General features: G+C 42.6%; 4 protein-coding genes across 4 annotated transcripts in view; 2 read left to right on the top strand and 2 right to left on the bottom strand.

Annotated features, from left to right (window-relative positions):
• zfpm1 (zinc finger protein, FOG family member 1) overlaps window positions 1-5,134 on the bottom strand; it is a 103,855-nt gene extending 98,721 nt beyond the window's left edge. The window contains exon 1 of the mRNA XM_079163591.1: window positions 4,574-5,134. Within this exon, the coding sequence (XP_079019717.1) occupies window positions 4,574-4,613 (40 nt within the window). The 5' untranslated portion in view covers window positions 4,614-5,134. The remainder of the gene's footprint in view (window positions 1-4,573) is intronic.
• A 10,439-nt stretch (window positions 5,135-15,573) lies between these two features.
• On the top strand, window positions 15,574-23,706 carry ces3 (carboxylesterase 3; the record flags this gene model as incomplete). The annotated part of the gene is made up of 13 exons (XM_079162414.1): window positions 15,574-15,640; window positions 16,549-16,750; window positions 16,838-16,976; window positions 18,368-18,501; window positions 18,638-18,791; window positions 18,938-19,042; window positions 19,814-19,915; window positions 20,313-20,453; window positions 20,593-20,673; window positions 22,423-22,564; window positions 22,742-22,891; window positions 23,087-23,159; window positions 23,471-23,706. The coding sequence occupies 13 exons, from the start codon at window positions 15,574-15,576 to the stop codon at window positions 23,649-23,651; spliced, it is 1,671 nt and encodes a 556-aa protein (XP_079018540.1). The 3' UTR covers window positions 23,652-23,706.
• A 1,994-nt stretch (window positions 23,707-25,700) lies between these two features.
• On the top strand, window positions 25,701-56,066 carry kiaa0513 (KIAA0513). Its single transcript, XM_079162291.1, has 12 exons — window positions 25,701-25,753; window positions 36,484-37,072; window positions 39,940-40,039; window positions 40,264-40,337; window positions 40,796-40,866; window positions 41,836-42,043; window positions 42,137-42,177; window positions 42,261-42,333; window positions 43,301-43,378; window positions 53,270-53,350; window positions 54,365-54,459; window positions 55,663-56,066. The coding sequence occupies exons 2-12, from the start codon at window positions 36,684-36,686 to the stop codon at window positions 55,710-55,712; spliced, it is 1,260 nt and encodes a 419-aa protein (XP_079018417.1). The 5' UTR covers window positions 25,701-25,753; window positions 36,484-36,683; the 3' UTR covers window positions 55,713-56,066.
• A 15,669-nt stretch (window positions 56,067-71,735) lies between these two features.
• Window positions 71,736-72,089, bottom strand: part of foxl1 (forkhead box L1) — a 1,656-nt gene continuing 1,302 nt past the window's right edge. Inside the window, exon 1 of the mRNA XM_079163623.1 lies at window positions 71,736-72,089. This exon is cut by the window's right edge and continues 1,302 nt beyond it. The gene's annotated coding sequence lies outside the window, so the exon portion shown is untranslated.

The following is a 72,089-nucleotide window of genomic DNA, read 5'->3' as shown; positions in this document are numbered from 1 at the left end:
TACACTGTAAAAGTAAACCTGTTCTTTTCCTTCACACAGCAACAAGTGACTAATGGTGAGGGTTAATAGTGGTTACCCACAACACACTTCTCTACGTAGGTTTGCAAAGACGTTTACTTGTTTCTCTGTAGACGCTTTACCCACAAAAAGCACACTTTGATTTTTACATCTATGACAGGGATGACAAACATACGGCCCGAGGGCCAGAACCGGCCCGCCAAAGGATCCGATCTGGCCCACAGGATGAGAAGTTGTTGAATGAAATGCGCTGCCATTGGTCCACTGGAGGTTGTGCCGTCCTAATAAGACCAGAAGGCCCTTTGCTAGATACGCTGTTATAGATCCATCATGCTAGCGTACAGGCTACGGGACACAACACTCTTAAGTTTAGGCTACTGTTCATGCAGAAGCCACCAGTAGAACATGTCTTTGTCAAAAAGGAGATTCGTTGACACAGTGTGGACCAGTTCCAATTTCTGCACAGAGGTAAAGGGGAAGTGTGCTTGGTGTGTTCACGGCAGGAATAAAGTTTGCTGCCACAATCAGACTCATCGTGATACAAGAACATGCAAGGACAACTGACAACAGAGAAGATGGATGCATTGTTGGAAACAGCAGTCTGCTTTTAGCTCAGTTCATCCTCCGAATGTACTTGTACTTATTTTCACGAAAAGAAAGCTGTCGCTGTTATACATATGGTATCACGTATTGGTTTTACTGGTCCGGCCCACTTGAGATCACATTGGGCTGTATGTGTCCAATGAACTGAAATGAGTTTTAATACTATGGTGATCTATGGTGTCAAATCAAAAATACGATGAATGAGCACCCAACGGGGAAAAGATGGGCACGGACTTGTTGCCCTTGAATTCTGAATTTGGTCAGATTATCACAAATCAAATATTTATATATTTTTAAGTGACAGCCACTTCTACTCCTCCCTTGTAATGTTAAACGTCTGTCCAGTCTTCATTAAATGAGGAGATGCCAGTCCATTTCACTCTCACACCCAAACATCAGAGGGCACATATTCAAACGCAACAATGTCTCAAAATCATCGCAACATTGCTAAAAAAAGCCACATTCTCATCTTTCGGGCATCATTCAAAACTCCTTGCACCTGCTTCACAGTAAATGCCTTCCAGAGGTTGATGCAGTGAAGACTGAATCTGTTGCAGGACGACTTGAGTTTGCATTTACAGTAAATTCACAAACCAACACAGACTTCATTACAGCAACATATTACAATAACTACACAGCCATCACCTGGCTTTAGCTTCATCAGTGAAATTGTACACAATAGAACCACCTCAACCCTTTTTTTAGAGAGGAAGCAGTTAGTACAGCTGATGATGAAAGTCGACCCGATGACACTGTGACCCGACTGGAGTTTGTCAAATCAGTGACAACAAGTAGCGTGCTCCAAACAACATGGTGGACACACTGCACCGGTGGTAGTAGTGGTAGCACCAGCAGCCCCCACCTCTGCTGGACCCCCCCCCCCCCCCCCCCCCCCCCCCCCACACACACACACACACACACACACACACACACACACACACACACACAAGCTGAACAAAGTCCTTATCACTCCTCACTCTTTCCTATCAAAATGTCTGCCAAATCACAAGAGAGTCACAGGGCTGAGAGCCTGGCTGGCCTCAACCGCAGCAGGGGCCTGGTGCACAGGGAAGCATAGTGGACCAGAAGCACTGATAAAGACGGCCATAACACCCCTGAGACGCACACACACACACACACACACACACACTCTCTCTCTCTCTCTCTTTCATACATGCCAAGTCTAGCCTGGGTTTATCGGCCTCGGGGTCTGGGATACATCTCCAGGCCTCGCTGCTGGCTTTACTGTAGGTGCCTGCTGGGAGTTCACAGCTGATAGGCCTCTCTATGGGAACATATGAAAAAACAGGAAGTGACAGACTATATAGACTACTTGCAGAGGCACACCAGAGGACCTCATCAAGAGAAATCCTTAATGGCAACCCAGCGGATATAGCTTGGTCGCTAATAGATGGCGTCAATGAGTTCAGTGCTATTCCCCACAACCTATGGAAGAAAGTGAGCGGCTAAAAATAACTCAACGACATCAAGTCCTCACCGTTATCTGCAAAGAGCAACCAACAACTTTATGTTTCATATTCCAGGTTAGCTAGCTAATGCTACTGATCGAATGGTGAGGCCGCTTTCATACAGATATTCCACTAGTGGTATAACACTGCCCCATAATGTTCGATAATGATGGCGTTCAAAAGTGGCATTATGCGTATTCAAATGGTGTGCCGCTCATGGTAGAGGTCACCCAGAATGCTACTGTTGACAGTTCTGCCCTTTAGTGAAGCTAACGCTAACGTTAGCTTCACTGTGTGACTGCAGGTGCCCATTCAGAGTAAGTTTCTTGTTAGCTAAAGCAGCTGACGATATAGAATGCTGCAGGAGTGAGTCCAAAAACCCGGGAATGAGTTAGCATTTCTGCACTTCTGTAGTTAGATTAAGAGTTTTGAATGTTTTGTTCAACGATAATAAATATGTCAGTAAATATCCCCTCATGAATTGTGAAACTTTTACACGTCTTACAAAGAGTCTAAATGAGTGGACTGAAGGTCCTCACTAGAACACTAGTCCTCCTTTAGCTTAGTGGTGGAGACCTGAAGTCATGTGACCGTGGCTGAGTTCCTTTATATAGAACGTAGCTTGTTACTTCTGGGGATTAAATTCACTGTTCACAAATCATAATCATTAGTGAAGATGATCTTGCTTGACAAAACGTGTCAATATCAGAAACGTTTGTTTAACACAGATTATTTTCTGCAATAATCAAAACTTCAATGGAAAAAAATCCATTTGTCTTTTTGTCAAAGGAACCAGTGATGCTAACTTCCTGTTGGCCTACGAGAAGACGACATCATCCTGCAGGACTCTAGTGATGGAATCACAACGATCATTTATGTGGCGAGACCTCCACAGCTTCTCCAACTAAACTATCTTTGGTCGAGCAATAAAAATACAGAAACCATTATAAAGAGAGAGCATATTAACCAAACAACCACTAATACTAATAGTTTTTAGTTTGAGCAACTTATGGAGTTAACTTCAACTATATATATATATATATATATGGCACAATTCACTGATTCAAACCTCCTTCAGCTTACTGAGACAATGTGTTGCTCAGCGCTAGGTTGCCGGTTGCACAGTATGAAGGCAACTTAAAGACATGACCCTTCTTCATCTCCCTTTGCCCTCTTGGTCTTAACAAAGCCCACAAGGGAGGTTTGCATTAGATCGTGAAAGTTTGTATGTTTTTCTAGAAGCACACGTCCAAGAGAAAATACTCAATCTGGATATTTGGTCACAAATGTCCACTCATTATTATAATTTAGAGCTGTATTTATGTAAGGAGATACTTTACAGCCTCCAAATGTTGCTTTTAGACACCGGCTTTCTGGGAACACAGGGACACAATCACAGATGAGGAGATATTATTATTTGCTCAATGTGATAACTCACCAAACAAACTGTCCCGCTGATGTCATGTTTCCATTCCAGCTGGAGCTTCACATAGAAACACGCACTAATGTTCCTTTAACCCTTCATCTCCAGAAGGCTACAGTGACATTATACTAGACTGCTTCTCAGCTCAGAGTGCAACACGCTGAAGGAGAGGTTAATCACAACATCATTAATATATCAGCGATAAACCTTCACACGTGTTATGAACAGGAAGAGCTCCTCAAGCACGGAGAGCAGCAGAGTGCCAGACCAAGAAAAAGGCCTTTCAAGCGGCCCCGAGACGCATTATTGAGTTAAAGGGATAGATGAAAAAAAAGATCCAATTGTAAGCAGCTATCAGCAGAGATCAGCCGGGCGGCCTATCTAACGCCCCATCTCTTGGAAAAGAGAAGTGAAAAGCCCGGGGGGGGGGATGCAACGGCGGCCTCAGACAGAAAACAAATAAAAAAAGATCCAATTTTAATCTTTATCTGGGCTCACATCGGATCGCTGCTCTATCTGTGTTCACATCGGCTTTTTCAGAGAACACTGACGTTTCCACAACAGAATTAAACAGGAAGCCACAGCTAGCTTCAGCTGCCCGTGAACAAAGCCTTCTCTGCAGGCTAATAACGGACAACTTTTATCCCCGCACAGTCTAGATAGCGACGCTGCCAAAGTGGCGCTTAAACAGCTCCGAGGAGCGGTTTAGCACAAGGTGTAGTGTGCGTCACTCGGAGAACACGCTGTCTGAGATGAACTCAGCTGAACTTCAAGGCTCAGGCTGCTGATAGCATCAACATGAGAGACCGTGTTCTCTGTGTAACTCACACAAACGGCGTCATAAAGCTACCGTAGACGTTCACCACTACTTATTAACTTTGTAGTGAACGCACAGCTCCACAGAAGCGGCGCACTAAACGTGCGGCTTCTTCCCAGAGCGCGCGTGGCTCTCCACGCACTGCAACTACTCACAACAACAACAACAACAACAACAACAACAACAACAACAACAACAACAACAACAACACATCACTGAGCAATGAGCTTGTTTCGTCCTTACGCTTTATCTGCCGGGGTTTGCTCTGCTTCCTCCGGGACATGGCGGCTCTTCTCTCCGACCAGGGAGCCCGCTGTGACGGACAGAAGGAGCGGTCTGGTTCTTCTGAGTTCTTCTTCTTCTTCTTCTGCTTCTTCTTCTGCTTCTTCTTCTTCTTCTTCTTCTTCTTCTTCTTCTCTCTCCTCACGGTTTATTGCTGCGACGCGGCGCTCCGATCAGCGACCGGAGAAATCCGCATGACCCGCCTGCACTTTGGTATCTTCTGCCACGACAGCTAGCGTGGGGCCAACCTGTGGCTGAGTCTGCTTACTGGTCACTGTCCTCCCGATTCTCTTCTTCACAAAAACAAAGCCTTCACCTCACCTTTCTCCCCCGTTTTCCTGCTTAACGTTATTCCTTTCACCGGGCGAGCCACCGCCGCATTCCCCGGCGCGTCTGTGAGCAAACACAGTGAGTCTGTCTTCACAAACACCGACGCCGATAAATAGGAGCTGTTATCTGCTGTTGTTTTCTGTGAAGTTTCGTCTCGCCGGTCCGCCCACTTGTCCTCCTGTACCGACACTGACCCGGGAGCCACTTTCAATGGAGCGCGAGCGCTACAGCCAACTCCGCTTACTACTGAGGAGACGACGCGCCTCTGACACGCCCCTTACGTCTGACGTGTGGCACCGCACTCATCTCCTATTGGATCAAAACTATTCACGTACAGCAGGACATTTCTTATCTATCACAATGAAATCAAATGCATATTCTACTCGTACCTTTACTGCATGATAATGGAACTACATAAAATACACCCTAACATAAATAAATCATTAGTACATTTTATCAGTATCTGTATCTAACAGGCACCTGAAACTTTAAATCTTTAAATACGAATTGTTTTATATATATATAAACCCATATCGCTGTTTTGTTGTAAAATGGAAAAAATAAATAAGGGATATGTTTATTATCTCAGAAAAGTTAAAGTTGCCTGTTGCCTTTTTAAGTTGAACTGTTGTTTTGTGTCCCAATTTTGAGTTTGTATGTCTGCTGTCATAAACCTTTCCATGTTCTACCCCAAATAAAGAAGAATAGTTCTCAAGAATTCCTTGGCACTCAGAAGTTCTTAGTTTTGTCCAAATTATGATTTTTGTGTAGTTTACCTGAGCAGTGTGTCACCCCAAATATCTTGGTATCATTATACAACATTCTTATTTCATCGAGTGTGAAAGACATGGTACTGCTGGGTGCTTTCATTGTACTGTACTTTGGTTCCTGTTGAAATGTGATACAGACATGAGATTAGCCAGGATTTCCTTTTGGGCTGACGACAGGCAGCTTTAGTTTCCTGTATGGATGACTCAGATTGAAGTTATCGCTTTAGCTCAAAGTGTAAAAGCAGCATTAGATATGATGTACATTAAGGGTTTGAGGACACACGTGTTGATGGGTTTTGTGTTTAGACAACATTTTATTGAACTTGGTTTCAGTCCCTAATATGAACACTAGTTTATAAACAGCAGGGAATACCAACTGTTGAGTGTTCTCGCTGTTGTTTTATCACATACTCCATCAAGGTACTGATTCAGCGTTTTAATAACTTCATTTCTATATTGCAGGGACATGGTACATTCATCAAGAAATATATATTTAGTACCTTTTCAGAAATTGATTTATACTATTGAAATTTCATTTCTAATATTCACAACATTAGACAGTTTCAACTCAGTTTGAAGGTTTGTGTACATCCATCAATTGCAATAGCACGACAGCCCACTATGGTACATCTCACATATCCTCCATATCAACAAACCACATGACTCAAGAGACCTGGATGAAGACATGATGTTTCATTTCATGATTTTCATTTCTTCTGGGGATTTGAACCAGCAACCCTTTGGGTCACACACTTGGTTTTCCAGATGAGCTCCTGCGTTTTGCCACCAACATGGAGAGGAGCTGGAGTTTGGCTTCTGACCAGATTCACTGGTGCCATCTAGTGGCAAATCAGGACAGTACCTTACAGAGAGCTTATTGGTCGGGCACATCACACAGTGCAGTGACATGATAGAGGCCATACCGGCAGGGTTGAGAGGATTATAGACTGGGAGGAGATTCATCTTTAGAGGACGATCTACTGGGTTTAGTTAATGACGATGGTAACTTGCAGCCTACACACACATGCATGTAGAGAGGAAAACCCGACCTGAAGGGTCTCAGTAATGTGTTGTTCCACCGTTAGTGCTCCTTGTCATAGATTATACAAGTGTGAGGGACTCGACAGGAGTCTTTCTCCAAAAGATATTCTTTCATTTGGTGTTTGGAAAGTAGTTTAAACACGTCACATAAGTGTGCACTTGGGTTGAGATTCTGTGTGACTCTTTGGACCAAAGCAGCATTTTCATACACAACCATTCAGTGAGGCCTCATGACTTGTATGAAAGCATCTGCATGCATTATGTTTCCATACTCATTCATACATATTTCTTTAATTTGTCTCAACCACATGTGAAGGCACTATCTTCACTGACATGGCAGCCTGTGTATCACTTGTTGGATAACAGTCTTTGTTACTTTTCTTTCCAGCATGAGGCAAGGCAAGGTTATTTGTATCGCACATTTCAACAACAAGGTAATTCAAAGTGCTTCACATAAAACCATTAAAAGCATCAAAACATAAGGCAAAAGAAAAGGAGATTTAAAAACAATTAAGAACATTCATTGAAACATTAAACACAGTCATTAAAACACTAGAAAGCAGTGTAAGAAATAAAATACAGTAGTGAAATGCAGAAATGCAGGAAGTTGATTAATATCCTTGAATCTGGTTGAATTGCAGCAGCAAACAGAAAAGTCTTCATTAGGTAGTGCTTTGGACATTTGTGCGGCTTACTGAAAAATGTTGGTCATTAATCCAAATTGCAGACTGTTTGTTTGGACCATGACATCATACCTTGATGTCAATCTTACTTGTTTATTTTAGTTTTCTAGTGGTCAGCTCGAGATGACAGACAGGGGTCAGGCTGTGTTTTAAGCGTGTGAATCTTTTGAAATATAATTATTTTAATGGAATTATTGACATTGTGCAACATGAACAAAATAGCATAAAAAAGTCATCTCCTGCCAAGAATGACAGATGTGACAAATAGAATGACCATATTAGTGTGGAATCACTCCTGTCCACATCTCAAGGGTAAGAATTTACCTGAGAAATGAGAACACAGTTCCTCAGTCTGGTAGACAGCTCCGAAATAAATGGTATTCATAGTGCTGACTCACCAGGGGAATGAGGAGCAGGTGAGTGAAGGCCCACATTTATTTGATTTGATTTCTATAAGCCAATCACATGTTCCACATCATCTGAAGGGGACTGCTGCTCTCAGGCTGTTAGTATGCACAATGTGCATACTTTCTCTTTTTACTTGGAGTCCATACTGCAGCTGTCTGTTCTGTTGCATGCAGTATGCATTCAATTGGGATACTCTACTTCCTCATAACATTTCACCTTGAACTTTGATGCTCCAACTCATGTATCTGCTGCACAGAGGGTTGTGGGTCAGAAAAGCCAGTAAAGCTTGGTGGCTTGCATTTTATTCCCGATGTGACCGGATGCAGCAGGACATCCTGGTACTGTTGGCATACTGCATTTGACACACTATGTATTGGGACACACTACATATTTTTCTGGCATACTAAACAGCAGTGCGGGTATTGGAACGCACATTGAAGTATCTTGACTACAATTAGTCTGATTGTATGAACTTGAACTGAACTTTATGGATCTGTTAGGTTCATTCAAGTCAGGTTTTGGACTTTAAGCCCCACGTTTGTTAGCGTGCTTTATGGAACGGGCTCTTGGCTAAGAGGGCAGCATAAATATTGTTACAATAATCACAAACAATACAAGCAGACAAATACAACTGTCACACATTACATGGGTTAAACACAGAGCAGGTTAATGAATACATGTTAGCATCTGGCTGAATTCTTGACAAAGCTGGTTAAAGGTCCAGTGTGTAGGATTTGGCGTCGTCTAGAGGTGAGGTTGCAGATTGTAACCAGTTGAAGCTTCTCATGTGTGCCGAGCGTTTTAGGAGAAGTGTCAGTGGGGCCAGAAGGAAGTGAATGTACAGTTAAAGTTACAGTTTGCAGAGATATAGACGGCTCATTCTAAAGAAAACAAACACACAATGATTATTATTTTCAGGTCTTTATACACTTAAGAATCCTGATTGTGCATGCTGGCTCACTGAAATAGCTTACTGGGACACTTAATGGAACTATTGTTAAAGTTATCAATTTCACCTACTTTTCATATTATGACAAGTCTAAATGTCTTCTGTGAATAAGGTCTATACTGTCAAATTAGTTTCACCAGCTGTCTTTTTACAGCAGCAGTGTTGGGGCATCTCTGTTTCACAGAGCAGTAATAATATAACATCAAGATGGCGCCACGGGCGGCTGCCTTGACGTGTTGGTGCGTTTTGTTTTGTGTTGTTTTTGTCATTAATTCAGTTTTATGCTGCGATACTTGGAGCTTTTTCACCAGAGATGAGCTCATGAACATCAGGGGAACAACTCCAGTGGACTTAATTCCAACTTTTCTGCAAAATTCTGTGGAATTAATGGACATTCTATTCAAAGGTGCTCTCACCTTAGCCCATGCAGTGAAACGCCGTAGGAGAGAAAAACGAGCCGGAGCGTTGGTGCGTCTCCGCTCATGTGGATTTCGCACACACCGCTGCTGGGCATATTTCTGTCAAACGTCCACTCACTGTGCAACAAACTGGACGAACTTCAGCTACTGGTGGGGAGACACAGAGACTTTTCTTCATCTTCCGTTTTGTGCTTCACTGTCTACTGTCGCTTTGATGGACAATGGGACAGCCCTGACTCCATCCCCCACAGCTCCATCAACCAGCCCCAGACCACCAGGTCCCTCTCCCCCAGCCCAGTAGGGGCCCATGCCTCTGTATCACCCATCCCAGTGTCCCCCCCACCCCTCCTCCCCAGTGACAACTCTCTATTCTGGAGAGAGACGTCAACAGGCATTTTAAAAAACAGAACCCCCGCAAAGCAGCCGGCCCAGACTCTGTCTCCCCCTCCACCCTGAAGCATTGTTCTGATCAGCTGTCTCTGGTGTTTACAGACATCTTCAACACCTCCCTGGAGACATGCCACGTACCAGCCTGCTTCAAGGCCTCCACCATCATCCCCGTCCCCCAAAAACCAAGGATCACAGGACTTAATGACTACAGGCCCGTCGCCCTGACCTCTGTGGTCATGAAGTCTGTTGAGCACCTTGTCCTGTCCCACCTTCAAACCCTCACCGACCCACTCCTAGACCCCCTGCAGTTCGCCTACAGAGCCAACAGGTCTGTAGATGACGCAGTCAACTTGGCCCTTCATTTCATCCTCCAGCATCTGGACTCCCCAGGAACCTACGCCAGGATCCTGTTTGTGGACTTCAGCTCTGCCTTCAACACCATCATCCCGTCTCCGCTGCGTGACAAGCTCTCCCAGCTGCACGTGCCCGACTCCATGTGAAGCTGGGAAAACATGTCTCAGCCTCCCGGACCATCAGCACCGGTTCCCCCCATGGCTGCGTTCTTTCCCCTCTGCTCTTCTCCCTGTACATCAACGGCTGCACCTCTAGTCACCAGTCCGTCAAGCTCCTGAAGTTCGCGGATGACACCACCCTCATTGGACTCATCTCTGGTGGGGATGAGTCCGCCTACAGGTGGGAGACTGACCATCTGGTGAACAACTTAGAGCTCAACGCTCTAAAGACAGTGGAGATGGTTGTGGATTTCAGGAAGAATGCAGCCCCACCAGCCCCCATCACCCTGTGTGACTCCCCCGTCAACGCGGTGGAGTCCTTCCATTTCCTGGGCTCCATCATAACCCAGGACCTCAAGTGGGAGCTTAACATCAGCTCCATCACAAAGAAGGCTCAGCAGAGGATGTACTTCCTGAGGCAGATGAAGAAATTCAACCTGCCTAAGACAATGATGGTGCACTTCTACACGGCCATCATAGAGTCCATCCTCTGCTCCTCCATCACCGTCTGGTACGCTGCAGCCACTGCCAAGGACAAGGGCAGACTGCAGCGCATCATTCACTCTGCCGAGAGGATGATTGGCTGCAATCTGCCGTCCCTCCAAGACTTGTTCGCTTCAAGGACCCTGAAAGATTGTAGCCGACCCCTCTCACCCTGGACACAATCTGTTCGTGCCCCTCCCATCTGGCAGGAGGCTGAGGTCCATCAGGACCAAGACTTCACGCCATATGAACAGCTTCTCTCTTTCCGCAGTCGGGCTCATTAACAGAGCCCGGGACCCCCACTGACTCTGTCATCCCCAGGACAAATTCTTACCGGTCACTCCCCTGCATCCCCTCTATCCCTTCTATTACACTCAACACTTTTACAATACACATCTCACTCGTTTATAGTCCTGTTATCTGTTCATTTGTGCACTTTATTTTATATTTCACTTTATTTTATTTTATATTTCACTTTATTTTATATCTTACTTTATTTTATATCTCTCTGTAAATTTGAATATGTTTCTACTTGCACTGATTGTTGTTGATTGTTAAACGTTATGCACCTCCCGTCATGTCAAATTCCTTGTATGTTCAACATACCATGGCAATAAACGGTTCTGATTCTGATTCTGATATGTGCATGCATGAGTGACTCCACCATAAAGCAGAATGAAGTTGAATATTCACAATAGCACGACCTCGTTGCTCTCGCCTCAAGTTCACAGAGCTCACCATGTTTGTTTGGCCTGATGTTACACGTCGTGTCTCTACTGATTATAGAAAGTAAATGCTGTAGCCAAACCTGACCTCTAGAGTGGAAGATTGACAGGATCTTCTCACTGTTTCATCAAGTTGGTGTATTTAATACACCTAGAGCTTCTGCCATCTCTGTTAGTAACCTAGTAAACTCTTGCAGTAAACTGTATGTAATATGCAACTTGTCACACGTTGTTATTAGTGCATAGCAGTGGCGGGCCGTGCATTTTATACCTGGGCCTTCAGTGCTGTCTTGCAGCTGAAACACCACCTAATAACTTCATGATGGCAACACAGCTACGGTTATTTCTTTCTCGGGCTGTAACAATACACATATTCGTATTAAACCGTTCGGTACGAGGCTACAAACCGAACAATAAGTTTGAATAATACTAGTGCATTTGGAAAATGCAGAAGCTTAAATTATGGGAAATATAATGTTTTCGGTGGACTACGCTCACGTAGGAGACAACGGACTGTGTGACCTCTCAACCTTTGCTTACATTGCATGTTGTATGTGGCATTTAAAAAAAAAACCAATTATATAAGTTAAAAATATATCTAATAGAGTCGTGAATGATCTTCTCCTTACAATGACTTAAAAGGTCGTTATTAGCCACGACCCAAGTTTTTACCTGTGTTTCAACAGACCTCTGGGAGTGGTTGACCTTTAGGTAGAAAATATAAGCTAAAGTTAGCTAGCAAGCCTGATGCTGGTGCATTCATGTACGTCTGCCGTTTTGCATTAGGGGCCCGTACAGAAGACGTTATAGGCTTTTTTCTATTTCAGACACACTAGAGGGAAACTCAACTTTACTTCTTGCAATTTTTCATCATATTCTGATTGAAATCTCTTCTATGGAAACATATTGTTTTGTAGTGTGGTGGGTAACCTTGTCTTTGTGCCTGATGTTGCCTGTTTCCGCTTGGTTGGGCACCGCAATGATGGCCCTACTGCACTTGTAGCTCTGGACCGACAAAGCATTATGCACATGTGTGCGTTCAACATGGACTTTCAGATTGTAAGTGGGGCCTGATGGCCAGGGCCCCTAGAAGCATCCCCTTGGTAAATTGTTAATGGTGCAAGGGTGTACACGTCTTGCTAGCTAAAGTGGGACTGATGTTGTACTTACGTTAATGCAGTGGCGGGCCGTGCTTTTCATACCTGGGCCTTCACTGCTGAAATTCCACCTTATAAACACATGATGGCGCCACAGCTAGGGTTATTATTCGTTTCTTGGGCTGTAACTATATAACGTTACGTATTCGTATTAAACCGTTAGGTACGAGGCTTACAAACCGAACAATACGTTTGAATAATACTAGTGCAGAAGCTTAAATTGTAGGCAATATAATGTTTTCTGCGCTCACAAGGACCTCTGAACCGGAACAAAAACAGCCGGGGCCCTGCAAGTGTTCCGGGAGGCTAGGCTAACTAGCTTAACGGAAAAACAACAGAAGTAACACGCATTCTGCTGCACACTCAAGGGCCATTCAGATATTAGATGTAAAAAAACGAACCAGCTGACTTACCAAATGCTGATCACATCCTCCTTTCTTTGTTGACAAAGAGTTTAATCCCACAGTTAAATCCCAACTCACAAATCCGTTTCTCCTCCTTCAGCCATTGAGTGTTAAAAAACAAAGCTAGGTAAAAAACAAATGCAAAGAATATCATAATTTTTTTTACATATCTCTCTCTCTTACTACTCCGACTAAGCCTCTGCTGTAAGTTTTTTTCACAATAGTCACGTGCTCGCCCACTGACCAATCACAGCGCACGCTGCACCTCACTGCAGAGCTGCACCTGAAAACTGAGCTGCACATAATGCTGACGTGCTTATAGGCCAGCAAGCAGCTCTGACACGTCAAAGAATACGCCCAACATGTCAAACTAAAGATCTGATTGGTTGAACACTATGACAATCAAAAATATCGTCCCCATTCACTTAAACTGCACATGGATTCACTGGTGAGTCTGCAGGCCTGGGGCCTCTCTTCTACCTAGAGACACAGAGGTGAAATCTGATTGGATAAAAGCTCTACTTAAAACAAGCTGCACTGAAGCAGAGCAACTGAGGAACACAGTAGCTGTGCAATGAGAAAATAAGATAATGGGAAAAATATTTTTATAAATTATGATACATGTAGTGTATTTATGAAAAATTATTAAATTATAAAATAGCTATAACTTTGTGATTCTGTTTAGGCCAGCAGAGAAGGCCTTGCTGGCCCTGACGGCCCACCACTGCGTTAACGTTACAACAGTAGTGATGACTCTCTCACTCACACACAGTTGTGAGAGTATAGTTATATACAGTATATATATATTAATATGATATATCTATGGTAAGTTTGGTTTGCATCATCACATTTTCTTGTATGAGTATTGTATGGCCCCACCAAAATGTTCACACCAACATTGCCACTGTTCATGTAGCCCTATAATGGAGATATAATAACAATATAGACAGATATTCTCAAGCACATTTGCAAGCAAGATTCATCACTTCCTGCTCTCCATCTGAATTCCACACGATACCACAGTGTAATGAAGGCCCTCTCTATTACAAGCATTTGTGGACTGCTTTAAAGAGCACCAATTTATGGTTCCTGGAGATACCATGTATTAATTAGTAGAGGGGTGGTAGTAAAGTTGAATTCCCTGTTGGGGCTTTATATGATCTCTATTGTGATGTGTAACAACCATAGAGAGCATGCAGATGATTAGCATGAAGATGTTAGGAATGTTAGGAATGTTTAATGTCTTTGTTATGGTGTAGGTAATTGTGTTGTCGGTTGACGGGCACAGTTCCCTATACTGTAGTGGGGTTGAGGTCCTCGTCAGTGGCAGACTATACAGGACTGTCTCAGAAAATTAGAATATTGTGATAAAGTTCTTTATTTTGTGTAATGCAATTAAAAAAACAAAAATGTCATGCATTCTGGATTCATTACAAATCAACTGAAATATTGCAAGCCTTTTATTCTTTTAATATTGCTGATTATGGCTTACAGCTTAAGAAAACTCAAATATCCTATCTCTAAATATTAGAATATCATGAAAAAGTATACTAGTAGGGTATTCAACTAATCACTTGAATCGTCTAATTAACTCGAAACACCTGCAAGGGTTTCCTGAGCCTTGAAAAACACTCAGCTTGGTTCAGTAAACTAAATCACACGTATGGGGATTATCACAATATTCTAATTTTCTGAGACAGTCCTGTATAAGGTTGCCAGATTTAATCAAGTCGCTGCCAGGACCACATGCTGCCCGTGGTCCACTATGTAATAAGATGACTGTCATGTATTGTGATCATTGTTGGTGAAATAAACACCTGGTTGGTTTGCACCATAACCTCTGTGTCAGTCCTCCTGCTTCCAAAGTCCAGTTGCTATGTGGCCCTCCTACCAAACAGTTTCAAACAAGCCATAGTGTGATAGGATCAATCCACGGGTTAGAGTGCAACAATGCGGCTCATTATAGTTTTTGGACAACAGTGAAGCTTTATTTTACAGAGGAAGAGGATCAGGCTTTGGATACACATAATTCATTGTTTGTCCAACACTGCTTTCTCTTCTCTTCTCAGTGAAGGACAAAGTGCGAGAAGAATGTCACCCAGCTGTCAAAATATTCAGGGCCACTTCTTAGCTATTCAGGATCATACAGCAGCAGGAGTCTGCAGAGCAAGCAACAGTTAGAAATTTCTAAAAAAAACAACAACGATATGTTTGACAACACATAACCACACTGTCTGAAGCGTAGTGAAGCAGCAGAATGTGAGCAGGCAACGTCCATCTCTGTCTGAACCAAATACAAGAACCCGATATTCTGTTTAATCCAATACTTTTTTTGTTAGCGCCTCTCAAAAGAAGAGATCATCGTGTGTTTAGTTTATCTTTGAAAGAATAAAGTATTTGAGATAATATGGTTTACAGCATTGAGCTGCAGAGGTCAAAGAGCAGGATTTCACAGTTCTTCTTGTGGTGCATTAGAGGTTAAATCAATAAAGATGATACTATTATTGTTGAGCTGTTGTGACATAATGAGCTTCTTTGTGATGTGTGAGTTTGAAATGTGTGTGTGTGTGTGTGTGTGTGTGTGTGTGTGTGGGGGGGGGGGGGGGGGGGGGGGGCAGTACAGGAGCAGAGGGCTTTGTCTCTGGAAGCACACTGTAGTTCACTCTGTGTTTTCCTCGAGCCCGGTCAGGATGAGAACGGCTCTGTTGGTAGTTTATCTCCTTCCTGTGCTGACAGCGGTCGCACAGTCTTCCCCAGGTAAGAGAACACTTTGTTGTACCTCGTATTAGAACAGGACATCCTGATGCACCGGCCACTATGACAATTGCTCAGCTTCATTGTACTACTTTTCTAATATCCTATCAGCCCAACGAATAATCTATAACACAAATAAATAAGAGAGAAGAAGAATGACAATATTGACATTTGGCTAAATGGAACCATGTTCACATTGTCAACTTTTCAGGAGCTCCCAATAACAGCCTCGTTGTAACTTGATCAGTGTATGTGAGTTGGTTTTTGGGGGTTTTGAAAGGCTTTTCTAAAACAATAACTGGATTAAGGGATTTCCAAACCCAACAAGTAATGATTTGACGCTGCACTTTTGTTTTGTTGTTGCGTGTTGTATCAGTTTAGTCCATAGGGAGGAGGTTTGGGTGGAGGGGTGGGTCTAGAACCACAAAACTCCCACCGAGGTGACCGCTGTTTGTGTCCCGAGTAAAACCAGATGTCAATGTTGATTTATTTTTCACGTAACCTCCGTACACAAGTAACACCTCTTTGTACTTATTTGAACCCAAACGTGGATTAATTTGTCAGGTAACTTTCACACTTAAGTAACGTCACTCCTGTAGTTATTCTAGCTCTATTGCTGACTTATTTGTTACGTAATTTCCATATCTTTTTTAACCCAAACCTCAATCTTGGTTTTTGTTGCCTTAACACTGCAGAGGCTTGTGCAGGCACACTGACCGCTCGTGTTGCTGGAATTCTGTAGGAAAATGCAAAAAAAACAACTAAACAAATTTCCCTAAGATATCATACAAATCTTTGTTTGAGGGTTAGTAAGCACAGCATGATTTGGGAAATGTCTGTCCATGATGTAAAATAAACGTTAATTGTAACCTTGCACAAACATCGGTATGCACAGTGGCTTGTGTCTTCAGCAGGGAGCGTTGACCCTGTGGTCGCTCTGAAAAATGGCCGAATCAGAGGGCAATACGTGACGGTGAAAGGCACGGAGAGGAGGGTGAAGCAATACCTGGGGCTCCCGTTTTCCCGCCCCCCCGTAGGGCCCCTCCGCTTGGCTGCTCCTCAGGATACAGAGCCCTGGGAGGGGGAGAGAGACTGCACTCACCAGCCTCCCATGTAAGACTGGGCGACCACTAAATCATCATTTTGAGTAACTTTATTTTCTCTCTGGATGACACTCACTTCTCTCTCTTTCTATTTCAGGTGCATCCAAGATCCAGAAGTAGTTGTGAACGTTTCTAGGACCATGTCAATGCAATTTACCCCACCAGAGCTTTCAGAGGACTGTCTGTATCTGAACGTATACACTCCAGCTGAGGCAACGAAAGAGGACAAAGTGCCGGTGGGTTAAACAGACAGCGTGTATATATAGGCGTGGACAAAACAACAGAATCTCCTCAGTGTAAATGTAATCCAGGTAAACATGAAGGGAGGAGGTAACTGATGATGTTGTGGGACTGCACTGAATTCTAGAGCAGGATGTTGGTGTTACCGTTGTCTACCCGTCTTTATCCTGAGTATAGAACTGTTGAAGTGTGTTAACTGTTTATTAATGTGTTCATGTAATCACAGTCGATAGAGGGTGATTTGTTATTCCAGCATGGACGGCTTGTTAGCTTGCTTTGTTAATGTGTTTCTGTTAATTGAAGGTCCCATATTGTAAAAAGTGAGATTTCCATCTGTTTTTTGATTATACAGCAGGTACAGCCCGTATTCAGACACCGTGCCTTTAAACGAGCCGTCACGACCGTAACGTTGTGATGTCACAACGATACGGTCACCGGCTATTGTGCTCTAGTCGACGCAGTGAGTCACCGACAGCAGTGGCGCTGTGAAGATGGCGACTGCTCAGATTTAGAACACCTGAAACGCTGACCAATCAGAGCAGACTGGGCTTTTTCAGGAGGCGGGCTTAAAGAGACAGGCGCTAAAACACAGCGTTTCAGACAAAGCGTGAATACAGGTATATTCAGACAGTCCGTATGAGAAAAATGATGTGTTTTTAAAAAAGAAAACATGTAAACATGTTTCAGTGGAAACCCAAAAAACAAGTATGAACCTGAAAATGAGCATGATATGTCTCCTTTAACACATGTCCATGGTCTGTTTATCTACAAAGGCCCACTATGTCATGTGATGATATGATCTCAGCATTTATCATCTTTCAGTGCTTACGCTTCATTTCATTGATTGCACTTAACTGACTTCAACTCCTTCCAGTGCTTCAAATTTCCTTCATTGCTTTCAGTGTTACGTCCCCACTGACATTTATAATGTTTTTATCACTTTGTCTTTAAATGACACTTCATTTGCTGTTAGCTCTTGCACTAACTGAAATGTAGACGATTTTCAGTGCTTCATCTACTTTTAGTGCTTTCTAGTTGATAGAAGTCTCAACTGCTGTTATCTCTGTTCCTTAACTGACTGTTCAATAGCTTTCATCTCTTACTCTTCAGCTGACAGTTCCAAATATTTCATCTATTACACTTCAACATGCATTTCGGGCCTACATTTCAAGTGTGTACAGCGCTCCCATGGAGCTTGCAGTGTTTAATGGGCACGCCTCAAGAGACTCAAAACAGTACAGTTTTGCAAACAACATTCATCTCAGTTTATAATGGGCCTGCCTGTGTAGTCTATTATTTGCAATGCATCACGATGAAGGCGATTATGTTGTAGTCCTACTTTCTGTGTGGACAGCTGTGACCAGCAGGCTGCTGTCTTGTGTGTCAGGTGATGGTGTGGATCCACGGAGGAGGTCTGTCAATGGGTGCAGCTTCTCAGTATGACGGCGCTCCATTGGCTGCGTATGAAAACATAGTGATGGTTATTATTCAGTATCGCCTCGGCATCCTGGGATTCCTGAGGTAAGTTTGTGTTGCTCGTCACATTTCTGTCCGGTTTCAAATAAAGTGAACGTACCCACAGTATCACGGGGGCCGTTTTCCAGACTTTTCTCTGTGAAATGATTCTCTAAGAAGACAATGTTTTCCTGCTTCAAAGCACGGGAGACGAGCACGCTCAGGGCAACTGGGGTTTCTTGGACCAGCTAGCAGCACTGAGATGGGTGCAGGAAAATATTGAGGCCTTTGGCGGCGATCCACAAACTGTCACAGTGGCTGGAGAATCCGCAGGAGGCATCAGTGCATCAATACTGGTAAGAACACAAATCACCGGAGGAAAAGAAGCATGTTAGTTACATACATTTACACATTTTGAACATGTGTAGGTGAGCCATACCAGAGCTAATTACTGAGTGAACCTTGATCATGTTAATGAATGTGTGTCATTCCTTATGAACAGACTCTGTCTCCACAAGCAAAAGGACTGTTTCAGAGGGCAATCTTTCAAAGTGGAGTAGCAACACTTGGGACCTACACTACAAGACATCCTTTGGTTCATGCCAAGGTACTGTCATATGTACACTGAGCAGATTAGCATGTTTTGAACATGTACTTGTACCAACAGTACTTAAAGCTGAATTCTTTTTTTATTTTTGGGCCACTTGGTGAATTAAGACAAAACACAACAATGACACATTATAACCTGATAAAGTTGTCATGGCAAAGATGTTAGTAAACAGTTGCCAATTTGAATATAAGATTGTAATTAAAGTCTTGTTTGTGTCCACCTGATGAATGTAAATACAACTTGTATTCTCCTTTTAGCTCTGTTTTGGTCTCTTTAGCTGTTAAAGTTCACCAGCTCGTCACTAACTTTGTCAGTCTGCTGTTTGCTGCTGGACCGGTAGTGGACAGCGGGTTTATCAGAACTTAGTCAGAGGTTGATGAGAGCAGAGTTCTGTGGCAGAAAAGAAAAAGATCCAGAATAGACTAAGAATCTCCGTAGAGCTGAAGGGGGACATTCTATGTTACCTAATTTAAATAGCACATAGCCATTTGATTTATTATTGATGTTAATATAAACGTTTAAACGTTAAACAGAATGAACATTTGTAAAGTAGAGGTTCAGAGGCTTGATCATTTTCAGCTACCACCAAACCCCATTCATACTGCGGGTCCTTAGTGCAATGGCCAATAACGATAAGTATATTCTTCCACACGTACCAGAGTAAAATAAGTACGGATTTTCACTTTGTCTAGAGAATTATTGTATCAGGATACATGTGCATGTACTTATGTATTTATGTTTCTTTATGGATCTCTTGCTTATACCTAGATTGTTGCCAACCTTACTGGATGCGACCGCAGCAGCACAGAGGAACTGGTCCAGTGTATGAAGGGGAAAAGTAAAGGAGAGCTAGTTGATGCAACTAAAAAGGTACATGGTCTCCTGAAGATGTGCGAGCAGATGTTGTCGAAAAGTATCTCGCTCTGATTTGATCGTGTGTTTTATTGCATTTCCTGGATTTTCTGTGGTTAGAGAGTTAGATTAGGAGGCCAACACTTTACAGTGGATTACTGAACGTAAAACCAAAAACAATATATTTTATGAAGAAACCAGCTAAAATATCAGCTGGTTTATCACAGAGTAATAGAAACCTCACCCAAAATCAAATTCTAATTTTGTCAAGGTTCTGTGTAAAATGCCAGATCTGAATTTAAAGAGTTGTCCTTAACTTGAGCCACCAGATGGCAGCCTGTGAACACGCTTGGCTGGTGAACAGCCATTGAAAGTTTGTTCTGTTCAATAGCAGTAAGTAGTGTCCTGTGTTTAGATGAGAATCTACCTGGGAGCCGTGGTGGACGGAGTGTTTCTCACTGACACAGCTGAGGAGCTGCTGAAGAGGAAAGAAGTGTTGAGGGTTCCAGTGATGATGGGAATAACCAACCACGAGTTTGGATGGATCCTGCCTCAGGTCACACAGCAGTCAATGCTATTTACACATAATACACTTAACACAGCCTCTGTGACATGAAGTCCAGTACCTGGTTTTCTTGATCTTGAAGTATTTGTACTTCATATTAAACTAATTCTGAAGCATTGTCCCATCTCAGAGCTTCGCCCCTCCTGGCTGGGAGAACGGCATGAGCAGAGAGTCTGTGCTGGGAGTGATGAACATGTTCTACCCTGCTGGGGTGAGATCTATGAGCGCCGATGCTGCTGTTTGATGATTGATTGATTTTAATTGAAGCCAGGAGTTGTTTTTTATATTGATATTTATTTTATGTGACATTCTTTAAGTTATTTAACAGTTTATATTGAATTTTATTTTTTATTTTTTTCATTACTATTATCAAAACAAGATGGTGGTATCAATAGCAACGGTTTAATTACATGTTTTAAACTTAATTCATCCCTCACGGGGCAACTTGAGGCAAGCAGGTTGCAAACACTAATGTGCATAAACAGTTTGTGTGTCTGACACTGTCGGCCACGGGACCAGGTTTTGGTATCTGGTACGTTTTCTATTGGTCTAAAATTAGCTTATAAACTTGTGAAACAATCCAGTCTTACATCTCACGTTGCTCATCACACTGTAAACACTGAGCAGAACACAGAAAAGGAAGTCTTAGCCCGGATGTCCGCGGGCTATACAGGAAACCCCAGAAATATAGCCCCTTACCCCAAAAGGCTCATCTGTCGTCTGACCCGTAGCTGATGGGTTTCCAGCCTGTGCAACACAAATACATATAAATAAGTCATTCACACACATAGAACCATCCAACAATACAAAAGATGATCATATAAGGAAAAGGTTGGAATGCTCTCAGTAGTGGCCATCCATGATCATCAGTGTCTCATACTGCAAAGGAACTTTTTTCTTTAATTTGTTTTTCACACAAGCGATTTAAAACACATTCCTGATGTCGTTAGCTTCCCTTCCAGACATCAGATAATCCTCATTAAAAAGATTGTCTTTCTTCCTCAATGCCAAATCCAGAACCTAAAAATGTTATGTTTGTGTACGTGTGCAGTTTAACAACTAAACATCATTGAAAAGCTCTTTCTCAGTATATGTGGACTGATGTTTTCACATTACACTTGGCGAGTAGCATTTTGAACCGTAACAAGTCGTGATGTCACGGCCCTGCTCGTGTCAGACTTAGCTCAGTGGAGCTCAAACATCCAGCTGAAGGAAGAAGAAGCAAAACACATTTTTGAGTTCAGACCGTCTTTAGAAAAGTTGTGTGGGGTCACTGGTAATCACTTGTCCGGCTCGAGGGGTTCAGTGGCAGAGCAGTCGTCCTTCAATCAGAGGATCGGTGGTTCGATCCCCGGCTCTGCTAGTCCATGTCGACGTGTCCTTGAGGAAGACACTTAAACTCCAATGACTACGCTGTTCCTGCGGTGTATGAATGGGTGCTAATGATCACACAGTCCTGATAGTCAGCTGGCACCTTGCATGGTAGCAGTTAATTTACCGGTTCTGTCAACAAACACACTTCCGACTTGTTTTATTAAAAATAATAGCCTTAATGTAATGTTAGTAAGTATGTACCTGTATATACATGACCACTGTAATACAGTTTAAGAAATTAATGCAAATTGCCATATATTTGATTAGATACTGCCTCATTTGCATATTAAACATCCATTTTCAGATCATTTGTAATAATTGTCTTGATGTGAGTCATCAACTGGAGACGTTTCATCTTGATATCCCTCAGTTCATTAGCTTAACCTATTCACCTGTAGTGTCTTAATGCTGCAACATTTTGACCAACAAGGTCGTCAGGCAAACCCACTGATCACATGTTCATCACATCAGACGTGAGCAGTGTGCACAGTGCACAGGGGTTAGAGGTCATGAAGTCATCTGTCTTGGCAATGAGAATTTGCCACAGGAGGGAAACCTGACGGTCCGACCCTCCTTCTTGCTCCAGGCCTCCTCTTCCAACAATCTCATCGCCGACGAGTACATGAAAGATGCCAAAACACCGGAGGAGATCAGAGACACGTTCACTGAGATCGTGGGAGACCTGCTGATGACGCTGCCTGTCATCATGGTGGCCGGATACCACTTAGGTCAGAAAGCACCTGGAGAGAGTGTGTACGGGCCATTCTGTTCTGTTAGAGTATAGATGACTTGATGCTCCTGTAATCCCATGAGGGAAGCCTCCTAGAGTTCATACATCACTCTGAGTTGATTTTTGACCTTCATCTCAAACGTGCACCCCTTGTCTGTCTCCTCGATGTATCCAGATGCGGGCGTTCCGGTTTACATGTATGAGTTTGTGTACCGTGCTGAGATTCACAAAGACAACAGACCCAGCTTCGTAAAGGCAGATCATGCAGATGATGTCGGCTTCATGTTCGGTGGATGTTTCTGGAGTGGACATATAAAAATCATAGGTGGGTTATACGTCTTGTGTCATTACAAACGAGTGAGGGATGAAGTCATATGAATATCAGGCATGGCCACTTGGTGGAATAAATAAAGGAATGAATGTGACCATATGGATTACAGCATGAAAGCACTGAAGTCACTTCAGACCAGGGTTCATGTTCATCAGGATTTGTTTTAAAGTCATCTTGTTCCATCTTCAGGCAACATCACCACGGAGGATGAAAGAGTCTGCAGGACCATGATGTCATACTGGGGCAGTTTCACAAGGACTGGGTGAGTAAGCACTGAGAACAACAATATCATTAAAGCTGCACTTATCGATGTCTTTATATTAACAATTAAACATATTGATTAGTGCAACTTATTTATGTTCTGATCATTTACTTATATTTGACTCTGCAGTTGCACTCAGCTCTATGGAGCTCACTGTTTTGGTTTTATGTTCAGTCTAGATGACTTGTACAAGGTATGAAGCTGCAAGCATGCAGACACACAGAAATGAATTCTCAAAGCTGACCGTATAAAATCATAAAAACAAATGATTCTCTTCGCTGCATAGCTGACATGTTTGTATGTGTCTGCAGCTCTCCCAACGGCCCTGGGCTCGTCGTCTGGCCTCAGTATGACAGACAGAAGCAGGAGTACCTGGAGCTGGGCCTGACGCAGACAGTCAGACAGAAACTGAGGAAGGACCAGGTCCATTTTGCTACTGTCGTCCTGCCTCAGAAGCTGGAACAGTTAGCAGCAGCCAAAGCTGCAAACTGATGTCTGCAGGCTGCCATGTTGTTCGTATTGGTCCAAAGTTTGAGCGTTCTTATGCCTCCTCACTGAAAATCACTAAAACTGTTAATCACCTCCACCCCTTTATCTCTGTTTTAGAAAGGATTTACTGGCTTTCTTTGGCAAGTCTTTGAAGTGTCTCTTTTGACATTTTGTAAAATAGCTGTCAATAAAGAAAACCCTTTCATTGCAAAGACAGGAAATGTGTCTCTTGTGAACACACACCGATGGCGTCATGGTTTGTAGATGCAGTTTGAAATATCTCCACAATGTGAGAGCGAACACAAATCATGAGGGTGAGTGAGTGAGAGTGGCATTTCCCATAAATTAATATGATGTTCAGCCACCATATAAAATATTCAAAAGATGTGCAAACTAGCAGAAGAAATATAGTTACCGGTTGTTAGGAAAAATTCACTCGAGCCGTGGTAACAATCATTAAACAGGACATTTATTCTTTGCAAAGAAGGAGACAGAGTTGATTCACATACAGTATACATGGATCAAGGCTGCTCGGAGATCTGTCCCCGAGCCTCGGATATTTATACTAAGTAAACATCAGTGTCTCAGGCAATACGTCACGAAAGCATAACACACGAATTGCCTTCATACAGCATATTCTAAGTATCGGGACACTTTAACAATTCGTTCTAGTACAAAGGTCACTTTTATAATCGGAAGACGTCATGAAGTATTGACGCCGTCTACAACTTTATTTACCATTACAAGCAGTGCTGAGTGTTCTTTCTGATAGACTAAACAGCTGTGGCGCTTAATGTCAGAGGAAGTTCACCGAGGACACATAAGGACACCAGACTTTGTAAGCACACCTTATAATTAGTCATTTAGATTTTGACTCTAACACCGGTATACATCATCATGTGTTTAAGGCAGGAGGTGCCATGTACAGAAAAATATCAAATATATAACAGGACAAGCAATAGTAAAAGTGTACTTCTTAACCAGTTACACTGCAAGAAAATCAGTGTTTGTAGACCAGAAAACGTTTATTTCTGACAAAATAACTACAAACACTACTAAACAGTTCAACGTTTGACATTACAGTCATTTGCTGGTGGTATTTCTGTATGTGCTGCTCTTAAGTTTATTATAAATGTATTCAATACTTTTTTAAATGAAGTGCATGAACCACGTGTCCACTTAAAATAGTATGATATTAGGTGTAAATAAGTAAAGTTAAATTTAAAAAAGCCAGCGGGCCACAGTTATTTTAGTTATTTTATTTTAGTTTGTTTTAATTTCATAAAAACTTGCAATGTATTATTAAGCACTTAAAGAAGGTCATATCAAAAGCAAGAATAGAGAAGACGTTGTTATTGTATAGATAATCACAGGTAGCCTATGTATATATGTATGTATGTATGTATGTATGTATGTATGTATGTATGTATGTATGTATGTATGTGTGTATGTGTGTGTGTGTGTGTGTGTGTGTGTGTGTGTGTGTGTGTGTGTGTGTGTGTGTTTGAGGAAGAAATGAACTTCATTTAGAACTTACTTGGTGTTCCCCCAAAGAAACAAGTGTAGAGTTCATTTAGGAAACTCCTAACTTGTAGTCTAATCTTACTTCTACTCTAATTTAATACTGAATTAATCATTATTTTTCAAAATATTTGACTAGAATATAGACAAACCTAATCTAATCACAGTTTACCCACTGTTTTCTTTATGCAATTAAATATTCCAGCCTTATTAAGCCAAATTAAATTATTTTTAAATTAATTAAATTATAAGGAATGCAGTCAGTGGAAGGACTTGAATTAAAAATGTTTTTATTAAAATTGAAAGAAAGAATTAACAAATTCTTAAAATAGAATCTGTTGTCAGTCGAGGTCACAATTTAGCCACCGTGCTTTTATTGTGTAGGAAATATCCGGTAATATAAATGCCGATTTAACGCAGCCCTGCTGCTCATTGGCTGCGCTGCTTGTCGACGTCATTGGGTTCCCCCCTCGTCGTGATCCGCCTCTCTATGCGCTTGCGCTCTTCTTCCCTCAAGACTCCAGTGAGCAAAACGCTGCGACGCACAAACAGCTAAGAGGAGCAGCCAGCACGGGACGTCTCATGTACGTACAGCTGTTTCTTCTGACGTTGTTTCATAAAATATACATTTTCATATTCGAGGCTCATTCGTCTACGACTCGTCACCGCCACGTTTGCATAGCTTTTCTGTGTGTGTTTGAATGGTAGCGGGGTCACACAGCGGAGCGTCGGTTCTCGTGATGTTTTGCCCGTTATCGTTGAGATAAAACGGGTTAAATGTGCAGCCTGCTTGGCCTCACCTGCGGGTCCAGCTGCGGGACTGACGCGGGGTGTCCCTGTTCTTGTGAAAACAGCAGCGCTCCGTTCCAGGAAACGTCAGCCTCTCGCCGTGTTGACTCAGAGCTGCTTCCTCTCTCAGCACCGGGCAGCGTTAGTGGTCGATGCTCAGCGACGTAGTTCTACCATGTGTCCTCAACTCCTCGTGTCTTAATAACGTCACCTCTCCTCAGACAGCGGGAACCAGACCTCATTCAGGACGGTCCAATACAAGACGAGCTCGCTTATTTAGAGCTATGTCCGCCGAAGGGAATGGGATACAAAGCGGGTTGACCCTTTTGTATTCGCTGGCTGTATCATCCAACAAGCACGTTGTGTTTGTAGGAACAACTCGACTTTAGTACTTGGTCCACAGCAAGTTCAACAAGCTGCTGCTTCCTTCCCCATGGCCGGTTGTGTCTGCTGCTAACACCTCACAGGAGAATATCTCCTCACACTCTCCTCTAAAAAGCAATGCATTAAGCAACTAGCATATCGTGTAATGTGGTCTAGAATGACGGGTACACCTGCAGATTGTAGACGACACACAGCCCTTCATAACGTACTGTAGGAGGGAGACCTTGGCAACACTCGGTTCCTCCAATCAGAAACGAGCTGCAGTGATGACACGCGCTCAGTAGGACGCATGTGGAAAGGGAGCTGACCATTTCACCTCGACAAACTTTCATACTCATCATATATACTTATACAAATCAAAGAATGATTCGAGGTATGAAAGTTACTTCTGAAGTCTGAATGGCTGCGAATTTAAACTTAAAGCAATTTGATCTGGAGATTATTGGTGACAAATCAACATGAAGAAACGATGGTGCTGCTAGCTAGCACACACTTTTCTGTTAGAAAATGAACATATTTCACCAAATTTAAATGTAAAATTTAATTTTAAAAGGGTATAACAGCCAGCCAATAAACAAACTATTAGAAATTAAAATAAATATTTTTTTTCTTTCTTTATATGCACATAGTATATGACCTTTGTCAGTGTTGTCATTATTAGTTCATAATATTAATAATTAGTGGACCTATACAGTGTGTTTCTTATGTCAAAAGATGACTATTGTGTTTCAAGTAGTCTGCGAGTTATGAAGGAAAATGTTCTTCCCTATTGAGTACATCGTAACCATAAATGATGAAGGCTGCACAAAGGAGACAGCTCTGTGGTGAATATGTAGAAAGACGTTAATGCTGAAGCCATTTTACACTCGATGATTTCTAGAATTATTTCTAGATTCATCACAAATCCCCATACTACAATTTGAAATGATCTTAACTGGTTCCATTGCGTTCCCCTAGAGATCTTTAATAGCCGTTGGCCAGTGGGTTTCCTCTCCAGTGGTTTGTGTTGATGGATTGTGCACACGGAGGAGAACTTCCTCCCAGCCTTGATAGCATCCATCACTCATTTCACCCTGGCCCTGTAGTGTTTGTTTAGTTGCTTTGTTCTGCATGTTTTTCTTCCACTGAGGTCTGTAAAGATGGAGACGTACGTCTTAGCTTCTACATGAGCATGAATTGCACAGGTAGGCATTTTGTCTCGACTCTTACTCGTTACATATCAGGTTGTGATGAAGCCATATTTGACATGCTAGGTCAGCAGGTGGTAATGGTATTAGTATTGAGTGTCCTCTTTGACCTTTCTGTGCTGCAGGATGATGCCATCTTCTCGTAGTCCAACAGGAAGTTAGCATCACTGGTTCCCTCAACAAACAGCCAATGGGATTTTTCCATTGAAGTTTTGATTATTGCAGAAAATAATCTGTGTTAAACAAATGTTTCTGATATTGACACGTTTTGTTCAGCAAGATCATCTTCACTAATGATTATGATTTCTGAAGCGTGAATTTAATCCCCAGAAGTAACAAGCTACGTTATATATATATATATATATATATATATATATATATATATATATATATATATATATATATATATATATATATATATATATATATATATATATATATAAAGGAACTCAGCCACGGTCACATGACTTCAGGTCTCCACCACTAAGCTAAAGGAGGACTAGTGTTCTAGTGAGGACCTTCAGTCCACTCATTTAGACTCTTTGTAAGACGTGTAAAAGCTTCACAATTCATGAGGGGATATTTACTGACATATTTTATATCGTTGAACAAAACATCTCTTAAGCTCATGTCAACCACAGATCTTATTTCAGGCTCCCGGATCTGCAAAAAGGCTGACTCATTTCTGGGTTTTAGGTCTCATTCTATTATCTAAACTATAATTTTTTAAAAACTTGGTATAAGGGTGTAGCATGGGCCAAGGAAGAACGCAACCCAATACACTTTGGAGCGCATCCAAATCACGCGGGAAAAAAAAATCATGTTTTCACTTTGGTTAACATTGCACGGCGGGGCACTCTGCCTCGGCCAGCCGGGTCTCGGGGCTTCGGATACCAGCCCTGAGATCACGTTGGCTTGGCGGAAGACTGCGCTCTCTGAATACCCTTCTAGTTGAGTATGCTTCCATGGGAAGTGTGTTAAAACCAAACCTTGGTAGTTTCACTTTTGCCCCCTTGATGTTAAAACATATTTGTATTATTTAATGGTAGATGTAGTGGATACGGTTTGCTGACATAATGGTGGGGTGAAGTGCTACTGTCTGTCTGAAAACAGATTTAGTGCTGCCCGTTGGGGGGGACTGCACTGACAGATTACATCGTTCCCCTCAGCTGTTACACTGGTCCACCTCAGCTGAATGCTCCACCTGACTTATCTGCCATCAGCCACTTCAGCCTGTCACACACCTATTGTAGCATGTGATGTGTGAGGGTGTACACTTTAGCTGTCACACTCTGGCACCGTTGTGCTGCTGGTGACTGAGCTTTAAATGAACAGTTATGAAGGTATATTTTATTCCATAAAACATATTCACCATGTTATAAGTGACCGTGAATCAATGGGATTTATTTGGTGGGATTTGTGATTTTAAAGCTGTTCAGTAAAAATGGGATTTTGTAGTTTCTACTTGTTGGTGATAGAAACTGGTAAAAGTTATTCCTGCCAATGTTAACACCTGTAATCAGGTGACGCATAGTGTAGTCCAGTGTTGTTTGGGTCCACTAGAAGAGCTCCTCACTCCCTCCCTGCTGCCTGTGGAGGTCTGGTCCAGCTCAGCTGGAGGACTGCTATCACTTCTGACACTGATAATCATGTTGGTTCAGGGCCGTGGTGGAAAATAACATTTACTCAGGCCGGCACTGCACCTAATGGATGATTCTGGTGTATTACAATCTTGGTCTTAGTTTTCGGAACTTTTGGCTATGATTCCTTTCAGTAATAAGAACATTATTCACAACAAGATGATTGCAGAGCTTCGGAAACATTGCAACATTGTTAAAAAAAGAAAAAGTTCAGCAGGGCAAGTAACCCATGCAGTCATATGATAAGACGCATTTTAAACCAACTCAAAGAGTCGAGCAGTGACTGTTTCACCCAAAGTGTCTTTTGTAAACATCGCAACAACTCCTGCTTCAGCTTTGACTTCCAGACAATGAGAGATTGTTCCGTTTTACCTCCAAGTGCTCGACTGCTGTGACTTAACTTAGATGTGAACCTGGATTAGCACCTGCGCCGTCTCCTCAGTGAGGAAGGGGTGAATCCTCCTGATGTTTTAGAACAGGAATCTACAGGAGCGTGCAAACGATGCAATGTTTGCTGAGAATGACAGTTGGTCATCCAGGGTCACACCCAGGTTCCCTTTACCGGGAGGAACAGTAGCTCAGTTTTGTCCAGGTTGAGCTTGAGGTGGTGTGTCGTCATCCACTTCGAGATGTCAGCCAAGCACGCAGCGATGCGTACCTCCACTTGAGTGTCACCGGGGGGAAATGACAAGACCAGCTGGGTGTCATCGGCATAACAATGGTACGAGAAGTCATGCGAGCGAATAACAGAACCCAGAGATGTTGTGTAGAGCGAGAAGAGAAGGGGGCCCAGGACTGAACCTTGTGGAACACCCGTAGTCAGCCTGCATGGTTCCGACACGGCCCCCCTCCATGTCACCTGGTAGGATCGACCTGTCAGGTAGGATGCAAACAGGGAGAGTGCAGCGCCTGAGACGCCCATCCCCTCGAGGGTGGAGAAGAGGATCTGGTGGTTCACAGTGTCAAATGCTGCAGACAGGTCCAGGAGAATCAGGACAGAGGAGAGAGAGTTAGCTCTCGCGGCGTGAAGCGACTCCGTCACCGCAGGGAGGGCCGCCTCTGTCGAGTGACCCGCTTTGAACCCGGACTGGTGGAGGTCCAAGAGGCTGTTCGGTAATTGAAATTGGTTCCACCTCCACTAAGTACAGCAGTAAGATGCTATACTCAACATGAGGAAAACATTGTCCATCAACTCTGACTGTGTTTGAGCACCAAGCATCATGATGTGAACACAGAGTCCTCCTCTGGTCCACCAGAGTCCTGCTCTCTGTCCTGATGTCCACCCGTCAAGTGCAGCTTGATCCTGGACCACGATGGATCCAGGTCTCTGTGAAGATGTGGGCTCAACAGTCACTGACCACAATCAAGTACTTGCTCCAATAGGATCACATTACAGCCCGTTTAGCTGCTGTCAACTACAACACTCTTGCGTAATACTGGATGAAATTCAGAAATGGTTGTCCTCATTAGACACTAAGACACAAAACATGTCAAATAAGGTCCAGGTATAAAAATATCAAAGTTATCCTTTAAGTAAGGGAGCCAGGAGGAAGGAGAAACAGCCTTGTTACCAGCTCTCTGATCATCTGATCATCCATCCAATGTTAAAAAAACAAAACAAAGAATGTTCTCATTGTTTTTGTTGTGGTGAGTGAGGCATCCCAGTAGACATGTTAATGAGAATACTGAACAACTCTCAAATTACACAAGGAAGCCAAAGGATTGTGGGTCAGGAAAGTCCCAAGTTGGGTATTACTTGCCACCTCCATCAGGTTGAGCTTTGTTCGGGAATGCTTGAGAGAGTATTTTGGTAACGGACTAGCGGCCCAAGAAGGGGACTCCGAAGGCACCTTGGCCCCATGCTGATTTAATATTCTATATGTAATAATGCATCTGACATGGAAGCTGATTTATTGCTTTGCATTTGCTGCATGTTGCTCATAAAGCCGGAGTGATGGAGACGGGTGAACCGTGAAAACAACACGAGGGGGATGGTGCCTTCGCTCCCATCTTGCCCAACTGGTGTTTTTTGCGGACGAGTGTGCTGACTGATATTTCCTGGGGGATGGGAGAGGGCTCGGGGGCACGTTGCATAATGTGTGAATCATGCCAAGTTGCAGCACACACTGAAGAGGAGAAATAAGAGGGCAGGACGGTGTCTCGTGATGCCCTCGTGCTGCACGGCCAATAGCAACAAGCAGAGATCCTCTGCACCAAATCACTCAAGCTTCTCAGTGTCGGTTCAGTGTCCCCCATCACAAGAGAAGCCCCTCCCTCCGAGCCCTTCTTGCTCATGGAAGCAGAAATACTGCTGTGTGTGTGTGTGTGTGTGTGTGTGTGTGTGTGTGTGTGTGTGTGTGTGTGTGTGTGTGTGTGTGTGTGTGTGTGTGTGTGTGTGTGTGTGTGTGTGTGTGTGTGTGTGTGTGTGTGTCACACCTTCAGTATCACCATAAGACTGTTGAACTGGGTCCATATGCTCTGCTTTACTGGTGAGATCTCACTCTGCCTCCTCAACATGACAAACGTAGGCTTTATTTATTCAGGAAGTCTTATTGAGATCAAGATGTCTGTTCAAACAAATTGTACATATACAAGACCGTTCAGTCATCACACTCACAAAAGACGTATCAGTCAGTTCTAACACAGTTGAGCCTCTAACACAGCATATTTTTCTGTGGCGTATCACGGCCTTCTTTGCGCTTCCTCACTTGAATCGGTAACCGTAACGTGGAGCTCTGACTGCCACCTCTTCACAATACGTTGAGAATCTTACAAATGATCTAAAACATTTGCACAAATCCTCCCAGAACAGAGGCCGGGTTTCTGTGTTTCACTCAATGTCTTCTCTTTGGCGTTTAAGCTGAATAATTTGATACGACCCTCTGCTCAGTGGTAGAGCAGGGTCGTCCTTCAATCAGAGGATCGGCGGTTCGATTCCCGGCTCCGCTAGTCCATGTCGATGTGTCCTTGGGCAAGAGACTTAACCCCTCGGACTGTCCCTACAGTATGAATGTATGAATGGGTGTTAATGTTTAGATAGTCCTGATGGGCAGGTGGCACCTTGCATGGTAGCCCCTCATCAGTGTATGAGTGTGTGTGAATGATGACATGTGGTGTTAAAGCGCTTTGAGTGGTCAGAAGATGAGAAAAGAGAAACATGTTGATGCCTTGTAGATGTCAGTGATGAGCATCCAACTTTTTCACATAACTTTGACAGCTGTCTTGAGTAATGCATTAAATGGCCTCCAGTGGTTTAATGCCTTTTTAATCCGTTTAGATCGCCTCCCGCCTCATGTTGTGTTCCTATTTAACAATAATGTAAAAAAAGTTATAATAATTTGTATTTTTATATCAAAATCCATTCATCTTGTCTTCCAGTAAAACAAAATATGACGTGTGCTTACTGATCAATTTCAACTAATAATATCATCACATCCATTATTCAATCAATCAGCATTTTGATGGCATGGAGGTGTGTGTGGAGCCACAGTCTCCTGCAGGAATGAGTCCTACAACCCAGACGTGAATCTACATGTTGGCACTTCTGGTTGCCTCGTCTCAAACTCAATGTTTTTTTTTTGTGGGTTTTTGGTTAGATGCCTGAAGAAAGCATGAAATAAAAAGATCTTAAAATGTTGTTCTGCAATATAAACACATCAGTCGATACACCTCTTGTGAATTGTGAAGCTTTTACACGTCTTACAAAGAGTCTAAATGAGCGGACTGAAGGTCCTCACTAGAACACTAGTCCTCCTTTAGCTTAGTGGTGGAGACCTGAAGTCATGTGACCGTGGCTGAGTTCCTTTATATAGAACGTTAGCTTGTTACTTTTGCTGATTTTATTTATGCTTCAAAAATCATAAAAGTGTTGCTCAATTGTGAAGATTATAACAAATGGGTATGTATCATAATTGTTTGTTTGCCACAGAGATTATTATTTTCTGCAATAATTCAGAATGACAACTGGAAAATCTCGTTGGCTTTTTGTCGAGGGAACCAGTGCGATGCTAACTTCCTGTTAGACATCAAAAGTATGTCCATTCAGCTGTCCAATCAAATACAAAGGATTCAATTGAAATCCCTTTTGTAACTGTACACCATTCAAATATTCCATTTCACTGGGGAACACTGGCAGTACACAAGCTAAAGACGCTCTCACCTCAGGTTGTATTGGGACTGCAAGGGTAGTGGCAGTAGCATCAGCGTTCAGAATTTCTACATTATCAAGTGTCGACATATGTAGCGTATTGTTTTTGTCATGCTCAGTTATACGAGAATCGAATGTGATCGTTTCAGTTTTGAGCGAGGTGTTCGGTAGGTGTCTTTTGACATGCATACATTCTGTCTCTGGAGTTTAGAACAGGCTATACAGCCCCTGAACATCTTAAGTATATAGATAATCTACAAGATTGATGTTCATATTTAAACTATACAAGCAACAAATCTAAATGAATTTAAAAAAACCTTTAACTCGGCTAATCTGCTTGGTCAGGACTGTGTGGGTGTGGTTTGACAGATTTGTTTGACGGTGACCAAACAACCCACCAACTGTCTTCAGATTCTGAAACCAGTGAGGGGAGCACAGAGAAAAACAGAAATACAGAAATCCCTCATGTTCCATAACCTGTGTCTTCATGGAGGAAGCCCTTGCTCAAAGTGACAAAATGTTTTCAGGACCTTTTTAAATGGAAAAAAATCTCGAGGTCATCAAAAACAGAACAAGCAGAGCAGTGAAGGCCTGGTTTGCAGTCGAGCCAGCCACTGAAGTATATTTCAATTCATTCTTTATTGACCTCTATATAAGGAATTTTGCTTTCATGGTCTGTCAGACACTCCGAAACCAACAAGTGTGCCAGGCTGTTTAAGGCTGACGGCACAAAAGTGTGTGTGTGTGGGGTCAGAGGAGCAAATGGCGATAGAGGGGCTGCTGCAGCAGGTCAGCTCAAAGACGGAGCAGGATGTGTGTACGAGGGCCGGGGGCGGGGCTAAAGAGGCCTGTGTGGGAGCCAGCAGTATGAGACCGTGCTGTGACTGGCTCATGGGTTTAAGATCAGACCAATGTTGAGTACAGTGCTGTTTGACTGACACAATAGCTGGACAGAGGTGCAGCACACCGTTTGTGATTGAGGGAACTTGTTTGATCAGATATGAAGTTTAAGATTTGAGCTTCCTGTCTTTGTGGTTTTCAATCTAACTTATCTGCATGATATCAATGCTGACTTCTGAATAAAAAGGAACTAGTTTGCTTAAATCGTCACTTGAGATTTCATAACCACTAGCACACAATGTACAGGTTTAAAGCTGCCCTGGGATATATATATATATATATATATATACAGTGGGTACGGAAAGTATTCAGACCCCTTTAAATGTTTCACTCTTTGTTTCATTGCAGCCATTCTGGGAATTCTGGGATGGGTTCTGTTCACTTCAGAATGCTCCCTCCTTTATTTCTCTCTCGTTTTCCTCTGTGGAATAGAAACTGATATGCAGTAGTCCTCTTACTTATTGTGACAAATGAATGGAACTGCTTAAGGTTTCCTTCTACAAACCTCTGATCAAAGAAACAAAAGTATGTGGAAGTTTAAAAAAAAAAAAGTCAAACAAAACATGTAATTTGACACCTAACTCATTTAAATGAGGCGTTCATTTGTATGTGCGCCAGAAGAGTTGTTGTGTCTTGTTGCGTTGAAAGGGTTGACGGGTGTATTGCCTTTATGTGCCCATGTTCCTCTTGTCTTTTGGTTTATACACGTGTTGCTTATTTGCTATTTAATGCTTTTCAAGTTCAGATACAAATAGCGAATCTGAGAGAATATAAATGACGTCTGTTTTCCTGCTTAGACTTTTGTTATTGGGTTGAGTTGTACAGCGACATCATCTGTTATACCACTTTCTCACAGCAGACATTTTCATTTCTTCATCGCAAGAAAAGAAGTTCCAGATCTTTGAGTCACTGCCCACATTATTTCCACTGATTCAAACAGGACTGGAGCTGGGCTGCAACTAACGATTGTTTTAATCTGCATATTGCAATTCTAAAAATAAAAAAATTAATAGTATTGATTGTTTTCAATTAAATGATTCATCAAGTTCAGTCCGTAAAACCTCAGGAAGCAGTGAAATATGAGCATCATTGTTTCATAGAGCCCATGGTGACCAAAGTCTGAATATATTCCATTTACCACAATGTAAGCCGAGGAAAAGCCATACAGTCTAACATTCGAAAAGGTGGAACCATCAAGTCTTTAGCAATGTAGCTTGGAAATGAACTAAAACAATGAATCGATGGTCAAAATTGTAGTCGGTTAATTGAAAGTAAAATTCTGCCTATTGACAAATCAGTTAACCGACTGATTAACTCATTTCTGCAGCTCTAGTCTGCTTTGAGCTTATTGACAGATGTTTCCAACCAGTCGGAGCTTCGTGGGATTAAGAGTGAGGGCGTCATTCTTCCTGTGCAAAAGCCTGACAATGGTGACACAAGTTAATGAGATAACAGCAGCTGTACAGGTTGTTTGAAGTCAACGTACCGAAATAATAGCTCTTTGATGCTTCTAATGGAAAGGACAGATACGTTAGTCACTGCTGAGTGGTTAGAGCGAAACAACACAAAATATCAAGCATTCCAACACAAACACAATGTCAAACTATTTAGTGAAACAAAATGGCCGTAGAACTCACAGCAGATATTTTGACTTATCATAGCAGTAATATGCAATGTGCCACCAGGCCGTCAGGAATAATTCTAATTCCCAACCACAATATTTAAACAGGAATTAAAATTACAATAATAATTATATAGAATATGATCACATGATATAATTGAATAGATCGGCCCCATAGTCACCGACACCCGATCCAGCTATTTGAGTCACTAGTGGCCCAATATCCGATATCAATATCCAAAATAACATTATTGATTGTTCAGTTCCATTAGGTGTCCAAGTATGCACGATACCAGGACCCTGGGACTGGATCAGCTAAATGGAATGCGGCCAACAGTAATGTAACACCTGTGCTTTTTCTACTGTGGCATGACAAAATGCCCACCGTCTATTCAGTGTGATTATCAGGCTGTGGGGAAAGCACCAATAACATCAATGATGGTTCTGTCCCAGTATGAAGTAGCTCAGGGAGCCGGCATGTTCAACAGCAGCACGTCTGCATGTTAGCATGCTGATGTTAGCACTCAGCTTGTTCGCATGGCTGTAGACTCCGAGTCTTACCTCTCACTGCCTTCAGGTCTATTACATTTGTGACTGAATGTAAAAGGTGATCACAAAGCTAACGTTCTCCTTCCTTTGTTCACAGATGAATTGGGTTTGTGAGTTCACTTGATGCCGACACCCTCAGGGATGGGGGGTCTGCAAAATCCAAACCCAATAGCAACAGTCGAGACCTCCAACTAGCACCCACACCTCTGACCATCCCCCTCATGTTCCTGCAGAGCGCAGACTAGCTCATTCTGAAAACACTGTTGCAGAGTGAAGAGAAAGAGACCTGTGTCCAACATGGAGGCCGTAGCAGTGGACAACCTAATAGACTTTGATCTGCCCTCCGAGGCCACAGCTCTTAGCCTAGATGGAGGCCAACACCACGGCCATACTGACATTTTCTCCCCAGAGCAGGCCCCCTCCATGGGAATCCACCAGCAGCCTTTACTGCCAGAGCCCATGGCGCCAACCAAGCCCAGTACTCACCACCACCACCAAGAGCAAGGCGACGACAGCGATGCTACAGAGTCGGCAGACAGCGAGAACGACATGGACCCGCCCTCTCACAGGTGGGAGCTGAGGAGGTCGTCATCTTCATCCGCTCACAGTGGAGAGGACGCCGACAGTGAGACGGTGGAGAGGAGGCAGTTCATGAAGGCTTATGTGGAGAAGGTGTTTCATGGAAAGTAAGGAAGAACTCTTTTTCGTATACGTGTACTAAAAATAATTATTACATCAGTCAACAGCAACATGATTGACTCATCGAAAGGCCCTATGTGACAATTTAGAAAAACTTCCACTTTGGCAACTCCTATAAAATAGACTGAGCCAACATTCACCATCATTTTATTGTTTTTCTACAAACATAAGCTTATGCCATCAGAGTCATTTGAAAGATGCTACAATCACGTTTCTACAAAATTGTGCACAAAGGGGTTTTAAAGCATACATTTCTCTTTTTACAGATTAAATGGCACATTCTTTCTCTGACAAAACAAAAACATTAAGTTCTTGCAGGATGCGGATGTCCAATCTTCCCAACAGTAATGAGCAAAATATGAATTACGATTGAAGCTGCTTATGAATTCTACTCGAAAATTTATTAATGTGGTACGTCCAAAAAATGACAATGACTAGCTCTGCAATTTACATATGAGGAGATTTAAAGCTTGGATTCAGTGTTGTCCAGGAAGGAACGCAACGTTTTCTCAAATTAGTCTGCAGAGCCACGGAGTTCAAACCTGAGTTTCTCTAGTTTTATCTGCTGTTGAACATCACTCAACCAAAATCTGTAACTGGGCGGGTGTCTTTTTTTCCAGTATTGGAGAACTAGCCCACGTGCTAACCTGATGGAGTACTCTTTTAATGATAGTAATCAATAGTTGCTGCTCTTCTCCAGAGTTGAGCAGCACAGGGACACACAGTATAGAGACAGTCCAGAGCAGCTCATAGAGACAGCTGAGGGACGCTGGAGTAGTTAGTGTTGTGTGGCTGGATGGCAGGCAGCCACCATATAATGGGTGCAGGGGAAGGTGCCCCTCAGCTGCTCATCTCAGAGAGTGCTAAGTATTGTCTAAGATGGATCTGGTGTTCCCGTCTGCCTGTAAGAAGTCCAGGCTCAGACAACGTCAATAACTTTGACATAGCTCCTCAGCACACAGTCATTTGTTTTGTCACAAGTGTTTCACTCTTCCTGACTCTGTGGTCATTTGTTCTGCTTTAGGCTGTGTATTTACATTCAGATGCAACATTTTTGTCACCCAGAATGACTTGAAGTATTCACCCGGTCAGAGATTCCCATGACTCACCAGCAGAGGCCCAGGGGAACAGCAGTCAAACGGACGCATGAATATTTGATAAGAAATCAAATATGAGCAGGGTGAAATGTTGAAAGGGCACTTCTAAATATCAGGGTACCTCTTGTTTTTCATTTCACAGACATTTATATATATTCTTTCTCTGGCATTTTTGCGGCAGGCCTAATCATTTCTGACCGTGCTGAGTTCTGGTTCTCTGTTGGGTAATTTGCCATCCGTTGGCCTTTGACCTCTTTGGACAGTGGCCTACAGATGGTAAACCGACTTCTGTAATGTCACAATCCATCTTGTCTAAAAGAATGAATCTCTTGCTTTGCCTTTGTCCTTTTTACCTTCTGTAAGACAGTCCAGTGATCAGCTATGACTGGAGTCTTCTAGATTCCTAATCGTCTTCATTGTGTGAGACGGCCAGTAGCAACACGATGTGCTTTGTTGTATTCACCTGTTTGTAGTCTTTTCATCTCTCCGCGGCCGTGTGGGGCAAAAAGATGTTTAGCTTCCCAACCATTGCACCTTTGCTGTTCCTTTGCTTTGCATGTCAGCAATAAATGTTGGGGGATACTTCCATCCTTTACCATTTTTTACAAAGTGCCATGACACCGTGACTAGCTCATCAGCCAGGTTCTAGTTCGTTGTGGAGTTCTCTGTGGAGGCGTTTTTGGATGCGAGGGGTTGCACCGCTTCCCAGCATTGCACGCTTGATGGGCTTGCCACTAGGTGATGTCATGATATATGATTGACAGGTGTTCTCCTTCCCTGAAAACAGAACAATACAAAATGATGTATAAAATAATAACTGCTGACCAACAAAGAAAACCTCTCAATCTCTAGTTCCAAGTCTTCTTCAATACAGCATGATGTTCATTTAGTAAATGATGGTCCATTTAGAGTCAAACAGACCATAAAGCAGGGGATGCTTTAGGGCGGGGCTACACGGTGATTGTTGTCCGGTCTGGGAGTTGTCCGTGTTTTCGTCTAGAACTTTAAACACTTTCACAGTTTCCTATCGTGTCACTTCTGGTTGCAAAAAAACAAGATGGCGACAGCCAAAGAGCCAAAGTTGGGGCTTCAAAACCGTAGTCCACAAACCAATGTGTGATGTCACCATGACTTCGTCCACTTCTTATATACAGTAAATGTTTTGGAAATTTTTTCTTATAATGCACTTTTCTTTTCCTGAAATGTGTTCCTGAAAACATTTGAGGCGTGAAGTAAGCAATGCAGTTGCTGAATCTTTCTTCATTTGAGATCCACAACGGTTAGCTTAAAAGTTTTTCTGGAGTTTCCAGAGGTGGCATGTCACGCTGGACATATAGCAACCTACACCTCAATATTATACAAATGAGTCTGTTTACACAGACCATGAATGGGAAAAAGAACTGAACTGTTTCTTAAAAGATTCTCTGGAATAGCAGTTTGGTGCTTGGAGCTTAGCTTGGTGGTATAAAAACAAGGTGTGCCTTTGCTGAGTTGTAACTCAACTGCACCTTTTGGCATTGCTAACAATACAGAATTGATTTGGTATTTCAAATTGTGCATGCTTTTTCTTATTTATTTTTTCACACTTTGATCATTTACTATCAATTCAAACTTGATTTAATAATGATTTGTAATATCCATGCCATTTTCTGAATAGTACAATCAATCTGATAAATCACTAAGTTAATAAACCCAGCTGTGAAGCACAGGGTCTGTAGATCCGTGCTGTAATGAGTGTTTGGACCATGTTTTTATAGGGAGGACTTTGACCAGGAAGAGAAGGCTCGTTTTGGAGAGCTGTGCAGTGGAGAGAACGGCAAAGGCAGGGAGTGGTTTGCCAAATACGTCAGCGCACAGGTAAATATGATGAACTAGTGAGATGTCATACTTGACCTTTAAGGAAAAATAACTGCAATATTCCAAATGCAAAGAATTACAGGTTCTTAAACTCACATATTCAAATTAAGAAATGCAAACATGACAGCAGGAAATCAAACTGAAAGGTCTCATAGAATGAGCTGTAGTGGAGGTTTAATTTAGCTGATGGTTGTCTTTAACTCTCTGTCCTACTGTGTTCACAGCGCTGCCACTCTAAATGTGTGAGTGAAGCCACCTTCTACAGACTGGTGCAGTCTTTTGCAGTGGTTCTGTTTGAGTGAGTTTATGATATTTGTGGTTGAGACGAGAATGCTTTGATCGTCTGATCCTATGTGACTGTAAAGGATAAGGCCGATGATCATTTACAATGTTTTTCTTGTCAGCTTTCCCCATGAAAAGACAAAAATCTCTTAATACATAACTTAAACGGGAGAAAATAGTGCATGTTATGGGGGCTATTTTTTTAGCGGCGGATTAATCCACATTCGATGCTCTACTGAGTATTTCTGGCTGCAGCACGGTGTATGTGGGATTAATGATGCGTTTTTAATAGTTTTTGGACAACAACTGCGCTCTATGACACAGAGGAAGAAGAATATTTATTAGTAGGATCAACTCATTGTGTCTTTTCATGGTATTGGTTGACAATAAGAACAATATATCACCAAATTACATCAATTCTAGCAGGAAGGTCATGATAGGATGATCCTCTCTAAAGATATGCTGTGTTCCCAGATGTTACCAGATGGATGACTACAGCCCGGCCAAGAACCTCATGACTATGTGCTTCACATACTACTACAGTGGTAAGGTCTAACTCGTATTAGGGACTTTTCTTTTCAAACTAGTGTTGAGCCTTTCATTGCACACATTTAAAAGGAAACCGGAGCTCTTGATTGCAAAAGAAAACATATATAATATCACTCCCCAGTGCTGATTCAGCGAGTGTTACCACCACAGGTTGGCCCTGTGGTTTCTCTTGCAGCAGCACCACAAACACTGATGCAATGCCTTTGCGAGGTTGCATGACGGTAGTGATTGTGTTTGTGCAAGCAGGAAGCCTTGAGCGATCAGCGTACCTGCGCCACACAGATCATTCAGCTTCAACACCCGTCTGCAGTCAGTATTTCTTACACATAAAGTAGACCTGCTCTCTACGCAACTCAAACTACTAAAGGTCTCTTTGCAAATCCAACGCTGTATCAGTTCTCCTCATACATCCATGTTTCCACAGTTCCTACCTGAGCTTGACGCTAGAGTGTACCCTCGTGTGATAAATGAAGGAGACGTCTGATTGGCTACAGATAATTCCCTGTGGAAAAAACATTTGTGAATCAAGGTCAGGGGAGTCTCAAAAATCCCACTAATTCAGTAAAGGTCACACATTTTTTTTCTGTGCATTTGAAATATATTTGCGAATCATATTTTTTTATATGTGAATTTGATTTTACTTTTGTGGAAAGAGTAATTTATCTATAAATCATAATATACATTTGTGATTTGATCTGACTCCATATCCGAAGCTCATGGACGAGTAGTGCTCACTGAGCTGCAGCTGGCTAAGTTGAAGCAACAACATGTTGGAAGGTGATGTCTGTTCTGTTTATCAGCCAGAATAATCTGTGATGCTGGACACTAAGAACACCACGGGGACATCGACTCCAACAGACACACATTTGCCTTGTGGAGCTTTTAAATGTCTAAAACAGCATTTCGGTGATGCCGTACCCAGATAGCTGTCATCATTCTGACCTCTCTGCTCTTTTCTTCTTCAGGGAAGTCCCAGCCGTCTCCCTCCGAGCTACTGGATCGCGGTGGTCCTCCAGCTGGTGTAGACTCGTACATCAACAAGGCCAACTCCTGGCTGTCCGTGAAGAAGGATGCCGCTGAGCGCCTCCTCAAAACCACATCCAAGACTGACGTCAAAGGCTTCTTTGGAGGCCTAGAGAACAAGCTGAGGGGCTCGACTGCTCCCAAGACTGAGTGAGGAAATGCATCTCTGAGTTATTTTCAGTGACACCGCCATTTATAGTTTTCATCCCTTTGTCTTCTTCTTTACCACATTCTCATGTCTAGGGATGGGGAAGGCCCAGTTGAGACAAAGCCCAAGTCACCAGGTATGATGCACCAAAAACGTTATTGAAGTGCACTTTGACTTGCTCAACTAAGGTTTTATAAAATGTGATCTCCTCCATCCCAGTGTCTGAAGCTCCAGAGGAAAAGAAAGGAGAGAAGGTGTACCTGTACACCCACCTGAAGCAGCAACCTATCTGGTAAGTTGAGGAAACATCGAACACATACAGGAGCTCTGAATGAGAGAAGCTAAATCCTCCATTTTGTTCACCAGCGAGTTGTTACTGTAACGTTGCCTGCTGTTTGGTGCTGGACAGGCAGCACACAGTGGGGTGTTAGAACTTTATTTATTTGCTCAGTGAACGAGAGCAGTGAAAGTTGGCAGCCATGCAACCAAAACAATGAGCCAAAAGAAGGCACTAAACGCTCTGTAGAAGTGAGGGGAGCTGCAGAGTCGGTTGAAAATGATCTGTTGGTTTATCACTACATATGACCCCTTTAGACAAAATGTGGATTATAGCGCCTATACTACTGTACCTGTTACCACCTCCTCATAGTTTCAGAGCTAAAGAGACCCTTCGCTAAGTCCCGCCCCTTACCGCTACTCCGTCAAGCTGTCAGAGCTTCGTTACCATAGAGCCCACACGGTCACTAACCGCTCTCTGGTTGCAAACCTTTCTGACTCGTGACCCTTAAAAAGTAATTCTTCATCACAGGTTATGGCCGTCTTCTAATCTAGGGGGTTTATGGGGTAAAATATCAGATATTTTTCATTAAAAAAAGCAAGAATTTAAGTAAAATCAGTGTAACAGAATTATTTTTTTAATAAATCCTGTTGTGGCCCTCAGATTTATCTTAGGATATCAGGTGGGTTCCTGATCTTCATGTTGGGTTCCACTGATGAAGAGTGTGATTTGATTACATGTTATAGAAATGACACATCAAGCATGCATCAACGCATTGTAGTTTGAATCATATCACAGCTTAGTGATGATCTGCCTTCAGGCTTTGCCAGGAGAAATGAGATGTGGCAGGTGTTACCAGAATGATCATTATATGATTTCATTCTTTGCAGCCACTGGCCATCATGTGCAGTGTCATCTCAGGTAGCTTAGTGAAGTAGGTCAGGCAGGAAGCCTGTAACATGTCATCCGTTCCCTCTGCCAGGCACACACTGAGGTTCTGGAACGCTGCGTTCTTTGATGCCGTCCATTGTGAGAGGAAGAAGAGATCCCCAACCACAAGGTGAGAATGGAAGGGAATCTTGACAGATAAATGAATATAATATATATATATATATATATTAAAATCAATATGTCACAGTGTTGGATTGTGGGACAAAATGTAGCATCTTTTAAAACATAAATGTGTTCTGTGTGTGTGTTCCAGTGTCGCTGTATCTGTCAGATGACATTTAAATAAAGGTTGGAGATCCTGTAGTGATGTACTGTTGGCTCAAAGAGCTGTATCTAAAGACAAATGTCACAGTGCTGTTCAGTATGCTTCAGCCTGATAAGCTCCTGATGCCCCACACCTTCCTCTCTCTCCTCTCTCCTCTCCTCTTTCCGTTTCTAGCGAGTGTGAGTGTGTGACTGTGGATGTGTGATGGTGGAGGTGCGAGTGGCGCTGAGTTTGAATTGTTCTCTGTCCCTGATCTTCGGGTCTTTAACTGTGTTTCAACATCTGTTTATGTGCATGATCAGGTGAGTCTCTTTAACTGTTTTACTGGTTTGCGTGTTGAGTGATCGGTGCTTTTGTCGAGGTGTTTTCGGGAGGAATGGCGTCCTCCGAGACGCCACCTCTGTCTCTCCGGCAGGGAGTGAGGATAGTCCCTCCGGATAACAGCGTGACGGTGGAGGAGGTGTTGCTGGCTGTCGGTGAGCAGGTGGGACACGGTAAGCTCGGCTTTGCCTCCAGAATGAACAAAGCAGTGGTGGTGTTCCTGAGAGAAGAGCTTCGTGTCTACCAGCTGACCGAGAGCGCCATGTTCATCAGGGACGCATTTGTGCAGGTTTACCCACTGTCAGCTCCCTCCACGCGGATCACCGTGTCCGGCGTTCCGCCGTTTATCCCGAACTAGTCGTTAGAGAAAGGACTCCGGAGGTTTGGGAAATTTGCTCGTGGATAAAAAACAGTGAGTTTGGGATGTAAAGATCCTAAACTGAAGCACGTTCAGTCCCTGAGGTGGCTGGTGTTCATGTTTCTGGACTCACCGACTCAAACACTGGAGGTGTCCTTCAGAGTGAAGCACAGAGGAGGCTCCTACATGGTGTCCTACATGGCTGAAGCCCTGACACTAGTAAGGGAGACGCAGACGGTTGACCAAAAGTAAAGAGTTTATTAGACATATAAGACATCTAACTCGCAATGGTGGTTGCGAACGAGCCGTCGTCGTTGCTCCACGGGGTGATAAGAGAGTCCCGACGGTTGCCAGGAAGGTGGAGCCTTATACTGGAGCAAGGTGTCTCCAGTTAGTGATCTCCGAGTACCTGCTGGTTTAAAGGAACACACCACAAACAAGTACCAAGGCAGGGAACCGTCACACGGACCTGTGGTCGAACCTACGGCTGGCGGACCTGTGGTCGAACTTACGGCCGGTGGGCCTGCGGCCGGGCCCGCGGGTGCCGTGGAAGATTGCAGTATTGCGGGCGCAGCGGCTGGTGCCGCTGGCTCACAGTTAAAAAATAAGGACAAGGATAACAAAGTGCAGAGCCAAGCTGAGGATCAACAGGCTTCTGTTGCAGAGAACAGCAGCTCTCAGACTGTACAACCCCAGGAAGCAGCCTCCACAAGTGTTGGAGGCATAAATGAAGAACACAGTGTGTCTAATAGTCAAGTGTCATGTGGAGAGGACATGGATTATGACACTGAGTCAGACATAGAATCTGTTAGTGGAGCCCCCAGTAAAAACACAGATCTATACTCTCTGGAAGAAATAAACTCATTTCTAGATCAAACTTGAAAAAGATCTGTCAAACTAAGCGATTACTTCAGCCACCAAATTCATCAAATCAGTTGATATACTTACAAAACTGGTCGGCTTCGACCTCTTGGATGAGAGGAAGCGTTTTTGCCTAAAAAAAACATATCACTCTTCTTCGAAAAGCACAAAAAGGTAAAATTGTTAAAAAGACTAAAGTAAGTGATCATGTACCTCACATTGTTTGTTTCTCCGTTTCTCTTCTCTGACCCCACAATGCAAAGCCTCAAAATCGAGTCGTTAACGATGGAAGAGATCGGCAAAAACGGGCTTTAATATCTGAAGTCTCGACTCAAAAAAAGGTCAATGTCAACGGTGCCATCAGATGAGGTAGATTGGGGCTTATGGTGGGATGGGTCGAGTGCCCTCAGCCATGGCACTAATATTAGTGCAGGGGTAGCAGAGAGAAGACCCGCCACGCTCGAGCAGGGCTTTATACCATCCCCGTTCCCGGACCAGGTGCCCCCCATCAGGCAATCTGCTCTCCAGGGACAAAGGGACAAAAGCACACTTGCAGTGACTAGAGACAGGGGCTGTCACATCATCAAGAACATTTAGTCATTGGTGGTGATTTTGACTGCACTTTGGACTTTACTGTAGACAGGACCAGTGAGGAACCCCATCCACAATCATCTCACAGCCTGAACAGTGTCATCACACATCTGGACCTGCTAGACGCATGGAGAACCAAACATCCACAATCCAGACAGTACACATGGGTGAGGGTCAACAATAACAGGGTGAGTGCAGCCAGATTAGACCGGATATACATTTCACAGGGTCTCAGCTCCAGATTGCTCCACAGTAGCATCTGTCCAGTTGGCTTCAGTGACCACCACATCATCACCACAGAGTTGATAATTTCGCCTGATGAAAGGGTCAAGTCCTACTGGCTCTTCAATAACAAACTCCTGCAGGACACTGGTTTCTGCCAGAGCTTTGAGCACTTTTGGCTGATGTGGAAAAGCAAGAAAACAGATTTTAGTTCTCTGAAGCTGTGGTGGGAGGTTGAAAAGCACAATTTTGTGTTTTTTGCCAGCAGTACACCTCCCATTCCACCGCTAAGATCAAGGCAGCAGTCCAAGAGCTGGAGGCCAACATCAGGGGTATTGAGGAGGGGCAAGACCAAGATCCTGCTACGGGTCAACTGCTCCAGGAGAAGAGGTTGGAGTTGAGCTCCTTCCTGCAGGAGAGGGTGAAGGGAGCTCTTGACAGGTCACGCTTCCTCCAGCTGAAGGACATGGACGCCCCAAGCTCTTTCTTCTTCAACCTGGAAAGATCGGTGGTACAGAGGAAGCAGATGACCTGCCTTAGGCTTCCAGGAGGCAGGGTGACCACCAGTCCGGGCGAGATGAGGAACCATGCCATGGAGTTCTACGCTGACCTCTTTGGGGCAGAGCAGTGCAGCATGGAGTATTGGCAGGAGCTTCTGGAGGGGCTTCCTCAGCTCAGCCCGGAGGTGAAAGCTGCTCTGGATTGTGGGCTGACTCCGGAGGATTTGACGGATGCTGTCAATCAGATGGCATCGGGAAGGGCACCAGGGATTGATGGTCTCTCCGCTGACTTTTACAAACGCTTCTGGAATACACTTGGACATGACTTACATAGTGTTCTGTTGGAGTGTTTCAGAACAGGATCTCTTTCTGTCTCCTGTCAACAAGCGGTGCGTTCTCTGGCGTTATTCAGGAACTGGAGGCCGGTTGCCCTCCTCTGTACTGACTATAAGGTGCTGTCCAGAGCCTTATCAAATAGACTCAAGGACAACCTGGACTTAGTGGTACATTCAGACCAAACCTATTGTGTACCTGACAGGACAATTCTGGACAATATTTTCCTCATGAGAGACACTTTGAATTTGTGCAGGAAAAATAATGTAAACTTTGGTGTTGTGTCTTTGGATCAGGAGAAAGCCTTTGACATGGTGGATCCCTCTTATTTGTTTTCTGCACTTAGGGGTTTTGGTGATGGTTTTCTGGCTTGGGTTGATTTATTGTACAGTGGTGCTCAATGTATGGTGAAGACGGGGGCAGGGCTGAGTCGACCAATCCCTCTACAGCGAGGAATAAGACAGGGTTGTCCTATTTCAGGTCAGTTATATAGTTTAGCTATTGAGCCCTTGCTGTGCAGGTTGAGAGGTGGACTCAGCGGTCTCTCGCTGCCAGGGTCCTCCAGTCTTGATCGTCCTCCTCTTGTATCTGCTTATGCAGATGATATATGTGTTTTTATCTCTAGTCAGAAGGACGTTCAATTTTGCAGGATACCATATCGTTTAATGAAAAGCCCTCATCTGCACGGGTGAACTGGGCCAAGAGCGAAGCCCTGTTGGTGGGACAGTGGAGGGACGGGCAGCGCCCAGTCTGCCGGGCGGACTTGAGTGGGGGAAAGAGGGACTGAAAGTCCTGGGAGTTTTTTGGGGCACCGTTGGCTTTCAAGCACTGGGAGGAAGTGAAGGAGAAAGTGTGCGCTCGGTTGTCTAAATGGAATGGTTGCCACCTCAGTTGTCGTATAGAGGAACAGTTCTGGTTGCCAAAAACTTGGTCGCCTTGACTCTTTGGCACAAACTCATTGCTCTGACGCCACCAAGAGGCTTGATAGAGGACATCCAGAGAGCCACCTTAGACTTTTTCTGGTCTGGCAGGCACTGGGTCCGGGCAGCAGCTCTGTACCTGCCTGTTGATGAAGGGGGGCATGGACTGATTGACATCCAGTCCAAAATTGCCTCCTTTAGACTCCGGACAGCTCAAAGACTGCTTCACAACTGTGGCCCAAGCTGGCTCGGCACAGCTCGACTGCTGCTGAGGAGAGCTGGGCGGTTGGGCTACGACAAGCAGCTGTTCCTCCTGCAACCAGAGACTTTGGACCTTACTGGACTTGCATCTTTTTACAGCTCTGTACTGCAGGCATGGCAGATCTTCTAGACCACACACACCACAAATGAGGTTCCTGGAATGTGGTTGTTTGAGGATCCTTTGTTTTTTTAACAACTTTTTACAGACTCAAACTCCTCAATCTGCCAGCCAGCGAGCGAGTCTCAGAGAAGCTGGCTACACCAAACTAAGCCATCTGATCAAGATGAAGGCAAAGTCTGTGCCGCCCGGTCAATACCCCAGAGAGAATTTGCTGTAAACCGAACTCTGTGTGACCAGTGGTATGATGGCTTTGAGTACTGTTTCCTTTCTCTGTCCATCACCCCCTCTGTGGGAGAGTGACAGGAAGTGGGAAGTCAGCTGCTCACTTTCACAACCCCGCACCTTGAGTTTCAGGATGCGGGTAAAAAAGCTGTGTACCACACCTGCGTCAAAGTTGTCACCTTGCGCTCTTTGACAGGGATGAAGGAGTCGAGGTGGAGAGAGTTCTTTGGTCCAGATGTTTCTACTAAAGGCAGCTGGCGGTCTCTGTACAAGCTGCCTGTTAAAAAGCGGACGGCGGACCTCCAGTGGAGGGTTGTACACGGGGCAATAGCTACGAACAGATACAGAGCGCACCTTGATCTGGAGCTGGGGGAGGGGTGTTTATTCTGTTCTCAGAGTGAAAATCTTGTACATCTGTTTGTTCAGTGTCCTCATCTGTCAGCACTGTTTCAACTTTTAAAAAGGTGGTTCCAGGGTCTTGGGAGGATTTTTCTTTTGGTTTGTATCTTTGGTCAGAAATAGTCTGCTAAGAGGAAAACTGTACACACTCTGAACTTTTAAGTCTGGTACTGCTAAGTTTGCCACTTGGCTGACACGCAGGAACCGGGCTCAGAGTTCCAGCAGTGTGGAGCTGGTATCGGTTCTGAAGGGACTGCTGAAAGCCAGACTGAGGGTGGAATACACTTGGTACCAAATGATGAATAATGTGACAGCTTTCAGCGGCATTTGGGCTGTTGGGCGTGTGTTATGCTCCTTGGGGAGGAGGGACAGCTGATTGTTCATGTATGATAAGTTGATATTTTTCTGTGCTTGGATGAGTTGTTATTTATTTATTTTTCTAGGCTGAGCTGATGATGTGACAGTGATCTGGTGTCTCCTTGCAGTGGATCAATAATGGGACTTTAAAACCTCTCTTCTCTTTGTCACTTCTCTTCACTTCACTAGCTGTTGTTGTTCTCCCTCTTTCTGCATGTTGACTTTAACCCTTTGTCTCCTTGTGCCTTGCTGCCGGGCAGAGGAACGCAGGATGAAGAGAAAGACGAGAGGTCTGTCCTTCTATGTGTTCACTGCCCTAAAACATGAACTAGTCAAACTAAGATGAATCCAGGTGGAGAGGAGAAGAATGGCAGATGCTTTGAGATTGTATCTGAAGGGGACAGACAGTTAAAGAGAGTTATTGTCTGTTTCTGTCTGGTGATAAGAAGAGCAGCATTTTCTGACATGTAAGAAATTTGGTTACGTGATGCATTGGAACAAGCTTTATTATGAATTTACACATCTAGCCAAAACAAGTAGCTCTTTGACTTTCAGGGCTAACTAGCCAGCAGACAAGACAGTGATGGTTTGTGTCGTGTGTATAAAGTGATTTATTAAAAATAGTATCACCGACAAACAGTTAACCGCTGTCTCATAACATGCTTAAGAGGAAGAGGAGACACGGCAAAGGCTTTACTCTGAAAATCACACGGCAAAAATAGAATAGTTTGTAGCCCTGTAAGCCTGAATAACCCGAATAATTACAAGTTTAATATGCAATGAATACATTGAAAAACATAATCTGACCGTAGGATAAGTATCTTGGTACAGGGTTTACCATTCAATATATTGTGAAGAAAATCCTAATTTTAAGAAATCTGTCATAAAACGCATATTTTAAATCTGAATTAAAAAGTTAACATTTAAATACATATCAGAACACTGTGATCTGCATATTAATTTATCACAGTTCCTGTAACATTCAACATCATAGCACTCTCTTTGTAATGAAATAAAGTATTGAGTTAGTCTTTGCAGGAAAACTATTCATTCAAAATCAACAGTGTTTTTATTATTATTGGAATTCTTGATATTTTCATACACCGATTATATATTATTTGTGCTCATGCATGTAGATGTGCATCACGTTTGGGGGGGGGGGGGGGGGGGGGGGGGCATTCACATTCCTGCAGAGGGTGAGTGGTGCCAAGAAATGTAGCAATGGGACAACAAAGGCAGTGACGGAGACTCAATCTAAAATCTACTTTGCAAATGTTTGCTGTAGAGTGACATACAATTTAAACTCTTATTGGCCATTAAGGAGGCACACAGTGTGTTAAGTTCAGAAACGGTGCATGTGGACCAGAAAACTTCACAGGGTACCTTTAAAAGAGAAAGCATCACAAAATCAAACTGTGAACGTTGAAGCTTCAAACGAATGAATTCCAAGTTATACAATTTAAATACAATATCAAAATACAATTGAAACTGAATATCATAATTTAAATACAATTTCAAAAATACAATTTTAGAATTCGATCATTATTTAATTATTTAAGACAATAATAACAAAGTTTGCACTTTAGTTTATTAATGCATAATTTAAAGGAAAATTTGATTAATCAATTCATAGCATTTACAAATGCATCAATGTATTTAATTGATTATAATAAAGTCTATGATTATGGCGATGGCACACTTATAAACTCCATAGTTTCCAAGATGACCTCCAATACGACCACAAGACGCGTTCTCCTCTTCAGCTCTGATGCCTGTGAGACAGAACGGACGTAAACAGAAGGAGCTTCTAGAATGTGAGCAGCAGACAAAGCTGAGGGAGATATTGAGAGATGTGATGGATGACGGACACACAGTGATAACGAGGGGCTGGACTAGAGAGCAGCTCGGTGTTCGTCCCTGTGGTGAGGGGTGAGTCGCCCTGCCTCTCATTTACAGTTTGTCAGAAGTCTAGTGAACAGTGACGGGAGAGTCTCTAATGGTGAACCCCGTCTGGATGACCGGAGTCTAGTGCGACACCGTGCTGTGTATAAATGAATAGATAGAAGCGTTCTTCGTTCTGTTGGCATGCTGTTGATTAACGCAGATATTCTATCATGCTGCTGTTGAAATGATGTTAGTGTGAGTGAGAGCGCCCCACCCACAGTTAATATCTAGACCTGGGATGGTATGTATTCATATCTGGAGCAGGAGACGGAGGCCGTGTGAAGGTGTTCTCTGCCTCTTCACAGCTCACTGCATGTTCACACAATTAATCCTCTTGCATGTGATATCTTTTCTCTCTCCCTCCATCTGCATGTTCCCTTTGCTGTCTCTTTTTTTACCGTCTTTGCACGCTTCTGTTTCCACTGCAGATTGATTGCAGGGATATTCTGAACATGCAATAATATCCACTTTAAAACAGCTTATTCATTCCTGCCAAATAAACTGTAAGTAATGTGATGTTATGTTTAGATATTATCTTTAGTAAAGTTAGAGTTTCTGCTGTATTGTAGAGCCAAATGTACACCAACATTCTTTTACGCGTTTTATTTTGTAGGGCCACCAGGGGGCAGCGCCGAACAAACTGAAACATTGACATATTATTACCTTGTAAATTTGCTATAGAGAGTCCCGTCCATCAGATGACCAGCATGGGACCGTAGTTCCTAAAAAATATGTATTGTAGTCAAGGGTGAGAAACAAATAACTTTTTGATCCTGTTTGAATTGTGCCATGAATTACACACACATTTGTCAATTTTAATAATAATTTTGCACATCAAGAAAGTGTAAAACTGTAGAAATGTATGAGGTATAAGTGAAAATACCCAGAAGTGGCGTAAGTGACTTCTGAAGCTACGATGCCTACGATGTGTTTAGTACCAGGATGTACTCACACCTACAACAGGTCTGGCTCTGATAAAAAGAGTCACTTGATTTAACACATCAGCTGAGATCACTTTACATTTGTTCATGGGCATGTCTAAGTTAGCTAGCTAGCTAGCAAGCCAAGCTAACGTCTGTGTTGGTGATATTGTGCGAGACGACAGATGTTGTTCACTGATCACTTTCACAAGAAACTAAATGATACTACGACAAAACTACGACGAGCTGCGACTTTCCTGACAAACGTGTGTGTAATTCATGGCATAATTCAAAATATCAGAGTTCAAAAATATGTATTCTCCCGTTGACTGCTGTATATATTTCTTTCTGACATAAGCATCTCTAAGGTGAACGGGTTAGCTAACGTTTCCACAAGCAGTAGACACTGGCACCGCGAGCATTCGTTTAAGAATCATGTTTGTGTCCACCAAATGACGTTAAATCCATATTTAGCTTTTTAGTTTTTTTGGTCTTCACTTCCTGAGGGAAATATCTTGCTGCTCTTTAGCTGCTAAAGTCTTCACTGTTTCTACCTGCTGGTCTCTGGCGGTGTCTGTGTGCTGCTCGGTTCGGGGCAGTTACTGCACAGTTGGTTTATTACAGATGTTTGTGCTGAAAAGAGTTGCCTACCACTACTGGAAATGAGGTTGATGAGAGAGGAGCCATGAGCTGAAAAATAATATTTAAACACTCATCATGTGGTAACTCTCTGTGTAATGTGGAAATGAACCCACATAGTCATTTACCCAACATGAAATATTGATTAGTGCAGCTTCAAGGCCTCAAGTCTTTAAGGCCATGTTTGACATTTGGAACCCTCTACAGGGGGCGTTTCAAAGAGCATTCTAAATAAGAGATGGAAGCAGTTGAGATCAAATCAAAGTGTGATCAACTCAAGATTTCATCACAGAATGATCTGCTGATTGGAGAGTTAGTGTTAAAGTAGATTCACTCGGTAAAGTAAGAAAGTGATGCTGGTTATTAATCTGTGTTGGAGCAAATCAACGCTTTTCATCCTTTTGTTAATATTGATGATTCTTTGTGAATGAATCATTCGTGGTTTTATTCTTTTGCTGTTGGCTGATTAATGTGTTTTTTGTATTCTTTTGTGTGTTTTATGTGTAATGGAATCTCTGTTTTTGCATCATGAGCAGTTCCAGGGGTGGATGTCATGGATTTCTTTAGGTGGATAATAAAACGTAGATTTTGAACCTCAAAAGCTTTCAAACTAGCGAAAAGTTGTCCAACAGGTTGTAGATTTCTGTGAAACCACTGCTGTGTGTGGTGTCAGCATGATATTCATGTGGACACCCACCCCTGGCCTGTTCCTGTGGAGGAGCTCAAGGTCAAACGGAGCCTGACTCCAACTGTGCGTGTGCTGCAGGGAGAAGTGGTGTCACATGACCCAGGAGGAGAGGGACGACAGCTCCAAAATCGATGAGAACATCGCCTTCGGCCAGCTGGGGTGAGGAAGCTGCCACATAAAATATTATATGATGTGTAAATCTGAAAATATGTCAAGTTTAAACAGGCAGATGTTGACAAAGGGTTCACTTCACAAATGATGATTTAATTGTAAATATGTAAATCTATATTTAGATGTAACAAACAGAACTGGCAGAAATGGTAAAATAGTGTTTGTGCTTTGAGATCATTTTACAAAAGGTATTAGAGTTTAAACAGTGCAATTTATTATGAATATGCTCAAGCCATATTGTAGTTTTCTTTTGGTTCTTGGCGCAGGACCTTTACCAACAGACGGTGGGCCATAGTCTGATCAGCCCACACATGGAGGCTGAGAGCAGTTTCATCAGGTTACTTAGGAGGCCTCCTAGTGCTTTAACAAGCTCATGGTCCCAATAATAGCAAGAATATATATATGACAAATACTTTTCTTTCATTTAATTTAAATGAATTTTGTGAAGGTTAGTGCTACAAGATGTGTATGTCTGTGTGTTCCAGGGACCGTTTAACATCTGCTTTAATACAACTATAACATCTGTCATTATAGATTCATCCTAAATGAATAGATTGAGCAGAATATGAACCTGAAAGTCCATAAGTAAGTTGTATTAAATAGTAAATACAGAGATCTCTTTATTATTGGACCACACACGGTTTCTTTTGTTACGTTTTGAGTTATTGAGTTTGGGGCGACGGTGGCTCAGTGGTAGCGCGGGTCCTTTAATCAGAGGATCGGCGGTTTGATCCCCGGCTCCGCTAGTCCATGTCCATGTGTTCCTTGGGCAAGACACCTAACCCCAACAACATTTGTCCCGCAGGCTGTTCCTGTATGAACGGATATGAATGATTACAAGTGGCACCAGTGTCTGAATGGGTGAATGATGACACGTAGTGTTAAAGTGCTTTGAGTGGTCGGAAGACTAGAAAAGAGACACAAGTAGAGTCCATTTACTGGGTTTCTGTTGTAAATGGTAAATACAGAACATTTGTACTGAGGTGAGCTTTCTATTTTCAGGACATTCACTCATAACATGCTGGCGTTTGGGCTCAGTAAGAAGCTCTGCAATGACTTCCTGAAGAAGCAGGCAGTCATTGGGAACCTGAATGAAGGTAAAGCATTAATGAACACTCTCTGCTCTCAGCCCATTCATTTATTTGCTCATTTTAGATCTCAAGCACCTAATGGAATTTGGCTATAATTCACAACCACAAGCAAACTCACTAACTCATTGTGCAAGCTGAAGGTTCTCCACTAGGGGCCACTGTTCAATCCCTGTCCAATACATGCCCGTCTATAGCTCCTAAAGAGAAGAACAATAATAGCAGCAGGAGTTTGGACTTCCAGATATGTAGACATGTCAATGTCATGAAGGTATAAACTGCTGCAATGTGAGGACCATTGCCACCTGCAGTCAATGAGCAGCAGCAGCAGCAGAAGAAGAATTTGAAGGATTGGCAGTTAAATGTGCCATTTACTTTAGAACTTTACCCATCCTGGCTGGTTTTATACCAAAGAGTGCAAAGTGACCAGAGAGGGAACGTGTTGGTGGCACCTGGTGTTTACATGTGTATCTGGATCTCTAGTTAATGCAGGTGTGAATGCACACTAAGTATGTTGTAATCACAATTTGATCAGATTGGCCAGACCACATCTGGAAGTGCCTCGCTTTGGTATCAGAGCTAGTCAGAGCTAGTCAGGTGTAAATATATTTCTACAGTGTGTCGATCATTAGTCGAGTTGAGATTCAGACCCTGTGTGAAAAAACGTTGAACCCCGGGCAACTTTTGCTGCAACTTTTGCTGCAACTTTTGCTGCAACTTTTGCTGCAACTTTTGCCAACATCATCCAACAAGCTGTGTTGGCTCATCAAACGCATACAGACGCACATTATTGTAGATCACTTTGTCACGTGAACACATTTTCACTGTCTACCTTGCAGTCGTTGTGATGAAAGTTAAAACAGTTGACGCCATGGTAACTTTCCAGAGGACGTAGCCAGTGTCCCACGGACGCTTGAACTGTCTCCGTCTGTCATGTGACCCTTGCCTTGCACATTAGAGCCTCCCACATTGCATCCTTGACAAAGATGTTTGTTACGGGTCTGCGAGCTCCAGCTACTAAATTTGCACATTGAGAAAAAATGAAATGGGAACAAATAATCCGTGTGTGTGTGTGTGTGTGTGTGTGTGTGTGTGTGTGTGTGTGTGTGTGTGTGTGTGTGTGTGTGTGTGTGTGTGTGTGTGTGTGTGTGTGTGTGTGTGTGTGTGTGTGTGTGTGTGTGTGTGTGTGTGTGTGTGTGTGTGTCCTTGCAGAACAGTACAAGCTGCTGAGTGACCACATACAGAAAATGGCGGCAGAGTGAGGTTGTCGACGACGCTGCATTTTAAAGTCTCCACATAACAGACCGACAGCACACATCAGCTATTTCTTTGCAACTCAATGCCCCCGTGACCGACTCTCCGTTTGACTGTTGTTCATCTGTGTGGTGCACTGCTGCAAAAAGCAACATAACCTACTGAACTGAACTGTGCCATAGTTGTAGCAAACCCTGTTTGTCTGCCGTGGTAGTGCTCCTCTGCACCCGGTCCTGTATCATCATCAAGTGGTGCACACTCTAGTGTCTGTGACTGTCTGTGAGCTGTGTGACAAAGACCGTCCAGTATACAACCGCCTCAGGATGGCGTCACGAGAGCTACACATGATGTGTACATTATATATCCTCCCTGCTGTTTTGTTCGATGTTCCCTTGGCAACCACATTTATTACATGTTAGTGAAACCCTGTTCTAAGTATCGTACATTTAACCTAAATGTCTGCATACAGTTCAAACCAGACTTGGATCTAATAGGACGTGAGGGTTTAATGTGCTGATATCCAGTCCTTTCTGGAACACTAGTACCCTATTTGGCAATACAAAGACAAATGAATTAGTGAGCTTTAGAGGTGCTGGGAAGCATGGATGGACGAGTGGACGGGCCTACTGCACACAGGCCCAGGGGCCCTCAGGGCCAGAGGCCCCCCTGTCCCTCATCTACAAAATGTCAATCAAAGACCAGGAGACTCAAAAGGACCACAAAGAAACAATCAAACGACTCCAAAGAGATACAAAACAATAACTATGTAAAGAGGCTAAACAACTAAAGTCTGTGTGTGTTGCTCCTATGTAGTGCTGGGGCCTGTTGCATGTCCCTGCCCAGGGCCCATTGTGCCCACTAATGGTGGTGGACATTGTACCTCTGGACAGGCTAACTGGTTACTCCTGCTTCCAGTCTTTAATGCTAAGCTAACACACTGGTATCAATCTTCTCAACAAGAACAAAACGCACCAAAGTCTTCCTCCTGATTTCCTCTGGCCCACATTTACAATCTAGCGGTGTTAATTTGATGTTTAATCAGACACTTGATAAGACCCTGGGGAACATTAGAGACCACTCATCTGTCCAAAGTGCCTTCCATGAAAGTGAATGTGTTGGTCCTCTGATGCTGTAACTCTATTGGCCAAGCAAACACTAATGCAGAGCCTGCAATGATCACTCTCTTCCTCATGCCCTGCTAGATAGAACTAATACCAACTTTGGTTGTCTTGCTATCTGTGTTGTCAGTGACCTAAGTAGTGTTACTTTGTTTCCCTTTGGTTGAGCTGTGATGATGCATAGCTAAGCATGTTGCCTGCACGGCCCAGCATAATGAGTTCCTATCCTGCTGCATGTGTGTCTGTATATCTATCTAGCATGTGCAAGCTGCATCAAGCTAATGTCAAATGAGTGACTGAACTGTGAAGTGACATTTGCTAATTGTATTACTTCCTCCTACCACTGCGGGGTAGCATCGCGTCTTCATTCAGAGCTTCTCAATGAGAGAATCCTGCTCAGCTTTACTCTGGAGAATAGATCAAGGTGTGTTTTTAAATGATGACTTCTACATCTGAATGCTGGGATGATGCACTTTCTGGCAGGTTGAATCGATACTTTAATCTCCTGTGCTGAAGAAGTCGTTCTGTAAATACTGTACATATTCCTCCTGTATATTGTAAGAATTGATCACGTGCTGCTGCTTGTGCATTATATATCTGTAAATGTATAAACAATAGATGTAATTGTGACCGTCGTGTCCATGAGGAACATAAATGTCTGACTGTCCCATCAATCAACCCTGAAGTACCCCAAGTGACTTTTAGTTCTCTCAGGTGTCCCTCTGCTGTAAGCCTTTGAAGCCAAACAGCCTTCATCCCTGCCGCTGTGTTTTACCCTTCTGGCTTGGTTGAAGTATTGACCTGTATATTGTACCTGTTAGCTCAGTATGAGCCATTTGCACTACATTTAGTCTGAGCATCTGCACTCTCTAATCTTGTGGATAATGCTCCACTGATGCCTGTTACCTTTGTTCTGCACGCTCTGTCTCCAGCATATCTGTTCTTAAATGTCCTCTCGCAGCCTGGATGAAAAGACCGTTTGAACCGTGTTGACTTTGTCTCAATTATCAAGCAAGTGACATTTGTCATTAAAGTAGTACAGTAAGTTTTTATGGGATTGCCCTTTTGATGAATCATGTGATGATGACAATGTGGTCTCCAAATCCATGTGTCCCCAGTTGCTGGTTAGTTTCGGGGTTCCATGCTAACAGATCAGCACTTCTGGAGTTTTTCATTCATCGTTAGATTACTACTCACTCTCATGAGTCTCACTTACTGTGGAAAAGCAGAAGAGGAGATACAAGTTGATGTGAATTTAACTAACATCCTAAACAGAACTGCCATTGACTGAGAATGAGCTGAGATGAACTACCGATGGTTTAGCGTGTCTAAAGGAGTGGCACACTGACGCCTTAGAGACGTCTGCCTTCTCTCCAATATAATGAGACTATATGTCACCCCAAGCGCCAAAAATGTCAACAGTAATGTCTTTCTAGAGATCATGAGCCGGTTCCTCCAGATAATCCTCAGAGCTTGTTGTGAGCAGCTTCATGTAGGAACTATGCATGTAACTGCTCAGGGTATAATTAAACCTGTATACTATAACGCTGGCACGGAGACCCTGATCGACACATGGTTAATATCAATGTGCACATTGTCATCACTTTAAAGCTGACTGATAACGTCTGGGGATCTGCTCCGGTCTAATCTGCTGTACCTGTGAACGTGTCCGATCAAGATGTTACTCGTTTTGTTGTGCTATGCTTACATTTGCCTGGACATGATGTCATAATGTTGATTCAAGTTGCTGATACTGAAATAAATGTATTTTTTGGATGTCACTTTTTGTGAACTCTTCTTGGTTCTGTGTAACGGGCTTTTCCTTACAGGGGGACTTTGGTATTTTTCAATCTGAACCCTATTTTCTACATGTTTTTGTGTATTAAGTGACCAATGGGGACAATTCCTGGAATGGGTCCAGAACACCGTGCAGATGGAAGCCGCTAAACAGGCAACAATGTAGCGACTCCTCAAAACATTATGGAAAGAACCCGACAGAGAAATAAAACCTTTTCTTTACCTCTCGCTTGATCCGGTTTGTCAGCAATCTCTGTAAACAGATTCTGTATTCATAGCGAGAATCTGTGGGTCAAACATTGTTTGTATCTGGTGTTTCCGTTTGTAGTCTGTAGTGTTGACCAATCGCGTGCCAACAGAGAGCAAAAGCAACGGAACGCATGAACCAAGATGTAACGTGGGAACCCTCCTGCTGTCATCTGAGAATGATTTAGCTTTTTATTGGTTTAAAATGAGCTTACAAACTGGCTACTTGTGAAACAATACGGTCGTACACGTCATCTCTCCACTCCAACCAGTCTCACACCTCAAGTTGATAATCGGACCGTAAACAATGGAATATAGGTATATTCACTGGCTACACTGGAACCCCAGAAATATTCCCCTTTGCCCGTCGTCAGACAGAGAGCTGATGGGTTCTCTATTATTGCCTGCTACGCTTTTTGTAATCCAACACAAAAACTCTGACAACATGGGCACTCTTGTCTCCAACAAACAGAATGCGAAAGGTAAAGACAAATTCTATATTATCTAGGGTTCTTTCATAATTTGTCAGACACTTCTAATCACAATCTGAGCCTGTCGGTGGTTGTAACCATCTTGGACGTACATTGACGGTATCACAGCCTGTTTTTTCCCTGGACCAACTACAGAAATGGTGGTCTCCATTGGTCTCTAAGACACAAACACATGTGAGAGAAGGGTCCAGGTTGAAAAACAAAGTTACAATTACTGTGTGTTGGCAAGTGTGACAAGATTAAGACCAATATATTTTCTAGCTGAGGCTGCGAACAATACATCTTGTGATTCTTTCCTCATTTCACCCTTTTTTTCCGATTAGATTTATATTGTTCTGTCATTATGAAGAAGCTATATGAAATACTTCTACAATAATTATTATGAGCAGTGTAACTTTATTGATCTTTGGGATGTGTGTGTGTGTGTGTGTGTGTGTGTGCGCGCGAGCCTGTTGATTGGGACCCTCTGTAGTCCAATGTGCTGCCCACACTCTGCCAGGTCCAGCTCTGTGTATAAATAAACAGCAGTCACGCTGGCTGCGCTCTGATTGGACACCAGGTAATGAGCTGTGAAAGGCCAGTCAGCAGTGTCACACCATGAACACCCTCCTCCATCTAATTGGTACCAGACCTCAACACACACAACACATTCATGCAACATGGTGGCCACCTTCTGTCCCCTCTCTACCCACGCCTCTAAATGCACATATTGAAATCTGCTCGTGTATTTGTAGAATAAATTATTTCATTAAGTTTCTTCAATGCATGTCTGGATATCCGGACACTCTGCAGAGGTACTGTATGACCAAAAGATGCATGTTGCACATGTTGTGTTACTTTGCGTGTGTGTGTCACTTTCTAATAAGTCTTTATATTGCATTTATTCCGATTTCTTTTTAAATTACAATTTCTGCGTATATACACAGTGTTAGTCATTATGTCAGCATCGTTGCTGGCTAGCTGCAGATATAAACCGTTTCTACCGCAGGACCTTCCCCACAGGACCGAGACCCTTCTTAGGAAGTCACTAACTTTACTCCTGCAGGTCCTTCCCATCTGCCCTTGCAGGTTTTGTAAAACAGCAGTTGTGTAGCATTGTGGAAAATGCTGGTGGTCTAAAATAAGTGTTTGACAAAACAGCAAAGTTCAGTGCTGCAAACTCCTCTCACATAGTTCCTCAGCTAGAAGGAACAGGAACACAACTGAGGTGAAAATGCAGGAGAGTTCCTGAGTTCCTAAAAGGTTCAGGCCCGTATCGTTTATACATTATATTCTGTATATGTGAGGATACATTTTGGTGTTCTGTAATAATAATATCAATATTATCATTCTCTAGGATTATCAAAGTGGTCTAACATCAGCTCTTCATTCTTCGTGATAAGGAGCATTTGTGCAAACATGCACACACACACAGTCAGTCAGTGATACTGACACCGCTGAGAGCACACACAAGGTTCACTGATGTATTTTACAGAAGACACATTCTTACAACCCTCTGTACATACAAACATAACTGTGATGCATTCACAGTCACGCCGACAATAACACATTCATTTGCACAAGACCAGCTGTGCAGTATAAATCTGAAGTGGTTTGTTTTAGCTTAGATGCTCAAATTAAGTGTGTATGTTTGCATATGTGTGTCCCATTGCAACATAATTCCTACTTTGCATAGATGTGTGTGTGTGTGTGTGTGCGTGTGCGTGTGCGTGTGCGTGTGCGCAGAGGGGGCAGTGGTCCTAAGTGAGTCTGTGATGCAGCTCCACTTCCTCCTGGATTAAGTGTTAAAGTCAGGGTGGTCCCAGTCTGGGGGTGGTAATCCTGCTGCTGTGTACAAGTCGTCCTGCCAGTGTCCGTATACACACACACACACATATACACACAAGCCTCATGGGACCGTGGGTATTTATTTACAGTTCGTGAAAGCAAAGCTGCAGAAATGTTGAAAAGTTTTGATGAGAGCAGGATTTCAGCGGCCAGTCGGCCTCGTTAGTGAAGGCCTGAATGACGCCATCGTCTGCAGGGTTGGAAACACTCCGTCTCTCAGAACGCAGCTTTGACTGCAACAAACCCAAGTGAAACATGACATGCACTACTTGCATAACTACTATGTGCTTGTGTATTAAATATGCAGAAATGATATTGTTTGGGTTGAGCATCCAACTAACTAGTGAATATGAAAACAAAAAAGAGTGAATATATAGATTTCTTTGTCATAATCTTAAAAGAAGGCTGACAAGCTTGAAGACACAAAATATGAATGATTAAATAGAACTAGAGAAACATGCCTGTGCTCATTGTGATTCATTGTGTCATAGATCTGAAATCAATGTGATGAAAAGATATGAACTGAAAAGTGGCCTGATTCATGTTGAAGGGATTAGATAAACGCAATGATTGGATACAAATAAGAGGTAGGGATTTATGTTATGATAAAACAATAACTAGAGTTATATACTGTGTGTGTGTGTGTGTGTGTGTGTGTGTGTGTGTGTGTGTGTGTGTGTGTGTGTGTGTGTGTGATTAAAGCCTAGGAATTGACCCATGCCTAAGCCTGGTCAAACTGTCAGGGCTACGTTACCATGGAGCCCATACTGTCACTAATTGCTCTCCCTGAATAAATATCTCATTTTTTGGAAAAACAATAAAGTGATTTCAGAGAGAAGCAGACAGAAGGGTCTCCAGTAGTGTTTGAAGGAAAGATCCATGATGTTAAAAAGATAAAGATAGAAGCTAAAGCTACAGATCACAGTTTAAAAGTGAACCACCACTTCAGCTGGAGATCCAGACAGAACACACTTCATTCACTTTATTCACTTCATTCACTTTATTCACTTCATTCACTTTATTCACTGCGACAATCATTCAAAAGCTAAAGCAGCATGTGTATACATTCAGTATACCTCCAGTAGCTAGTATAGCGTAGAAGAGCTAACGCTAGTTACGATGTGCTAACATACTTTGCTAATGTTAGGTTTTTATGTATAAACGTAATGTTGTTGTATGAGGGTCCATGGAGCACGCTGCTGATGCTGCGCTGTGATTGGCCAGTCTGACCGCTGATCACAGGATGCATCTGAACGTGAGCTGTGAACTCTTCAACCACAGACTGGAGGGTAAAACTGAAGTATTCACAAGATATAAGTTGTTGCTGCTGTGACGACCCGGTCCGGACAGGAGCCTGGTGGGCGGAGTCGGGTTGTCATGGAGATTCAGCTCACCTGTCTAGACGATAGGCTGGTGACGTCATCCTTCCTCTACCCTCTGGCTTCCAGCCTGTTTGTTTTCACTTCCTCTCTTTAATTGTGTAAAATAAACATTTTGTGTGTGTGTGGTCTCCGCTGTTTTGTCCAGCCTTGAGCCACAGTTGGACTTATCTTGTGACGGTGCAGGACGAAAATAATGCCAATGGACAGTCCATGAGGAGCCTTCTTTAATGCATTCACTGGACCACTTTTGGAAGGTGGATGGGTCCAAGAAACAGGACTTTCTACCACCAGACCGGCGCTTTGTTGGTTCTGGTTTTGTTGTCTAAACCGTAGTTATGCTTCCAAAACCTAGTGGTTTTGTTGCCTATAATCTAATTTCGTTTTAATATAATGTTGTTCCAAAAATAAATAACTAATAAAAAGGTAAAGAGATGAATGTCGATGTAAATTAAAAAAACTGATGGAATTGCATCTTCAAAGGAGACATCGAGAGTCAAGTGATCAGTTCAAACACAAGAATGAAACATTTACTTGTGGAAATGCCGTGCACACTTTTGAAAGCCATATATAAATAAATAAACTACATATATGCATGCAGTTGCCTTTGAATACTTTTTTAACAGATTACTTTTTCATTTCATTTCCCAATCTGTGTTTACATTCTGCACTGTTCCCTTCACTCTTCTCATGTTTAATAATTAGTGACGTTGAAGTTTAAACCATTTCAATGTATTCATTATGATCCCCTCGTAGATATCTATGGGCTACTTTGGCTATTTTCAACTAGATGGTATTGAAGCCAAAGTACTTGAAGAATATAATATATGATATGTTTCATTGGGCCTTTAAACAAAAGCTAATAAGACCTCCTGAAATCCAACTATAACTTGCATTTCAGGGGAAACTTAAAGACGCTTCGGGTCTCCTTGTCACTGGAGGGAGGAGCAGGGAAAACACAGGTCAATGCACAAACTACTGCCTTAGAAACAACCATTTATCTGTCAACACATAGTATATCTAACTGTATTTGATTTCATGCGGTTGTTCAGGTGTTGGTGTGTTCTTTGTGTCCAGATGCTCTCTCTGCATGCACGTGTTTGTGTCCAGCTTGTAAACAGCATCAGTCCTGATCTGGAGGACATGTGAGGCACATAATGATGTATAGAGCGCTGTGCCAGGAAACCTAACTTGATTAGCAGCTAATGTGGGCTAAACCGAGCCCATCAATCTCCATCATGGCCCCGCCCTCTCCTGGTGCTGAGTGTGTATTTGGACAAGTGTAGCGGTTTATGTAGAGAGTGAAAATATATAATAAACACTTGGATTAGGAGCCTTTTTGAACCAGCCGACTTTAAACCGTGTGATTTAGCGCTGAGCTGGGACTTGATTGCACATGAAACACAGGCGATGACACTTTCCAGAGTTGCAGCTCTATTTCTCTCTCTCTCTGTGACTGTAGAGGCTTGGCAGCTCCGTCTCAAAATAAGTCATGATGAAGATATTTAAAGTCAGCTCAAAATGTTCTGAACTAATCTGCAGTTATCCCCCAAAGTGCCCCGCACTGTCATGTTACAGACTAATCTAAGCTTGCACTACTATCATTGATGTCGTTGAATGAATGGCATTTGTTCTGCAGGTATTTGGTCATAAAGTATTTAGCATATTTCAATTTTGACCAAATAATAAGACCGGAAAAAAGTCAAAGAATCACCAGAAGTGATTCCAGTTCATCCTGAGGGGACTAAATGGACAGTACTTGTGTGTCTCTTTTCTAGTCTTCTGACCACTTAAAGCGCTTTAACACTACATGCCATCATTCACCCATTCATACACTGATGGAGGGGCTACCATGCTAGCTGCCACCTGCCCATCAGGACTAACTAACATTCACACAGCGTAGACACAGCTACAGGCGCAATTTGGAGTTAAGTGTCATTTGCCATTGCCATTTTAAATCAACACAGGAACAGAGAAGAGACCGTTAATAACCCGCAGAGTTGCCCCAGTACACATCAACATGGACGAGCAGAGCGGGGGATCGAACCGCCGATCCTCTGATTGAAGGACGACCCTGCTCTACCGTTGCTAATGTTGGACTCTCTTGTAACTGTAGTATAATGGGCTGATGTGGAGTTGCTGCTACATGCACTTCATTTGTGACAAAACCTCTTTCAAGCCATATGTGGATAGAACAGGTGGTATTAGGGTACATCAGGGTTTCTCAGACTTCTTTCTGGGACCGAAATGTGAGTACTTTGAGCCTAATCCTGGGACCTTGGTTCAGTGAAACAAGCTGGCAGTCTCAGTATGAGGGCCCTAAGAAATCCTGGGCTGTATTACAGAAACGGATTAAATCTTCTTATCTGATGGTAACTTGAATGAGGCCGTGATTTATTTAGAAAATCTTGCTGTGACACCTTGACTTGAGGTAGTAAGTTTCTATAATACAGCCTTAGGCCAGGTCCCAAGCCACAGTTTAAGATGCGCTGCAGAATGATTGAATACATTGTAGCATATTAGGAGAGATTCATTGCCGTGGTAGAGAATGTCAGCAATGCCTTGGCTTTGTCTTGACTGGGAACTACTAATTGTCATCATTAACTGGGATAAGAGAATAAGAAAAGAAGGCTTGGACATTGAACCAATAAGGAAGAAAGAAATAACAGGAGCCATGTGTGAAAGTTCACACCGCATACTGCTTTTGGAGCAGGACTACACACAGATAATAAACCACATCATTTCAATACATAATGCGACACCAATATCTAGCCAGGTATTCCACCGTGGGTTCACTTTTAAAGGCACTCTACAGCCGGGCAAACTCTAAACGCTTGCGGAGTAGCAGACAGCTCAAGCTTTCAAACACAGCCATGAAGGTTGCTGGCTTTTAACCAATCATAGAAAAGTGAGGCCTCGCCTTATTTTTCTACATTTCTACGTCACTCCTCCGCATTCCAAATATGGCAACTTCCGTTCAACAGTTGAAAAAAGTCAATATGGCAACGGCCATAATCCAAGATGGCAACAGCCAAATTGCTGAACTCGAGGTTTCAAAATGGCAGTCCACCAACCAATGGGTGACATCACAATGAATACGTCCACTTCTCATATACATTCTATGGCCGGGCGTCATAAATTCATGTCACAAGATTCCCTTTTAAATAACTTGTAGCCTGTGTCGCTATAGTGTGAACAGCATTAAAGTTAAGTACAACTGAGGGCGTGGCCGCTCTCAGTGACAGGTGGGTGTTGTTTCAAGTTGCTATCTGCTAGCTGTCTGCTCTGCTGCATCATGCACATGGGAGACGTTTGCCACCAATGATCCACCTCTTTGCCCATTTTTGGATTAGCCGGCTGTGTCGACACTGCCAAGAAAAACTTCAAAAACCTATGAGTGATGTGACTCATAGCCAATTCAAGCCAACCAAACATTTACCCCACTCATTGTTTAGTTGTGTAATATATTTAGACTAGACTAGACTTAAACTACATATTTTCTGTAATTTTTTTTATGAGGATAATAGGGCTTAGTTGGTAATAAAAATATTTCGCTTTTTTACACATCAAATTGTGGAAATGTGTTCTGAACAAAAAATAAAGAAATAAAAACACCTTGTTTACACTATTTTTAACACAATTGTGTGAAGTGCTGAACATTTCTGCATCAGCGTGGACTTCTTCCTCAGTCAGTCTGGAGACAAAATGTAGTTCTGAGTCATAATCCAGAGCATTTTCATATAAATACTCGTCCATTTTGCTTCTCTCTGTGACTGATTACTACAACAGAACAGTGATTCAAACTGATGAAAGCTTTTACATCTGATGTTCTAAACACACACGCACACACACTGTCTCGTGGGTCTTTTCCTGGGAAGAATCCTTTGTCAAACAGGAAGTAATGCGTTTTCTGTTTCTGGCTTGTTTGGATTGAACAGAAGAGCTGGATTTCAGCAGTGATGGCCACGATGGCTGAGGAGGGAACGGAAAAAACGCATTCTAATAAGACACTCTTTCTCACAGGTTTATAAGTTTTAACTAATAGCTTTAATAATGGTTAATGTAGTGTTTTCTCTTTCACCGTGACAACAGGTGGCACAAAAACTGTTTTTCAAATTGAAAAGAACAAAACACTTCATGAGTTAAAGACTGCATTAGAAGTTGAGATAACTGAATTTTCTGAAGCTTTAAAGCCATTATTATAATCTTAACTCAAGGTAACCCATCTTTGTCTTACTATTCAGCCCAGTATCATTGCAGTTTGGGAAATAGTCACGAAATGCCTTTTGTCCAGAAGACTGGTGTTTGACATTGCATTGTAGTTTTATGGTAGTTTTCCAAACTGCCTGAACCTAACTATTTGTGGTTTTGTTTCCTGAACCTAACTATTTGTGGTTTTGTGGTTGTGTTGCCTGAACCTAACTATTTGTGGTTTTGTTGCCTGAACCTAACTTTTTGTGGTTTTGTTGACTGAACCTAACTATTTGTGGTTTTGTTGCCTGAACCTAACTATTTGTGGTTCTGTCGCCTGAACCTAACTATGTGTGGTTTTGTTGCCTGAACCTAACTATTTGTGGTTTTGTTGCCTGAACCAAACTGTTTGTGGTTGTGTTGCCTGAACCAAACTGTTTGTGGTTGTGTTGCCTGAACCTAACTATTTGTGGTTTTGTTGCCTGAACCTAACTATTTGTGGTTTTGTTGCCTGAACCTAACTATTTGTGGTTTTGTTGCCTGAACCAAACCGTTTGTGGTTGTGTTGCCTGAACCTAACTATTTGTGGTTTTGTTTCCTGAACCTAACTATTTGTGGTTTTGTTTCCTGAACCTAACTATTTGTGGTTTTGTTGACTGAACCTAACTACAGGACTGTCTCAGAAAATTTGAATATTGTGATAAAGTTCTTTATTTTGTGTAATGCAATTAAAAAAACAAAAATGTCATGCATTCTGGATTCATTACAAATCAACTGAAATATTGCAAGCCTTTTATTCTTTTAATATTGCTGATTATGGCTTACAGCTTAAGAAAACTCAAATATCCTATCTCTAAATATTAGAATATCATGAAAAAGTATACTAGTAGGGTATTCAACTAATCACTTGAATCGTCTAACTCAAAACACCTGCAAGGGTTTCCTGAGCCTTGAAAAACACTCAGCTTGGTTCAGTAAACTAAATCACACGTATGGGGATTATCACAATATTCTAATTTTCTGAGACAGTCCTGTATTTGTGGTTTTGTTGCCTGAACCTAACTATTTGTGGTTTTGTTGCCTGAACCAAACTGTTTGTGGTTGTGTTGCCTGAACCTAACTATTTGTGGTTTTGTTGCCTGGACCTAACTATTTGTGGTTTTGTTGCCTGAACCAAACTGTTTGTGGTTGTGTTGCCTGAACCAAACTGTTTGTGGTTGTGTTGCCTGAACCTAACTATTTGTGGTTTTGTTGCCTGAACCTAACTCTTTGTGGTTTTGTTGCCTGAACCTAACTATTTGTGGTTTTGTTGCCTGAACCTAACTATTTGTGGTTTTGTTGCCTGAACCTAACTATTTGTGGTTTTGTTGCCTGAACCTAACTATTTGTGGTTTTGTTGCCTGAACCTAACTATTTGTGGTTTTGTTGACTGAACCTAACTATTTGTGGTTTTGTTGCCTGAACCTAACTATTTGTGGTGTCGTTGTCACAAAGGTCCTGCCACTCACACCCTGTCATCACTCATTCCTCTTATCTGGTCTTCCACGCCCATCTCACCTGCAGCCCATTCCCTCATTAGTCCCTCACTATTCAGGTCCGCTCACTTGCAGTTTGATCCCAGATTGTCTTGTGTGTCTCTGCCAAGCTCTCCAGCGTTATCCTCATTCCAATGTCTGATCTACTTGTTTTCAACCCTGGATTCTCTGCCTGCCCCTTTTCAGATTTGTTTGCCTGATTGACTGATCTCCGGTTTTGACCCTGTCTGAACATTAGTAAATCGAACTATACTTGTAACTCTTTCTCAGTGTCGTGCTTTTGGGTTTGCAATGTATTCGTAATAATCACAGTCGTTGCCTCAGCCTGTTCGTGATTAACTGTAAATAGTTATTTTAAGCCCAACCATGATGTTTTACCTTAACCCGACTAAAGGTGCGTTCACACCAAATGCAAAGCCAAATTTTGCGTTGCGTTACTTGCGGGTTCATTTGCCATGGAAGAAACCACTATTCCTGCTTAGTACTTGTTGTGGGTCCCAAATATCCCGGGAAACTAAACGCTGTCTTGTCTGGGTTCATAAAATAATCCGGAGGTGTTTTCACTGTATCCAGCAAGCCACACGTCGGCTGGTTTACAGCTTTATGAACCCAAAATAAACAGATGTTGCTGTTAATTGCAAAAAACGGATAAAAGGGATGCCGAAATAACTACATATTGATGCCGATCTGTAAAAAGTCTGAATTCATGTTTTGTTAGTTCCCTCCACAAGACTTCACACGAATTGTTGTGCGAATGGGGCGAATTTCACGTTATTCGCGTTATTTGTGTTATACGCGTCTTTGCATTGATTTTGTATGTAATTTACTCACGCAAAAAATGTGTTCAACATGAAAAAAACTGACAATTAGTGTCCCTGTACACGAAACCAATAGATTGCATTTTGTGACTATTTCACAAACTGCCGTGAGACTGTGTTGCACTATTTCCAAGCTTTCAAGCTACAATTGTAGTACTTAATTAAGCATGAATACTGTTGACATCAAGTCAAAAGCTTTCATTTTGAGGAGTAAGAAAAATCCTGAAGTCAAGAAAGAAACCTGATTTAAGAGAATAAAGCAACATATTCTAATCTGATGGAGCTTTCGAATTGAAAGCACATCTTTCTTTTTGAAGTGGAAGAAAAACAAAGAAGTGTATAGAAATGAGTTTGATCATCTAAACAGGCCTGTTTTAAACAGAAGAGTAAATATATTTGGGGCAAATAGCAGCTGAAGATTAGAGGAGGATGCCTCAAAACAAACATTATGAGAAACTGCATTTAGAAGAAACAGATGTTTTTCTGCGTCGTCCCACCCTATCCAGCAGATGAGTGTTCAGAGGAAAAGCATTAAAAACCAGCTCTGTGTCCCCGCAAGAGGCTTCAGAGGTGCTGATGCTCGGTGCTGATGCTCGGTGCTGATGCTCGGTGCTGATGCTCGGTGCTGATGCTCGGTCCATGTTGAAGAGCTCTGATCGCGACTCAGCTTGGCTTGTTTTCTAACATAACAAGTAAAACTGAGAGGACTTCCTTTTTGTCTGAGCTGCTTTCTCATGAGGATCTTTTACTGATCAAACACTTACAGGGACCATCAGATAACTAACAAGGATTAATCCACTTTGCTTTTAGAGGACTTCGCAGATCACTGGAGGATGAAGAGCCATCGGAGCATTATGTGTTAATATGAAAATCCCAAAGAGACAAAGCATTGAGTTAAACTGATGCCTCATTCCTCTCCTCCATTCTCTCCCCTCAGAGCTTTTCATCAGGTTTTATTTATGAAAGAATCCTATACACAGGAAATGCTTGTGATTGCAAGTTCCCCCCCTCAAATGTGGGGAAGTTTATTTATTTTTAACAAACATTCCTGATTTGCAGCTCCGGCTTCTTTCAGACGACGTGTGTCGAAGCCACAGGCCTGTATTTAGACATGGCCGCCCTTCTTGTTTGTATCGATGCTGTCAGCGCTCTGACTTCATGCAGGTGTCAGTGTACAACACGAGATGGAGCTCACAGACACTCATTCTCAAGTTTCAGGTGAATGTAATGAGAACGACAGGACTGGAGCTTCTTCAGACGTCAGCAGTCTGATGAAGCTCATCTTATACCTCAGCAGACGGAGCTCAAGGTAACTCCATCTGTGAGGAACACCATAAGGTCGTTAATGAACGAATAAGTGGACCTTGAGTGAAGATGTTTTTTTTCAATGATCTCATTCTGTTAAATGTGCTCTTGTTTCAAAGCTGCCACCTTCAACATGAACAGAATTAGAATTATGTATTTAGTCCACATCAGATATGGTGATTACATGTTTACTGTTGAATTGATTGACATCATGTCAGTTATTTATGGGAATGCCTAAACCTCATAATTTATATAACATAATCAGACTACACTATGTTATAATGTCTGTGTTACCACATCATATGGTAATATTATATTTCTATCTTGCTATATTAACACAGACAACGTATAAGGTGTCACTCACCATGTAACTTTGTCTTTAATTTCTCTTGTGTACTTTCTTCTCTTATACAAGCTCTATAGCTCTTATTTCATTCTATAAAATAATAATATTTTATTTGTACCATGTATCAGTACCTATTTCTGTAGCATCTCTGTAGATTAATAAAGGCTAATCTTATTTTATCCTGTTTTATCTTCACACAAATATGTTTATTATGTATCACCATTATTAACCCAATATGAGGATGTAAATATAGTGAGGTCATTTAATCTTCAGAGGCTGTTCAACACAAAAAGAAACAGTGAAATCTGAATGTTGTCACGAAATAAAAATCACAAAATCCATCACTGATTTCAACAAAGGACAGCTCAGCTCAACAACAGTTTTCCGGTTGTGTGAGTAATTACAGGAGGAAACCACGGCAGCGCTTTGGGCTTCATAGACCATCATGTGGATGCTCAGCGGCGGACATGTCAAACTGCTCAGTCACTTCTTTAGACCAGAATACAGTAAACTCTCCTTTACAGTGGATTTATCACGAGTCAACACTTTTAGTCCGTATGATCTTCAGGGGTCGTCACTTTTTGAAGTTGTGTTAATTGAATTTTGAATGTAGTCTTTGTTTTTCTTTCCTTGATAATGTTTCTTACTATTAATTTAAAGTTGATACAACTGCTGGCAAATCAAATATTATTAATATCAGGAAGTACTCAGGATAGCACTTTGGATAAATAATATATTTGAATAAATCTTATATAACACTGAACAAGGCTCAATCATTGAGGCCTGGCAATCCTCAATACACACCATCAGCCTTACAACGTTATAAAAAGAAGATACAGGATGTTTAAAAACAACCTTTAATCACTAAACAGTGACATTGCATCCAAACAATCTTCCAACTGAATTCTGAGTCTTGGTTTTCAATAAATCATACTGTTGTTTTCTTACCAAACTAAGCTTTATTTTTGCACACGGCATTCAGAGCAGAGTGGAATGTGGAACATCATTTGGTTACATTATAGAGCACTTAACGTTATTCTCATATTGATGTGCAGAGTTGCTGCAGGCTGATTGCAGCAACTGATTCATCATCATGAATAAAGAGACATACTGTGTACATGAGCGTTCCCTCAATATCTACATGACCCTCATACACTTTACATGTTGTATCAAGCATTGAGCCATAGACTGTAGGGAGCAACAGTTTTAGAATAATTACCACAAACAATAACCACTGACAATTACGCATGCGTAAAACTGAATCTAAAAGCGTCTCTGCTGCTCTTTGTCATTGCTGCAGATGATGAGGATGATCGGGATCCTGAAAAGAGC

This window comes from Pholis gunnellus, assembly GCF_910591455.1.
Source record: "Pholis gunnellus genome assembly, chromosome: 7".
Classification (NCBI taxonomy): Eukaryota; Metazoa; Chordata; class Actinopteri; order Perciformes; family Pholidae; genus Pholis; species Pholis gunnellus.
The sequence above is the reverse complement of the archived record's forward strand: the minus strand, read 5'-3'. Positions and strand labels throughout refer to the sequence as shown.

Bases quoted from the DNA above. Each gene is read 5' to 3' on its own strand.
- kiaa0513 (XM_079162291.1), top strand. From the start codon at position 36,684: ATGGAGGCCGTAGCAGTGGACAACCTAATAGACTTTGATCTGCCCTCC. The intron at 53,351-54,364 runs GTGAGGAAGCTG...TTCTATTTTCAG, and splicing joins ATCGCCTTCGGCCAGCTGGG to GACATTCACTCATAACATGC. The intron at 54,460-55,662 runs GTAAAGCATTAA...GTGTCCTTGCAG, and splicing joins CATTGGGAACCTGAATGAAG to AACAGTACAAGCTGCTGAGT.